The sequence below is a fragment of the Helicoverpa zea genome, chromosome 23 (genome assembly GCF_022581195.2).
Source record: "Helicoverpa zea isolate HzStark_Cry1AcR chromosome 23, ilHelZeax1.1, whole genome shotgun sequence".
NCBI classification, from domain to species: domain Eukaryota; kingdom Metazoa; phylum Arthropoda; class Insecta; order Lepidoptera; family Noctuidae; genus Helicoverpa; species Helicoverpa zea.
In genome coordinates, this window is record NC_061474.1 from 8,333,328 (window position 1) to 8,384,458 (window position 51,131).

A 51,131-nucleotide genomic window follows, 5' to 3' on the forward strand; every position below is an offset into this window, starting at 1 on the left:
ACACTCATGCTACTTTAATCAATACCATTTATCTCCTGGTTACCTTAATCGATACCTTCACTATGCAGGAGAAGCTAGTAAATGATATTTTTCTATTATCAACGTTGTTATTAAAATAAGGATTTCAAGAGTTTATTTTGCCTATAACAAACTCGATTATGTTTTATGCGATGTCACATGTCCTGGGGCCCGATTCTCCTAAGTTAATAATGTCAAAATCGAATCGCAATATGATCGCAATAGCAGTTTTAACCATATCGGGCATTCTGCTACTATATAATAAAAGACCAATCGTATTCGATTGACATTTGATTGGTGTGCGATTGGTCTGCTATTTTGGTGATTTTGGTCTATACGGTAGTTTGCTGTACAATCATTTTGCAATCGTAAATCATTTGCAGTCAAAATGCTTCATTATTGAATGACAGAACAGGATAACAACGTTGATTTCGAAGAAAAAAAAATAGCGGAATGCCACATACGCTTCAATCGTAATCGAGTCGGGATTGGATCTCAGTCGAATCGAGTCGAACGTGAATCGTATGTTGCTTAAGTAAAATTAGGAGAATCGGGCCCCTGAACGAAATACAATTCCGTGATTTTTTTTTTTGGATTATTATCAAAGTGTATGAGTACATTTGTGCATTTGTTTTGGTAGAATATAGTATAGTCACGGGTATAAAATTGTGTTTCAAATTCGTTTTTGGCCGTCTGGACCTCTAAAGAAAAAAATTACCGTAACCGTTTAGGACCACTTTGTTGTCCGTTTATCTGTCTATTTAAAGAATCGCTTCTTCGTTACATAATCCACCAATAAATACTTTTATTTCTAGCTCTACTTACGTATTATGTATTTGATTGGTGTGTAATCGTAATATTATCTTATTAGCCACATAATCCGTCTAGCGACTGGACTAAGCCGATTGGAAGTACCCAAGTTTATGTAGTCTTGCAGACCCTTTCTCGGATTGTGAATTAACTTTATTTTGCTAAATTATTCGTATCGATTCGTAATCACGTTAAAATTATATATGCGTATCACATACCTACTAGGTTTTGACAGTGTTTTTACCTAGATCTCATGGGATTCTTTCTACGCTCTCGAAAAATGGGATCAATAAGCCTATATGTATCATTTCATGACAAAAGGTACCTTATGGACTTTGGCGCTTAAGTCATTTGGAGAGACAAGTTCTACAATCTTACTTAGACTAAAAAAACATAATGTCGTAAGTGCCAACACCCATAAGGTACCTTTTACCGCAAACTGACACATATAGCTTTCTTAAAAGATTTTTTCTCTTCTTCCGATTTTTAGTAGGTATTAGGATAGAAGTGCATGACCCTTATTTTCAAAATTCTGTCACTGAAAAATTACTTTGGGCTATTTATAACAAACCTGATGACAACTAATCTCTAAAATTTTTAATGAGTTAGACCTTCGCCTAAATGAGAATTACTCGCCGTTTTTTTAATATGTATGGGGTATTGAAACTTAATGTAACTTGAGTCCTTATGAATTTCTTATGTAATTACATCCAAGAATCTGAATACTTTTTTATAAGGAAACGCATAACGTTTTTCGTAAATGATGTACGTTTTTCCAAAGCATTCTAAGAATACCTTACTCCTGTTGTCTAAAGCAACTGAATACTAGTGTATTAAATGTAGCGACAGCCTGTATCTAACCTCTACACCCAGGTTACCCGGGCAACCCTACGATACTCCTTGGTTAGAATGCTTTTCACACTTTCTGGGTAGTCTTCTGACCACCCGCAATGTCTGCCTATAATATGTACAAATCGTTATGATAAAGATTGTCACCGATCCTCAGACTTTAAGGTTATGATCGATCGACCCCTGTTATTTAAGGCACAAGCTATCGATAAACATGAAAACATCGTTAATCAATATCGTTTAATAAGGTCTTATATCTACAAATTATTGATGTAGGCGAAAACGTATCTTCTTCTATGATGGAAGAACATAGACAACGAAGCGACAAATTTAGACTTCACGCTGTGTTCGGACAGGCTACAGTATACTCAAAGCCGAAAACGATCGATCAGTAAAGGGGCGGTTTGTTTTCGATAAAGTTAATAACCGAGATATTTTAAAAGCAATACAATTGGCAGTCAATAGGTAGAAATTCACTTTACCTCATTTTCTATAGTTTTGTTACACGTTCCTTTTTCCTTTTTTTCAGTAACCAATACTCGCATACTTGAAAATCTCATAAAAGATACACAAACTTGCGCAATTTAACAGGACACTATAATTTATACGAGCAATGCGATTCACTGAATGATTTTCTTGATCAAATATTATCCAATTCGATGTACATTAGGAAACAATTTTGTGAAAAACTGAATTTATTTTTGTATAAATATTTTTTACTGTGTACGTGCTACCACTGACAGTTTTAATTGAATTACCCAGCTATTCACAAGAAATACGAAAGCCTAAGCTATATTCCGAAAGAAAATTAAAAATACACACCTTTTAAAAAAGAAATATCCAAAAGAATTCACTAAATTGCCACTAACACGAAAATATATTGGAACACATCACAAATCACAGTTTTACACCAAACCTCCTTTCACTAATTAAATTAAACGTATCGGTCGAAGCATGCGCCATGGCAACACAGGCGGGCGTTTAAAAATTAGAAAATTATTTTTTAATTACATTTCGGGCGGAGGACGAGCCCTTACACCACGTTGATGGTGACTAAACTATCTTTCAAGTGTGCTAAGTGCACTCCCGCCCCTACCGTAATTGGCTGTTTGTATCCAACCCCTCGTCTGAAAAAAAACATGACATATTGTGCGCGGGAAAGTGGCTGTCAACGTATCGGGTTAACATGGCCGGCCGTGCGGAAGCTTTTGTCTCTGTGGTGAGAAGCGTTTAGCGGTCCCGAGATGTTTAGATAAGTAACAAGCTAATTAATTATATTTGCATACGTTTATAGTAGTTGTAGTTCTTCATTGGTTGAGTTTTGCATGCTTATATCTACCTAATAGAGTCTAGTAACTAGACTTATGTATTGTTTTCAGTTGCGACTATCGATTGGCGCTTTTCAGCATTTAAGCACTTCAGTGTAGCTCTCGTTAAGTTTGGTTAGGTACTTAATAAAGATAGGATTTTACATTAAGCTCTATTTAAATCTTTGACAAAATAATTTAACGACTGCGTCGATAGCAGTCTTAAAACTACCCACGTACTCTTCAAGACTGTAAGTTTTTAGCCTTAATAGTCCAACGGTACCTAACTTAATTTGTTCCATATGCTCTTTTTGGTTCCCTAAAATAATGTTTTGACATTTTTTCATTCACCTTTACCAACACACAATCAAACACCAATAATATTTTCCCCCCAAAATGATTATTGACGTATTCATCCCATATTACGAACATGATACAGAATATCCATTCGGATTAGCGCGATCAGCCAACAGGGGCCACCCAGGTAGCTGTCACGTGGCGTGGAGTCAACCAGTCTCGCACGCCTGTTGTTTCAAATTGATTGAACAACGATTATTTGCAGGTAGATTGGGAGTATGGCGTGAGACCGCTTTGGGTTTGACTACTTTGGCGTTTACTGGTCTTTAAATAGATACCTACCGTACCAAAAAGTGCATTTACAATACTTACTTAGCTTAGCCATGTCCTGATCTTATGCATAAAGTTAGACACCTTTTCATAACATGGCTGGTTTGCGTCCCTAGGGAACTTCTTATTCGTATCCAGGACTTCACTCTCCATTGCCTGAAATCACCCGCTTCATCGTGAAAGACAATACATATCAATCATAAGATTCGTAGTATAATAGATAGGCATTCTATAATCTATGCAACCAGATGATCTAGTTAGTAAATTGTTCACCTTCAATTTATATTTTCTGCAGAAAACTTTGATTTGAAATATGCGATGTAATAATATTTATTACATAGGTAATAATTACCCACCTGCTTACAACTTCGCAAACACTTCACACACAAGCCTAAATTCCCTAAATTCAATGAAACCTCACACTAACGGATGGCGTCGCCAACAAAAAATGGCGAACATATTTTGGCGCGAAGTCCACGCGGGAAGTCACACCGTGAGAACTCCTTGGTCAGGTTGTGCATGCTGTGGCACACGGCCCATTGAACAGTGATGCCGAGCTGCCGGCCGATGAGGTGGTCCAGCCCACACAGGGAGATTGGTGTGATAGAACTATCTGGAAAGATTTGCAGTTTTGCTAAATGTTATATACCTCTAGGTCTAGGTAGGTAGGTGTTCTATCTGAAAAGTACGAGTCAGTTATTAAAAAATCTGAAAAGTAAGTACGTATGTATGAAAGTTCAAGGAGTCTCGTTATCTTTGTTTTTGATATCAGATATGCATTAAAATAACTTTTCGGGAGGTTTCTTCCTAAAAATGTATATACTCGTATCGTCATTAGTACCATTAGTCTAGCCTTGCCCCAACTGTGTTGGGGTCGGCTTCTAACCCAATCGGATGCATTATACCAGTGTTTTATATACCTAAAGACCAAAATTAAGAAGCTGGGCCTTTAATTTTATTTTTTTTGCACTGCTATCGCGGACTTTTACCCGTTAAAAGTTTGGGAAGCCTTTCACGTTATTTCATTGTATTTTTCTCAATACAGTAGCTATACTTTTTAGGACTTATTGTTTATTCCTCCACGTGCAACTCTGATTCTACCCTACCCTCAATTCTGGCTCCTTGTCGACCATGCGTACTTACTGCACAGATCTCTATGTTAATAGATTATGTTTATCCTGTTTAATCAACCATTTAATTGTATGCAAATTGTTTCAGCTTTTGAGTCGACAGTACTGATGAAATTCATTTGAACTAAATGAAATGAGATGATGTTCGATTCTCCCTAATGTAATCTATATTAATATTATAAAGCTGAAGAGTTTGTTTGTTTGTTTGAACGCGGTAATCTCAGAAACTACTGGTCCGATTTTAAAATTTCTTTCAGTGTTAGATAGCCCATTTATCGAGGAAGGCTATAGGCTACTTTTTATCACGGTACGGGAAGTAGTTCCCACGGGATGCGGGTGAAACTGCTGGCAGAAGCTAGTGTTAGAATACTTGATTTGTAACCTTAACATTATTGACTCTCACAAAAACTTTTGTAAAAATTTGACTCCCTTGGTCCACTTTAATTACCTCTCCTTCAAAAATTAAAATATGTATAGTAATATAGTTATTTTAACACAAAACATGCGATCGAATCTTAACTACAAAATAAAAGAGGTATTACTATTAATTATCCTTTATAACTACTATTGTAATAAGTTTAACACCTCGATAATAAATTCAAATCCATCGATCGGGCCGCCTCACCTGTCGGAAAGTCGATCGTTCGGAAACGGAAGTGTCGTATATCGTGTCCGTTCGTCCGGTAACCGGACACCGAGGATGAACTCCCTTTGACATAACGTCACACCGCTGGTCTGTGAATATTTTGTACAGGATATAGTAGATATAGACAATTAATTTATTGGATTGGAAAATGCATTCTTTCATGCCCAGTTCCTATAAACATAAACCAGTATCAAACGAATAGCTTTTTTGTACGAACCACGAGGATATTTAACCACCACAAGTCAAAAAGAAGTACTGCGTAATGCCTGCTGTTCATGGGCGTAGCCAGCTTTGGGCTCATGGTGGGGCAGCAGTCAACCTATCCCCGGGGGCCCTCCGACTTTTTGTATCTTGAGCCGTTAATCTCAAACTTGTTAATCTCTTAATATGAGATGTTTCTATTTTCAGGTACAGAAAATAAACAATCACACACAGGACACATTTTATAGTTCTATTTATGAATACTCGGTGTTTATAAATTAAAGTTTTAACTAAGTATGTGTATGAGTATTATTACTTCAAGAGAAGACGGCAAAAAATATTTAGCAAAAAACGAAAAGTTACAGATTTTATTTTGTGACTGCTTTCTCTTTACTAATTTCAGAATTTTTGGTACAGTACTACTCAAAGCTAAACGCATGTCGGCAGTTGTTTAGATAAGCAAATGCAAAGAAAGAAAAACTTGCCTGAGCAGTTTCCAAATAAGCGAGCGAAGCGAGCACGAAATTTTTATCGGACTTAAACCTAATATTACGTAAAATTTTGCCCAAACGTAGGTACTTAACTTTTAGTTTGTTGACAAATGTAAAAACAAGGGCATATAGTTTCTGAATACGCGAGCGAAGCGCGCGCGAAATTTTTATCGGACTAAAACCAAATATTACGTAAAATGTAGCCCAAACGTACTTAACTTTTTGTTTGTTGACAAATGTAAAAATAAGGGCATATAGTTTCTGAATACGCGAGCGAAGCGAGCGCGAAATTTTTATCGGACTAAAACCAAATATTACGTAAAATTTAGCCCAAACGTACTTAACTTTTTGTTTGTTGACAAATGTAAAAATAAGGGCATATAGTTTCTGAATACGCGAGCGAAGCGAGCGCGAAATTTTTGTCGGACTAAAACAAAATATTACGTAAAATTTAGCCCAAACGTACTTAACTTTTTGTTTCTTGACAAATACAAGAATAATATAGTTTCTGAATACGCGAGCGAAGCGAGCGCGAAATTTTAATTATTTTTTAAGACTCAAAACCAAAAACCACGTAAAATGTCGCCGAAATATACATTTTCATGAATGGGGGGACTAGGTACGACACACTCGATATACGTCCGTACGAAAACCCCCGCTCGCATAGATAAGTCGATAAAAATAAAGTTAGATAACGTATAGCAACGTCGCGCAGCTAAGCTTCGCGGACCACTTGGAATGCCTCCAGGGACCACCAGTGGTCTGCGGACCACCGGTTAAGAACCACTGTGCTAAACGATCGTTTTATTGTTCAGGTCGTACATGGCTGGGCAAGCATAATAGCGAGCACGGTTTTTACACTAGGATAAAATTGCATTTCCGAAATTTTGTTCACATCTACCAGTTCCATCTCTTTCAATGCATTATTTTTTGGATTAGATGGACGGCTCGGCTCGCTACGCCACATAGTAACTATTATTTTAGGGAATACGGCTCGCTTTCTACTTGCGAACTGCGCACGTTCGGGAACTCGAGCGCGCATTTTGTTTTGATCGCGCTCTTTTCAAAGTTGACATTTTTTTTGTGCAATAACTTACGGATAGTACATATGATTGTTGATGTTGTTAGTTAGAGTTAGTAAAAAAAACATTGTTTAATCAGACACCTTATAGGTCAGAGCCAGGGCCCAGGGTGGGGCAAGTGCCCCAGCTTGCCCCAGTGTGGCTACGCCCATGCTGCTGTTGGAAAATACATACAATACATAATCTCCAGTTCGCTCCTTCATTAAAATTAAAGTAAATGAAATAAATAAATGAATGAATGAATGAAGTAAATGAAATGGAGTAAACTCCTGAACAGTGACGACAACGTGACAAACCAGTATCTTTTATTACAAAATAAGAATTATGGAACATCGCTATGCTCCATTGTTACACATTATGAAATAGCAGTCATTGTTCAGCATCGGCCAATCCTTCAATTAAAAATAGTTCGACCTGCTAACGCTGAATGATATCTAAAATACTTAGTGAGTAGAAGGAAGTTCAAAGAATTTCCAGGTATCCGAATACCTAACCGCTATTTAATTTCTTAGCAGTCTGGTAAAAAGACTCGCTTCTTCAACTCTAATTTAATATGTTCCCAGATATTCCCATGACATTAATCACTCAAAAAATTCTCACAATTTACCTATTTAATTTAACACTATCTGCCAAAAAATCGCGATAAAAATCTTCCACCACGCGTATCCCATCTCCCTTTTCATACTTGATTGTTGCCCCTTGAAACGGCAAATGAAATGATCATTGATATCATGCATCAACTACTTGAGCTAACATAACAATTGACTGTAGTTTGCCACCTGTATTTGCCCTCAGGCTCAGTGGCAAGTGTGGCGGTATTGTAACCGTTTTATCTGACAGGTAACATGGTGTTTGCTTAGCGGGTAATTTTAGGGGTGCTTTGAATCATGTAGGGAGATTTGTTTGTAATGTGTTTTATTTGTTAGGTCTTCTTTTGGTTAGCGGTTTTGTTAGACTTAACAAAATAACGGAAAAAATCTATAATAACCCTTCGGCTTCATCTTGTTACTTTACACGGGCTAATTCCATTTGGCGCATGTCTGGATATCATCTCTAGTTGTATTCTCCACTTTGCTCCGCATCTGTAAAAACAAAACAAAAGCAATTACTCAAAATACCGATCAATTAACCGAGCTAAACTCAGCACGCCACATAAAATTCCATTTGCAAAAACAACAATCCCACAGACCACAATAACATGAGCAATCATCATCTGTAAAACGATACGTCTCAATCGGAAACGCAAATAAAAGATAAAACTTGTAACTCAATATGTTTTTGCGGATTCACTACCGATCCTTCGTCCATTCTTACGATTGATTTACATTTAATCGGTTGAGGGGTGCAACGCGTGCCGTGCGCGTGCCTGACAGATAAGCGGCCATTTTGCCTTTTTTCGCGCGCTTCCGAGAATGGCGGTAAAACCGCTTAGAAATGTAATTACTGTAATTTTCTGCTCTATAATCTTTTGACGAGTGCGTTTATGGATTAGATGTGTGAAAATTATATGCTATTTTAGTTTTTAAGAACTTAATATCCATTTTTTCAAAATGCATAGTCGTTGATGAGAATATGATTGATGAGCGCGAACTGGCGCGAAGGATCAACATATTCATTAGAAAAAAAGTATTTAAACCAGTTCACACGATTCTTTACTTCTACGAATATGTAGGTAGATAATGACTACCTACTATTTTTCATCCCTTGTATCCTAAGACTTCATGGCATACCTACAATTTATACAATACGCCTATCCCTTTAAACTGAATTATTTCAATAAACCTATGGGGAAAATAGGTACCGACCTATTTCCATCAAACCAATTATTACAGATGTGAAGAAGCTTTTTCCTTCTATCCAAATCGTATTTAATCAAAAGTCTACCCACATGAATGTTTTCTGAAATAAATCGTTTTCAACTCGCGTAGATATCATATAATCAAATATTTTCCTCGACTGGCAATCGTATAGAAAGCTTCGAAAGCTTCCAACAATACCACAGTACATGAACGGTATACGATCTTTTTAATTTGCCTCGCAACTGACGAAGCCATAGAGGAAACCTTGTAAGTAATATCGATTCAGCTCCACCGCTTTTCCAAACTTCACCGGTTAGCTTTCTTTTCTTTCCAAGCTTTTTATTTATTTACTTTCAAAAAGTTTTGCACGTTTTCATTAAAATAATTTCTAATTCTAAAGCAGTGTGAGGTACGCTTCGCTACACCACCCACAACATGGGATTGAAGACCGCTCGCGCCGAACGCGTTATATTTACGTTCGTGCTATCTCGCTCGCGCGCGCATCTGTCTCGTTTCTTTTAGGTACTCACAGAGTCTTATCAGAGCGTTCTTATTGGACAATCGCGCGACGCTCTCGCTTGAGCGTTAACACTACTTCGGCCCCTGTTATTTTAGACTTAAGCAAGCTCGTTCTGTATTTACAAAATATACGATACGATACGATATACTATACTCTTCTACTTTACACCATCATTGCTGTTTTATTTATCAACTTTACCTGCATTGCTGCTACATTTTGGTGACCCCGAGAGAAAAATGATGGAACACAAGCAAGAAGTTAGCGAGCCTACAGAACTCGCTGTCGTCTCCGTGCAGTCGCGTCTCCTTCCCTTCTGGCGTGAATATCCTCGCATGTGGTTCATTCAATTCGAAGCCGTCGTCGAGCCGCAGAAGACCAGTGACGAAAACAAATATCGTTACGTCCTGGGCCAACTACAACCGACCGACCTTCAACATGTCACAGACATCGTGATCAAGCCGCCAGAAACTAAGAAGTACGAGGCCATCAAACAACGCCTTCTCTCCGTGTACGAGCAGTCCGAGGTGAAAAACTTTAAGAACCTCATCAGCGGATTGGAACTTGGCAACCAAAAACCGTCTCAGTTGCTACGACGTATGCGCGAACTCGGCGGCAACATGATCACCGAAGATGGCATCAAGATTGAGTGGATGAACCACCTTCCGCCGCAAATGCGAGTTGTGCTGTCTGTGAACACAGATTCATCACTCGATATGCTCGCGGCAATGGCAGACAAGATGATGGAATATTCCGAGTCGGCAAATATCGCAGCTGTCTCTTCATCTCAACCAGATTCTGCGGCAGTAAACCAGCAAATCATGTCCGCGCAGATACAAGTTCTCTCAAAACAACTCGAGAATCTGACACTCGAGATCTCCGAACTTCGTAGCCGTGGAAGACCAAACCATCGCCGTTATCAGCGTTCCCGCTCAAGATCAAAGTCCACTGCAAGGCATCAACACGATCCCAATCGAGTATGTTACTACCACTACCGATTTGGAGATCAGGCAAGACGCTGCGTGTCACCGTGCGCTAGGCGAAATCAAAAGAAGTCGGAAAACTAGAAGAGGCACCGACCGTGGCGGACGTCGGTGTAACTACGACAAGTAACCGCCTATGTGTCTTCGATCGCAACACGAATCACCGTTTCCTCGTTGACACCGGTGCAGATATCTCCGTCCTAGCCGCCACCCCAATACATAAGAAGAAATGTTCGCCAACATCATACAAACTATACGCCGCGAACAGTTCACCAATCAATACCTACGGCGAGAAAGATCTACAAATCGACCTAGGCCTCAGAAGACGATTTCGCTGGTCATTTGTAGTCGCAGATGTCAAAACATCGATACTCGGAGCTGACTTCCTTCGCCACTTCAAACTCCTCGTCGACTTGCATCAAAAGAAGCTAATCGACAAGGTGACACAACTATCGATAAACGCCGTAGAAATCTCGTCGATGCAACAAGCCGTTTACGTACTTAGCAACAAGCAAACATATCAAGACATACTCAAGCAATATCCAGATCTACTGCGACCTATGTCCTTGAAAACGCCCGCTAAACACAACGTCGTGCATCACATCGAGACTACGGGACAACCTGTCTTCGCCCGTGCTCGCCCCCTGCCGCCCGACAAATACAAAGCGGCTAAGGACGAATTCGAACGCATGATGGAAATGGGCATATGTCAACCTTCCAAGAGCCCGTGGGCCAGCCCACTCCATGTGGTAAAGAAGAAAGATGGCAGTCTACGAGTGTGCGGCGACTACAGACGTCTAAATTCAGTCACGCTACCAGATAAATACCCGATTCCGCGCATACAAGACTTCACCTATCAACTACACAATAAGAAGATCTTTTCAAAACTCGACATGAAAATGGCCTACTACAAAATACCAATAAACAAAGAAGACGCTCAGAAAACGGCAATCATCACACCCTTCGGGTTGTTTGAATTCACCTGCATGCCGTTTGGCCTACGTAACGCTAGTCAAACTTTCCAACGATTCATGCACGAGGTTCTGCGCGGCATCGAGGGATGTTTTTCATACATCGACGATATCTTGTTGTACTCAGATAACGAACAAGAACACAAGGAATTACTGCATCGAGTTCTTGACCGCTTGAACAAATACGGCGTATCACTCAACGTAAACAAATGTGAATTTGCACAGGCGAAAATCAATTTTCTCGGCTATGAAGTAACAGCGGACGGCATAAAACCAACCGAAGAACGGATAAAAGTCATATCCAGTTATCCTCAACCGAAAACTATCATCGAGCTTCGTCGTTTCCTGGGCATGCTGAACTTCTACAGAGATTGTTTACCAAATCAAGCCGACATGCAAAGTGAACTCAACAAATATCTGCACAATGGGAAAAAGAATGACAAAACGCCTATCACGTGGACGCCGGCCGCCGAACAAGCATTTCAAAAATGCCGCCAAAGCATACTGGAATGTGCAACACTATCGCACCCTATCGCCGGCACCCCACTCTGCATCATGACGGACGCTTCTGACCACGGCATTGGAGCGGTGCTACAACAACGTGACAACGCAGCCTGGAAACCGCTAGCATTCTTTTCCAAAACATTGAGTGCTACGCAATCACGATACAGCACGTATGATCGCGAACTACTAGCGATCTACGCGGCTGTGAAACATTTTCGAAGACTCATCGAAGGCTGTGACGTCACCGTCTACACTGATCACAAACCGCTGTCCTATGCGCTCTCAAGGCCGCAAAGTAGCAGCGACACTCAGCGACGTGAGCGACAACTCCACTTTATCAGTCAATTCGTCAAGAACATCGTGTACGTAAAGGGAGAAGAAAACTCAGTCGCTGACGCCTTATCTCGTATTGACGAAATACAATGCCCGTCAAACATCGACTACGACAAGTTATCACGTGATCAAGATCAAGACGATGAGCTGAAACAATTGAAGCTGCAGCCGAATTTAAAATTCATCTCAGTTACTTTGCCTGGCACGCAACGACCAATCACGTGCGAGATGTCAACGTCCACGCTTCGCCCATACTTACCACCGGCACATCGTTTTGCTGCATTCAAAGCGCAACATGATCTCTGCCACTCTGGTATCAAGGCGACTAGGAAGCAAGTGACATCGAAGTTCTTCTGGTCATCCATGAACAAAGACGTAACAACGTGGACAAGAAACTGCGTCGGCTGTCAGCGAGCAAAAGTACATCGTCACGTCGTCACGCCGCTAGGAAGTTTCCCGCCATCTCAACGCTTCGAACACATACATATCGATATAGTCGGCCCATTTCGACTATCTTACGATTATCGATATTGTGTTACGATCATGGACAGATTTACAAAGTGGCCAGAAGCTGTACCAGTGCGCGAAATAACAGCTGAGATCGTCGCAAAAGCGCTGTATGAAAACTGGATTGCGAGATTCGGCTGCCCACTACGTATATCAACCGATCAAGGCAGGCAGTTTGAATCGTCGTTGTTCAGCGCGCTAATGAAGAAACTCGGCATTACACGCATACGTACAACTGCATACCATCCGCAGTCAAACGGTCAAATAGAGCGCTGGCATCGTACGCTAAAAGCTGCGTTAATGGCTAGAGGCGCAACTACCAACTGGAGTGACGAACTTCCCACCGTACTACTTGGCCTCCGAACAGCGCTGCGTGAAGACAACAACCTAAGTCCCGCGCTAATGACCTACGGTTCTACGCTACGTGTGCCATCGGATTTCTTCGCGCCGACTACTACAATTAACATGTCGGACGAAGATTACGTACGCTGCCTCACACAAACGATGACGTCACTCTCACCTTCGTGCACTACCGCGAGAACATCAGCCAGTCCCTTCATACATAAGGACCTCGGTACGTGCACACACGTCTTTGTGAGGAACGATACCGTTCGAGCGCCGCTGACACCACCCTACGATGGACCGTATCCTGTGCTACAGAGACACGAAAAATTCTTCAAGATACAGCTACCGAATCGAGAGACAATTGTATCGCTGGATAGACTGAAACCGGCATACATCTGCAACGAAAATGATTCGCCAAACACTACGTGTCCTACGAGTACACCGAGCATCGTGGATCCTGTACCTTCACAGCAACCCTACGTCACCAGGACCGGCAGAGTATGCAAGCCAAACGTACGCTTCGCTAAGGGGGGGGTACTGTGAGGTACGCTTCGCTACACCACCCACAACATGGGATTGAAGACCGCTCGCGCCGAACGCGTTATATTTACGTTCGTGCTATCTCGCTCGCGCGCGCATCTGTCTCGTTTCTTTTAGGTACTCACAGAGTCTTATCAGAGCGTTCTTATTGGACAATCGCGCGACGCTCTCGCTTGAGCGTTAACACTACTTCGGCCCCTGTTATTTTAGACTTAAGCAAGCTCGTTCTGTATTTACAAAATATACGATACGATACGATATACTATACTCTTCTACTTTACACCATCATTGCTGTTTTATTTATCAACTTTACCTGCATTGCTGCTACAGCAGTTTGTTTATGGTAAGAGAAATGAAGTTTTATAAATTGAGTCGCCAGTATTACGTCATCGGAATCAGGAATTTTGTAGCGGTGGTTGCCTGAATTCATTATTCTAGCTTCTACCATCTACCCCAGATTTTTCTAATATGCATTCTTGTGCGTCTAACGTTGTTACGCACATAGTGCGTAGGTACACTGAGAGTTTGCTGTAGGTCTAGGTTTATTCCTCTTCTAGACAGAGTGATCGTGGTCATTGTGGTGGTCAATATTTAACTTTTTTGTAAATCTTGGCATATATAGTTCGCTACAGGACGTCTCGCTATCTCTTACTGTTAGAAGACATTCTGGAGTATTAATTTACATTATGCAAATAATACGAAATAAGGATTTATTTAGCTCGTGGAACCACAGTACCTAAACGTTTACTTATTGACACAATTTTTACTTTCTGAATCACTGCTCCCCTATTTTTAGAAGATAATCAAACAAAACAATCATAAAATTCTAGACTTATCAGCTTCAGATATTGGAACTGATAGACTAATCTTATAAGTAAATATCAGCCTATTTCCTATTTTTAAAAATCTAGGGCACTGACTGGTATGGAAAAAATACCGGCCAAATGCGAATATCTATTTTTGTTATTTAGTCAGTAGTTCCTACCGTTCCTACCTAACAGAATAGCTATAAAGTATGACGGTGGTGTTGAGGATAGCGAAATTGGCGTGTAACGTGCCATCCGAAACACAGTCATTGGTGCCCAAGATGTACTTAGACAGTACAAATAAACTTAGAAAAGTTGCATTAGTACTTGCCTGACCTGGACTCGACCCCATACTTGAGAGGTTGGCTCTTTAACCACTAGGCCACCACGACTTTTTTCCATATATAATTGTATAAAAAAACTCATGGACGTATATAAGGGGGTTAGGTCCAGGGGGGTCCGGACACCCCCATATTCATCACGTCCAGCAGAAAAAAATATACGTAGTACCAGTAGTACGTAGTAGTATAAATATGTACTCCTCTTATGTTCTCTCTTATGAACTCCTTTATGTACTCCTGTTATGAAGTCTCTTATGTACCTCCTATTATCCTCTATTATTTTTATGAACCTTAGGAACTACTCTTTTGTACTCTCTTATTATACTCCTCTTACGTACTCTCTTATGTACTCATCTTATGTACTCTCTTATATTCTCCCTTTTATACTCTCTTATGTTCTCCCTTTTATTCTCTCATATGTACTCTCTCATATACTCTCTTATGTACTCTCTTATGCACTGTCTTATGTACTCTCTTATGTAGCAAATGATAACAGTAAACCTAAATACCTACATATAATATGTGTGATCGAGCAACCCCCGGAACAAAGAGTCCAGTTCCTTATTGAGGACTCGATCTGATGGTCCGACCTTGTTATGGTCATAGCTAAAAAAAGCATAAAACCACCATTAGTAACTATTTCGTAATCTGTGCCATTAGGCCCTAAAACTACGGTTTTTTCTGTTTATGTTACGACATCAATCAGGACTAAAAGAACCTCATGTACTAAGTGGACGTGCGCGACTACCTATGCGTCTGTCTGTCGGTCGAAAAGAAACAGGCCTCGATATAGAGTAGTGTTGCACGCCTCTCTTAGTGGCATCTGACGCGCCAAAATATGCGGGGATGTGCAAGAATGCTGTGATAATACCCGTGCCCTCAATGAAAGATAGTAGAAGGAAACACGAGGTGGTTTTTTTACCGGTAAGAGTCCCACAAATAAATAGACCAGGTGAAGGACAGTCCACTAGTAGGTATAAGTACTCTCCTGTCAAAAAAAATGTGAATTTAAGTATCAGTCATAAATCACAAGTTCAACGACCCAATAAACCAAAATATCAGAAGTTTATAACAGGATATCTAAACGCCCGCATTATCAGTAAAGCTATACGCACCTCAATGGGTTCAATAAATGCGGCGCTATCATTTTAACGTGTTTAGTTTTTTTTCTTCATATTATGCGTAATTAAGGTCGCGCATTGTAAATCCGTAATTTATTTTTTGTTTTGCGATCAGTTTCAAGTTTTTATATCAGTTAGTAGAAAGGTCGCACTACGTGTGCTGGCAACCTCACTAGTCTGGCAACATCTAAATTTGTAATGTCAAATTTTTATTGTCGCAAAAATTTCAGTCATTATTTTCGCATTATTATTGGTGACATCAAATAAGTTTATAAAGGTACAAAATAAATCAATCAAAAACATCCCGTGAAAGTTTACAGTGTAAGCCCGTTGTTTTGGCTGTGAGTGCTAAATTATCAGTGTTAACGTGTGCAAAGGTCTGCATAAATGAATAATGTCGTTGAGGTCGAAGGCCCTGGCACTAGTGGAGGTGCTGCTGCGGGTGCCGCCACTGTTTGTGGTGGATGAGTTCCTCAAGATCAGCCTGGGGCTGCCGGTGTCCTCGGGCGAGGAGGGCTCCGTGCTCAGCAACATCACAGTGGACGGAGTGGCGGTCGACATCTCCGATCCAGATGTCAATTACTACGACGCGAATTTCTACAACGCGTTCTTCTTCACGATCGTCAAATTCCTCGTGTGCTGTTTAGGTAAGTGACGTTTTATTTGCGAGCACTGGCGTTGCAACATTCAGCCTTTAAAATAGTTTCGAAACTTGAGGTTCCCTTTCGAAATTGTTGTGTTTATTCTGTCGTGGCAATGTGTACAGAATGTGGTGTATTTTGTTAATTTTGTACTGTTAAACTTGTTACAAGGTTGGACTTGGATCTTGAAGGTTCCTAAATCCTTTGTCATACAAAAAAATACCACACCACAAGCCCTTTATGCAGTGTTCTCTGATCTCCCCTGATAACCTGAATTAAACTCTACCTCAAAATAGAATCAGAAATCAAGAAAATAATGAAGTTCCCACCGTTGAACAGACTTTTTATATTTACCTTCATACTTGCTACAGTTACTGATAATATCACTGATAAAACTTAAGGTTAAAAACAACATGTATTTCAAATATTATCAAAATAAAAAGAAATTGGTTTGAATTGTTTACTTACAAAAATAAGCTTGAAGTAAGTTATTGTAATTATCACAAAATATATGCAGTGAATGTGAACGCAGTTATGAAAAACGTTCACTACATAACCCATCTATGAGATATTAATCAAAACACTTAAGAATTAATTGCTGCTGCACTTAAATGCGGTAACCCACCAAAATTCTTATATAACGCTATTATTTCCAATAATTACCTGGAATACGTAATCTCCGCTTTCAATTTTTCAGTATGAAAACGTGTTGAAAAATGTCTATTATTCAATTCATAGGTATGTACGTTAAACATAGTTTAGCTGATTAGCATACAATGCGGACCAAACACTCAATACCAAGTGTTGAAGCATAGAAATACATAAATATACATCGTAATTAAGTAATTGCAAGATATTTTGTTTTAGTGTTAAATTAGGCCTTGTGAAGTTGGGGAAATATCCTATTCTAAAATTACTTACAGCCAGTTTCTTCATCAAAAGTTAAAGCCAAAGTAAAAGTCAAAGTAATGTCTGAAGTAAAAGTAATGGTCAAATTCAATTTTTCTATTAGTTTTGCTGTCACTTTAGCCTTGAAAAAACGTATTTGACCTTTACTTTTACTTTAGACATTACTTTAACTTTAACTTTTGATGAAGAAACTGGCGGTTAGAGTTAAACCTTTTGAGCACAGCAATTTAAAAATGAAACTACCATTGATTGAAACTTCTGCCAGGAATCGCCCATGGAACTATATATCAAACGATATACATGGAACTATGTATACAAATTTATATATTAAACAATGTTTAAGGTTTTTCTAACCTATAGACAGACATGTGTTGCTGGGGAGTTTGTTGCGCCACTTCTTCCCAGCAAAAACACATAGGAAGTGGTGGCTGTCTTTTGTAAATTCCTTACATTCATAAAATGCTGTCTTGCAGCCAAGTTTGAATAAATGATATTTGATTTAATACCCACCTGGTTAAAAGAATACTCCATGTATCCCAAAGTTTAGTGTTTGGTTTTATTAATAGGACCAATCGCTCCTGAGCTTAGGTGTTCAGGCAATGTCTTCACTCTCCAGCTTTAAGACATCCATATAAATGATATAATTTCATGAAACTTCAAACCAATATAAACATTCACATTGTATAACATTCATATTGTATAAAACATTGTTTTAGCCTCAGCCTAAGGTGCAAAAAAAAAACAAAAGAAACCAATTTAATCTGCATTTCATACAATACTAACCTCATTCCCATAGAGATACACAGGCTATAAACATAATTTATATTTTTATCTCACACTTGCTAGACCTTTCTTTTCTATGTATGAGTTGCCGTCTAATCATCAGACTTTCCATAATCTATGACATAGACCTGATGACAATGAGAACATTTGAGATCCTTCTTTTGGGAAGTATATCAATAATAATATACATAATATTTCAGGTGTTACATCAGCCTCAGATATCAGCAATACTTTATGACTGATAAAACAGGAATGCCCTATTTAAATAAACAAGAAACAATTTGTTATGAGAGAATGCTGAGCTGGTAACTTTGATGTTAATTATATTGAGGGTTATGGCATAAAACTGCTATCTATATAAGCAAGATGAATTATATCTTTTTAAAGGAACCAGGCATAAATAAATACTTAAAACCTTTATATTTTGTACCTCGCCTGTCTTTATCTATACTAATATTATAAAGCTGAAAAGTTTGTTTGTTTGTTTGTTTGTTTGAACGCGCTAATCTCAGGAACTACTGGTCCGATTTGAACAATTCTTTCGGTGTTAGATAGCCCATTTATCGAGGAAGGCAATAGGCTTTTTATCTGGGTTTGTGCAGAGGTTCCCACGGGATGCGGGTGAAACCGCTGGCAGAAGCTAGTAATCAATATGAACCAAATTAAACTTTGTTTTAAAATACCTAAGTCACAGAAATAAAAAGTCCACTAATCACGTATAAAAACCTGTTCAATATTCTTAGTAATCTCAAAACTTGTGGCACCATAAACATAATAAATAACATACAAACTTTAATTTTGAATGATGATTCATCATGCAGGCCGAAAAAGAGTCAGATTTTTGTATACACTGCATGTTACTTTCAAATACAAAATGTAATTTTCATGCATTACTCAAATGCCAAGGGTAACTTAAATTAATATCTTAAAATACTTTCAAATTTTTACACAAAATAATAATAAAAATTATTACTTTTCATGCAATAGCAAGACTAGACTTATTTATTGAAGGATATAAATACATATATCTAGCTGTTTCTCGTGATTTCACCTGTGTCCCAAAGGAACTTGTTCCCGTACAAAACATAGCCTCGTTACTCAAGGATAATGTAGCTTTCCAACGGCCAATAAAAATGTTCAAGTCCTTTCAGTAGGTTCGGTTGGAGCCCTTAGTATACAAACATATAAAAATGTTTCCTCTTTATTAGTATAGATTTAGATCCAAGAAAAGTGAGGTGCATTTCATGACTCAACGATCAACCCAAACAGTTCAATATACTGTTTAATTTTACAATGTTAATTCAAAGAAACCGCGCCGATTACCGCTCGTATCCTGAAATATCGCGATACTTACAATTTGACCGGCGTTCCCGTTAATTTGAACTTCCCTCCACTGTTCCGGCGACTGTCTGTTGGCTGTTAAATAATAGGTTTATGAACTTACTAGACGTAACAGCTATTGTTAAGGTCTAGAAGTTACGAGATGTCAGCAGAACATGTAGTTTTGGAGAGGTAAAATTCTGAAAGCGGATAATAATGACTTCGTATTGGTCAACACTAAAGCTTAGATTCACCACGTCATAGAAGGGGATGGTTTAGAAAAGGATGGATGGATCGTGTGAAAGAGAATATGGCAGGAAAGTTTATTTGTGAGATGACATCAGACAGATCACAGAAGTACGGAAGTGAAAGATATGCTGCACAGACTATAAATAAAAATTGGGATAAGGGAAAGAGGAATGAGATTATGCCAACATTTTGACTAACTTGTGGTTCAGTGATCGTAAACAACGAGTTCTGTCAAAGTTTGTTGGGATTCCCCATGATAATTTTCATAGTATTTGAGTGGACTTTGGAACAAAAATATTTTAGCACAATTTACACAACGTATATAAGAGACGTATAGTAAATTAATTTTATATGCGAATGGGATTTTATCAATAAGACATTTTTGAATGTGTATAGGACATTGGTCTAGATTAGTCTCAGAGCCATGGTACATAAACACTAACGGCTAAATCATGGTGTATTAGAGCCACACCCTAGCGCGCCTTCTTCTGTAGAAGGCGCGCTAGGGTGTGGTTATGTGATGTTATTGCTATAACCAGCTACACTCGCTTTCCTGCTACGCATCCCACGTGATGGGGACGTCTGCTTCCTTGATTTTTCTTCTCTACTTGGCCCTATCTTCGACGTCGCTCTTGGACACCTGGCACTCCTTCATATCCTTCATCTATATCATGCCATGGTCTGATACTAAAGTGTTTGATGAACAATGAAGTATTTTGTCAAATACCGTCCCCGGTTGCACTAAAATTATTTTGTATAATTTATTAATACATTTTTAGCTCAATTTGTATTGTATAACATTCTCAGGACTAGATAGAAAACTGTATGAAATATGTAATTAATTTTATTTTCTTTTAAAAAGAGTGTCCATGGAGTTTCTTGCCGGTTCTTCTCCATGAGACCAACTCTTTGGAACCGTGCATCTAACTTTGACGTTTCGAAAGAGCTTTTATAGGCCTATTTGAAATAAAAAATTTTGAGTTTGAGAGTTTGAGTTTGGTTTTCGAAGACACGACTGCAGTTTCTTGTGAAAGATTAAGCGGTATAATAGCATGCAAGTAAGAGGAAAACATAAGGTACAATTAGGTTCAATAACCCGGTCCTCACGTTTTTTCTTTCATATGTAAGTAAGTGCAAAGAACTTGTTGACATCGTCGCCGAAATGTGGAGTGCATTTAATGGTTTTATTAGATTTAATGGCAGTTCTTTAAGTAACTGATTGTATTAATATTCTGCGAATGTATAAATAATTAATCCATTATCAGCATGTTTCTAATTCGTCTTTAAAGTCATATTAACTCTTATTCGAGGTGAGGTAAATAACCAGTTAAGTCAATATTTGCAAAACCAAGATTTTAGCTTGTAGCGGTAATCTATAGTTTTAACAAAGTACCCGGATACTATAGAAACACAATTACAATGATTGGACCCTTGCTCTATCACATTTCATTTGGGCACATTTGTTTGGTTTAACGTGCTAATATCAGTAACAACTAAGCACTGCTATACCTCTTAATAAGCAAGGATAGCCCCGTGATTCTTTGAATTGGGCTTATGTTAGGCCTGGATGAGTCAAGGAGTTCCCTCTAATTGTAATTGTGCCACACTCGTCCTACTTCTTTTTTGTTTTGACTGTTTCCGCGAAATTACGAGAAACGTAATCAGCAGCAGTAAAATCTCTTTTCGGAGAACCTGTTTAGAAATATGAACTCTTTAATTTTTGGCACAAAAATATTTCGAAAATAAAATTAATTCAAGCGCGTGCGTCAATCACTTGATGCGTTCATGTTTATTTATTCTCAACCCTATTTCAAACTATATAATGCGAATGTTTGTCTATCATCATTTCTGTGTTTTGTCTTACCATGCACTTTATAGGTTAATTTGATTTTGATATGAACGATGACATTGCAAGGCCATTATCTACACGTAAACTATTACACGTCGACAAAGATTATCATAAAAAGTAACAAGTCATCGTGAACAATAAATAAAGTAAGAAACCAGATTGTGCAAGTTTTGAGGCTAAAAATAAGGGGAGTTTATAGGGTCATTTTAATCAACACTAATATATAAATGAAATATTTTGACTAAGGCAGCGAGTGATATTTCAATGGTTGCGATTCCCTTATGTTCATCACGTTTAAAACATCTCCAAAACCCAAAAATCGCCAAAGAAATATAAACCGGCTGAACTCATCTGTCTAGCCTTTTCCCAGCTATGTTTGTTGGGATCAGCTTCAGTCTAACCGGATGCAGCTAAGTACTGGTGGTTTTAAAACGTTTAGACCTGAATATTACAAAATTATCAATATCAGACTCAATAGTAATTTTTGACCCACTTCAAAAGACCTGCTAAATCAACAAATGACGGTAGCTCTTTTCAACATTTTTTCTTTAAAAATCTTGACTTCGAATTTATTCACTTTGAACTATGTACCTACTGTAAATCTTAATAGATTTTAACGTTTTATATCGATCGAGGTTATCTATGTACCTACTTAAAAGTTTGGCCGTGGTGGTTAGTAGACTAAGCCGAGGTCTGTAAGGTCATTGTCTTCATAGACTATTTTTTATCTAGCTAAGCAGACATTCTGAGATACGTATATTGCCTAAACTAGACCGTCTATAAAGATCTTTGATTTAGTTCAAAATAGTAGTCGGAGAAAGTGATATATTAAAAAGAACACTGGATGTAAGTTAGAAATCCACTGTTAAACTTTAAGCGACATAAAACATAGAAGTCTATCTTAAATCTAAACGGCTATCAATGAGCCACAGCAAGGTCACAATTTCCTTCCAAATTACTTTAATTTTGACATTTCGAAACTCATGTTTTTTTATTATGCAGTATGTTAAGGAAAACGTCTAATAATAACCTTAATTTTATCTTTAAATCGGTAAAATAATTTTGAAATTTCATGCTCATGTGCAGTCTCAAAATCCAATATATCTACCGAATAAGTAATGAATTTGTAACACCGAACATCACGATTATAGGATCGATTTATTAATCCGGATTTGTTAGGCCAAAGAGCAGTAGTTAAAACTAACCTAAACTTTGACGTAAGGGAAGAAACTTGATTTATTTTTGGAACCATTGTTTAAAGCTAAGCGTCCACTTGTCGGTATCGTACGCAACGGACGTATCGCACGCAACGGATTGTAGTATTATTTATATAGAAACTCAAACAAGTGCGTCCACCTGTCCGCATCGTACGCATCGCACATCTTGTTTGAGTTTCTATATAAATAATACTACGATCCGTTGCGTGCGTTGCGTCCGTAGCATACGATACCGACAAGTGGACGCTTAGCTTATAACAATCTCCTAAATCTTAACAATGGACCGATTAATGAATAATATAATCAAATGTATTAACGTCAAGTACCTAAAAACTTACAAAGACGAGCCCTTAAATACTCTTCCGTCGTCATAAATATTTATGCATAAAATCTGCCCCATTTGCAATCATACCAAAACTGCAACGCACCCTCTCCTATGACGTGTAAACCTGCATACCCATAGTCAAACTAAAACCACTATAAACTCAAACCGGCTTCGTTTCCACATCCCATACAACGAAGGGTCTAGGTATTTTGGCTCCAGCCACGCAGACATGCGGTATATACGTGTACTTTGTAGATAGGTTGAAAGCTATCGATCGTCTGGAAGCGTGGCTAGACAAAGATGTGACGTCACTAAGTACCCGTGTATTGATTGACTCTCGTCTGAATTACTGGCAAATTCCCGTCGATAAATAATTGTACGTTGATGATATTATGTTCTGGTGGATTAGTAGTTAAAGAAAATTGTCTCTTAAATACGAGTGGGATTTGATTACAGGCAACGAAGGTATGGACGTTGAGTTCGTTTGATCTACACGCCTGATAAAGCTGCGGATAATCTAATCAACTTATTCGAAATTAGGTATATCGCAATCATAACTGTGTCAAAGAAAATGGCCGTTGCTTCAATCTAAAGACCCAATAGTATATGAATATTACGAAATTGCAACAAAGTCACGAAAACCGACAGTAAATAATGGCGCCCAGTCTGGGACTCGGTTCTTAGGGTGTGTCTGGACTAAGTTGTATTTTTTGTCTGTTGCGCATCTTACGCGAATATACCAATTCGATTATACATTTTGCCCATTTTTTTGTATTTTAAAACCCAATTAACATTATCATTGACAAAAGGTTAATGCAGTTATGTAACACGTGAGAAACAAAAAATAACATCGTTAACATTTTTTATATCTATCTTCACCAATAGTTTCTATTTATATCTTATCAACTAAATACCGTAGGTTTTTGTACTTGTAACTTGATTTATTTATAAACTCAGCATGTTGAACGACCTTAACTACTATGTATTATCAAATTATGTTAATGACTGCCTGTCACGTTTTCGAGGTTAAACCACTGAACCGATTTTGATAGTTTTTAGTAAAGAATTAAATGTGACCTCAAAAAAGATTTACTTACAACTGTTTTAAAAGATTTGCGTCCATCTTTGACATTATTAATATTAATGTCTGTCATGAGAGTCGAGTTTTTAATTACATAGCTCGTCATACGTCCTATATTTAAATGGTACTCAATAAAGTTTTGTTCTGGCAAACGACGTAGGTCATGGATGTAACCGAATATGAGCCGAATATTCTACGCAGGCTCAAACATTACATATTATGTGTCCAATTCATATTTCAAATCATCCATATATAAAACAACTGTCAATTTGTACTCGGTTTGCAATTTTGAAGACTTATTTTAGTCCCTTTCGTCGTTTTTGCAGTACCCCAATCATAGGAACGATGTAAAATCCCTACTAATATTATAAATGCGTAAGTACTCTGTCTGTCTGTCTGTCTGTTATGCTTTTACTTCTAAGCCACAGAACTGATTTTAATAAAATTTGGTACAGAGATAGAGTTGACCATGAGAAAGAATATAGGATAGTTTTTATCCCGGACTTTTGAAGAGTTCTCTTGGAAACGCGATATAACCTAACTCTACGCGGGCGGAAGCTAGTATGTTATAAACTGTTGCTACATTTTACTTGTCAGTCGTTCCTATAATCATTGCCTATACATTGTCTATATAATACACTATGTATGGAACGATATATTCTGTCTGTACGGCGTACTTTTTAGTGAACCACAGTATTGTTTTAAAACAATAGAATTACTAACGCCTACGCAGCCATTAAAAAAACATCACAAGTATACAAGTACTTTGTTCGGGTATGTTAAGCCCTTTTGACATTTACCGGTATACAAAGATAATATGTAATTGCATCGTGACTTTTAAATATCAAGAGTTTTGGCTAGTCGTTATTTGAGTATGAACTTATACAAATAATGTTTGTATTTCACATTGCACTTGGCCTAATGGGAAAGATCAATGACCGCGATGCGCAAGAGTATTGAAACGATTTAAGATTAGTAAGAGCACATCACGTACATTGTTCGGTTAATAATAGTCTGAGAAATATTTTTTTTTTGGATTACTTTGCCTGAACAGACAGCAAGTTCGTTCAAATATAACAAGAACTCATTCCTAAACTATTCATAACAAAACAAATAAATAGTCAAAAGTCAATAGTACATTTAATTTCATTTTTTGCTAACCATTTATTTCCAAATATACCATCCACTTATTTTCGTAATCAATAAACAATTAAAGCTATCTTATATTTAGAATTTAATATCATAATATTCTCTTCGATTCATGATAATTAGTGCAAAAACGTAAAACGTTACAATGAATAATTATAATAGATAATAATCAACTTTGTACCAAAATGTACAAAAAACGTTGTTTTGCCTCAACTTGTTGCTAAGTGCTCAATAAAGTGGTTTTTCTGTAAATATTAGTTTGTTATGAAGAGCTCAAAGTAACGGGGCATCTTACAACATGTGAATTACGGTACATACTTTTTGCGTCTAACTGTTTAACTGATTTAAACTTTGTTAAAACATCATGAAATATATCAAATCTATACTAATATTATAAAGCTGAAGAGTTTGTTTGTTTGTTTGAAAGCGCTAATCTCAGGAACTACTGGTCCGATTTGAACAATTCTTTCGGTGTTAGATAGCCCATTTATCAAGGAAGGCTGTAGGTTTAGGCTTTATCCGGGTTCGTGCAGAGGTTCCCACGGGATGCGGATGAAACCGCTGGCAGAAGCTAGTTAAAAATATAACCAGCTGATTTCCACTGTTTTACCTGCGTCCTTGACTTTCAGAAGGAACTACTTCTTGCGCCCGAATTAATAGCCTGTCCGAATTTAAACCGTCTCCAAGGTTCCATCTATCTGGCTGCGAGTTTCTCAAAAGTGGAACCCAGAAAGGCTCCAGAACAAACAGGCGGATTTTAGCCATTAACAGTCTGTAACTTCTGCTTTACCACGTTGCAGAAATGATATTCTCTCGAATGTGAAGACGATATTAAGTTTCATTGAAATCGCATTTACCAGTGAAGATTCATAAACTAAAGAGAGAATGATGGCTAGATAAAAGTTTATTGTCTGTGGTAATGGGTGATGTTTTCGCTTCCGGTTCCAAAGTGTGCCAAACGAGTTTTTTTTTACCCGAGCCCAAGATAGAAGGCTCTGACTGACACCAAAATCAGACCAATGACTTTAAAGCGTTACATCTTGACTCAATAAAAAATATTTTGGCATTTCTATGTGATTTATATTCCTAAAATCTATTTCTGACGTCATCTATAATTTGAACCGAACTGGCTTTCGATTCTGCTATATGGTTCCAATGTCCAACTACCTCAAAAGTTTAACAGTATAATGTCATAGTTATTATTCTGTTCCTTCATTGGACTTTGTACCATATAGCCTATCATTAGATTTCACACATCAATACTGTTAAACCATGACTATCTGTGCACTGAATTCTGAATCATACTTTTCAGTCTAGAATAGGCATGATGACAGTAATCAAAAATCATTAAAATAATATATTTATTAAATTAAACTTGAAGCTTGGAATATAAAACGCGCATTGTTTTCTTTATTAATAATGTGATTAATATGTATTTTTATAAAATAAAATTACGAAATAAGGCAATCCGCCATGATATCTTGAACACCAATCAGAGCTCGTGACGTCATCTCTGAAAACAACTCGCGCGAAAGCGCGAGAACGTCACATTTCGTTATTGTGAACTTCCACTGCGATCTTTGTTTTTAATTAATTAATTGTTTATAACACGAGTTATGGAGCCCGGATTTATCAAGGCAAACAGCGCTAATTTGCCTAGAATTGATATCATAATGCTGGGAAAGTTTTTGGCATCAAATAAAGATTTTTGTTCAGCTGAATTTAGAAATGTTAAAACTTCCATGTAAGTATACTAGTTTAATTAAAAAACAATGAGAGATGAAACCTAACCTCGAAATAATTATTTACATTATAAACTATGCTAGAATCTAGAGAACTATGTAATAACTTACATCAAAGTGATCTTCACAAAAATAAAGTTGTACCCTGGGCAATATTGCTTTTGAATCTCGCTTTGCAAGTTTAAGCCACTTGTTTCGTATTTTTTTATTGTGAGGAACGTACACAAATAACTTATCAGGAGTTGTTTTGGATGTGTTCTTACACTGGGGGACCCCACAACACCTATGCCCTTTCGAATTCATATTTAATAACACAAAAAACTTAATTATTGCACGAGCGTTGTTTACTTGCGTCTTGTAATTTCAGTCGTGACGTCACAAGTGACGACATGACACTGACAAGCGTTTTCGCGCCGGATTCAAAGTGGACAGAGAAAAATGCAATTATTTGATAAAAAAACTTCGCATTTTCTTCAAATTAATAATTTTTCATATAAAATAGACGTATACCTACATCATACAAAGGAATTTAAAAATTTGTCATCATGCCTATTCTACTTGTACTTTCTAGACATCTATATGAGTCATCAATATAAACAATTAAAACCGGATTTACCTTCTTCTGTTTACATATGAAACACAAAAGAGATAAAAGAGGTCTACGATAACTGTTTCTTGTCAGATAACATTAATTATGACTGCTCAGTCATGTCATAAAGAAAGTCATACTTCGCTTGACTGAATTAATATTTTTCCTCATACTTCCTTCTTCCTCAACCAATTAAGAAACAAATTTAGGCAATTTCAATGTAAAATAAATCTTATTATAGAATCTAAAATCAGGAAATTAGTTCTTTGCTTGCCAAAACTTCTCGAAAATTCGATAACAAGGATTTCTACCCATGAACTAGTTACGCACTCAAAGCAAATCAATTGAATTATAAAAACTTATAATCTAATCATTCGGAACTAGTTTTAAACGTTAGAAAAAAAATACGGTTCCGCACTAACCTTGACCGACGTTTACAATGAATTTTGAACATCAAGTTATGAAACTCTAAAGTATGTCACTGCCAGACTACATTGAGATGTAATTTAAAACATTCTACTACTTTTAATGCCATTCTAATACATAACATTATTTAACTTAATTCAATGCATCTTGGATAGATAACAGATTTCCATATGCATTGTACGCAGCCTGCCTGCCCCGATGTGCATGATTTTTCTTAAGGAAAGTCTCTGTATCTTTAGATACAGTCTAAACCTTGGGAAAACCTTGGCAAAAACCCATTTAATGTATAAAGCAATTAATTAAATACCTTGATTAGATATCTTATGAGTTTGTAAAGTATCTGAATCATTGTTATTATTCAACTTTAAAGCAATAACAATAAAGTGCATTAATTAGCTATCCATAACATAACAACGACCAATATGAATCCAGTTAACATATCCCAGAAAACATTAATATTCAAGTTCTGATTCGTTTATTTTGTTCTGTTCCAGGATGCATGTCAGCACTCTGCATATTCGTTCTGTACACGAAACATCTAATCATCGTGTACCTCTACCTGACGTCCGTCGGCCTAGTCTTCGTGTCCTACTGGACCAATGTGTCGGCCATCAAGCAGGTGCAGGCCTTAACGCTAGTCGAAAACTCACCTCACCATTCCACCAGCATCTTAGAAGACATTTTAAACTTAAACATTAAAAATCTCATTGACGTCGATGGACCAGGCATTCTGGTCATACAAAATTACGCCATACAGTTCCTGTTGGCTGTCATATTCAAGTACGTGCACCTCGGGCCGCGGTACTCGACCATACAGAAGCTTCTGCCGATCAGCTTTATGGCGCCCTCGTTCCTGGCGATGCTCCCAGTTCCTCCAAACCTTTTGCACCACTCGCCAGTGTTCTCAGCACTGTTACCACTGTTGTTGGTGAAGTACGTGCTGTGGTCGTCGGCATATAATGTGATACAAGTGGTGTACGCCGGCTACCAGCACGGACGGCTGTTCGTCAGTAACTACGGACTGTCAGCACTCGTAGAGACGGAGTGGATGCGTTTGAATGTTCCGTGCGTTTTGCGAGTGTTCTGGGTTCTGCGCGTCGCTGAACACGCGTTGATGCTCCTTGTGGACAACTATGATGAAGAAGCCGAAGAAGGCCTGAAAGTGTCCACTTTACTAGCAGTACAATCTCTCGCTTCCATGACAAAGTCGCTGCTAGTAACTGGCTGCGAAACTATCACTGCCGTGCTCGGCATGACTTCTGTGATCTCATTCTTTTGCCACTACATCGGTAACTTCTTCCAATGGATTTTGTTAACGGACGAGGAAGAAGACAAAAGTATAGGAACGGTGTCAGCAATACTATTCTATATATTAGCTTTACAGACAGGCCTAACATCATTGAATCCTGAGAAGAGGTTTATACGCCTTTGCAGGAACTTCTGTTTGCTGTTCACTGCTCTGTTGCACTTTTTGCACAACATTGTGAATCCTATGCTGATGTCTCTGAGCGCATCGCACAATCCAAGTACACACCGGCACATCAGAGCTCTGGGAGTATGCGCGTTCCTCATAATGTTCCCGATCTCTTTGCTCGTATATTTGTGGTCCCAACATACTATTTCCACGTGGCTATTGGCTGTGAGCGCGTTCAGCATAGAGGTGATAGTAAAAGTCATTGTCAGTCTCATGATCTACTCCCTATTCCTAATCGATGCCTACCGAAGTACATTTTGGGAGCAACTTGACGACTATGTGTATTACATTCGAGCATTCGGGAACACTATAGAGTTCTGTTTCGGGATATTTTTGTTCTTCAACGGCGCGTGGATCTTATTGTTCGAGTCCGGGGGAGCTATTCGTGCGGTCATGATGTGCATTCACGCCTACTTCAACATATGGTGCGAGGCGCGAGCCGGCTGGTCCGTGTTCATGAAGCGACGAACCGCTGTCAACAAGATCAATTCGTTACGCGAGGCTTCCCCCGACCAGTTGAACAGACTCGACGACGTATGTGCGATATGCTACCAAGAAATGCACTCGGCAAAGATTACCCGCTGCAACCACTACTTCCACGGTGTTTGCTTACGGAAGTGGCTGTACGTACAAGACAGGTGTCCACTGTGTCACGACATACTGTACAAGATTGAGGCAGACGGCAACAAAGACAATGAGGGTAATGAGGACAACACCAACAATCAGAACCTGTTGCTCGAGGAGGATCCAGAGCTGCTACTGGGCGAGGGCGTCAGATGACTCGCTCGAGACTAGGCCACGAGAACGCGTACCACTTAGGTTACAACTCACTATCAGTTTGCGAACCGACTTATTTGAGTGGTATATTTTTTCGATTTGTATAGTAAGTTATTGTTTTTTTTTTTATATATTATAAATCAGATCGATATACCTGTGATTTAAGGTTTAAATTTTGTCTTGTGATGCATGGTTTTTTCTCAATATGCTGCGTGAGTTACTTAGTATAAGCTTAGTGGATACTCGATGCTTAATTTTGTCGACGTCTCCTGTCATGTACACGTTCCAGACTTTAAAATTGCAAGTACTCGATAAAAATTCTAATATTGGAAATATTTATTGATGGTATTAGAGGAAAAAAAAATACGAAGCTATTTGTAAATAGTTAAGGTATTTAGAAATAGCTTATATGATATTTGGAGGTAACTTAAATGAAAAAATATAAAAATAGTAATTTTCTCCCATAATAAACTGTAAATAAACTATTATTTTAGTAGTAAGTGTGTTTTTTCTATTTGTACAACGTACATACATATTTAATGAATTGATGATATTATGGATATCATTCGGTGTGAATGAGCTACACAGTTTAGTATGTAATTTGTTTGTCTATGGAATTAAGGAAGACTCCGATTCTGCATTAAATGTCGATGATTGTGTGAAATCTGTTTTGTTTCACGTCATCCTTCTGGCAGTGCTGCCAGGCTCCTAAGACAATTCTAGATCCTATATGCGTCCTCTTCCTACCCAATTCATTTTCCCACTTTTGCTCTCTGAATCCCACCATACACCACTCTTGATTATAATGTAAACTTGAGAAGAAATCATAGGAAAGTAATGTTCAAGGATTTCATTTTGATAATCTTCGTGAAGGTGAATTTCGGTGACAAAATCCATGCCCCTTAAAACAATATTAAATTAAAGATCAAATTCCAAAAACCCAAACCGCGACAACATAAAACATGTTTTCTATAACAAAACCGGTCGTGCCAAACCTATACCAAAAATGCATTAAAAAGCAATTTTTGGTCAAAAATATTTCTAAAGGCACATACGGCCAGTTTCTTCATCAAAAGTTAAAGTTAAAGTAATGTCTAAAGTAAAAGTTACGGTCAAATTCGTTTTTTCAAGGCTAAAGTGACAGCAAAACTAATAGAAAAATCCTGTCCAGAGTCAAAATTCAACAGAAAGACTTATCCTTGAAGAGTTGTTAGAAAAAAATAAGTTAATACAATTATGTCTATCAATGATTACAAATTAATACAAAAACGTCATCAGTTGAGTGTTAACGATAAAAAATCAAAACAGTAGTGGCAACGATTGACCTCGCACGCATGTCGTTAACCTTGCCGATTGAACTTTATCATTTACCAACAGTCTAGTTGTGTGGTTAGTACGAATAGAAAAGAAATTATAACAGGAAAAAAGGAAGAAAAATATATATTAATGTCGAGTCAGACTTACACGCGGAAATACAGATTACAGTGTTTCTTAACAAATTGCAGTAGGTATAGATTAGAAAAACCACATCAAAATTGGTAAAGCCAAACGTAAGATAATCGCGCAAAGACATATACTAGTCAAACTGAGAAACTCCTTGTAAAGGCGCGGCTCCACCGCAGTGCACGCTGTGCACGGACACGCGGCGCATTTTAGCTGCGTGTATTCATTTGTTTGACAACGTGGGTCTACGTTTCCACTGAAGTACACGAATATGACCCACGACTATGTATAGCGTGGCACGGCGCACGGGTAGACCCACGCTGACAGCGTTGAGCTACGTAACCGCTTACAACAACTGCTCTGCGATAACCGAGCTGTACATAGTCGTGGGTCTTATTCGTGTACTCCAGTGGAAACGTAGACCCACGTTGACAGTGTTGAGCTATGTAACCGCCTATTCGAGCAAGCCACGCGTGTATCAATGACGTCAATTCATGCGTAGCCTCTCCGTGGGTTGCAGTGGACACAACCACATACATTTTCTTACAAAGCGAAGCTTAATACACGTGCGTAGCCTCTCCGTGCACCGCGGTGGAGCCGCGCCTTTATGAAGTCACAAGAAACTTGGAGAGAAAATCCACTAAAGTGTGTATTTTATAATATGTACGTCCACATCCAAGAAAAATGAGGAAAATACATTCATCTTTATCGATTTAATAAACGATTATATTCCTCAACATCTTGAGACGTAGGAAGGTGTCACAAAAATATACATGCGTTTTGGCAAAACAATTATCGCACGTCGCTAATACAAATAATTTTTATGATGACTAATGTTGTTCATTGAAGTTCGGGTAAAGTCCCTAAACGCCATGGTATTCGTATTACGGCCTTTCCCGATATTCCATATGCCAGTTCATTTGCCTGTTAGAGTTATAATTTTGACATCAGCCCCATATAAGTTGTGTCATCAACCCCTATCTGTTACTTTTACAGCCCTTTTTATCGTTCCACTGCTGGGCACAGGCCTCCTCTCACACGGAGAAGGATCGAGCATTAATCACCACGCTTGCTCAATGCGGGTTGGTGATTTCAGACTATATAGTCCAGGTTTCCTCAAGATGTTTTTATCTGAGTAAAACAGCAGATTGATAGAATATTGGAACCAGTCGTTAATAGATAATCTTGTATGCGTTGGTAAAACAAAAGCTAATTTACGGCCACTATGTCAGTAAAAAACCTCTGAAATTTTAGTACGTGTATACATTTCCATCCTATTGACTGCACCTATAAATATTTTTGCTCGGTTTTCCCCCAGCGTAACGTCTGCTTTTCTAAAGAACGAATAGACTAACCGTCTTCCCTTTATTTGTTAAATAGGTATCTTACTAAGAACTCCAGCACATATCCTTAAAATAGTCTGGTTATCGGATTAGTGTGAATCAGACTGACTGCACTGGCGGGATTCTCCGAAACAGCCGTGATAAAAATATCCTGATACGTATTAAAAACAAATTGACAACAGTGGCGTGTTTCCAATTATTGTTTTGTATTCTCGCATTCCTAATCAATTCAATCTCTGCCAAGCCTTTTCCCAACTGCTTTGGGGTTGGCTTCCAGTCTAACCGGGTGCAGATGCGTACTAGTGCATGGATCGATTGCCTATCTGCCCTCCGCAACCCAATTACTCGGACAACCACATACCCAATCTTTAAGCTCAAGCCTAGAGTATGTAACTTATGAATAACAATACAAAAGATACATTACCTGTATCTGTTTACAAAACAATAATCATAATTCGGAATGATTACCATGTATTTCGTAACCATAGTCTTATTTTTATCAGCTGACCTACAACCGGTCTAGTCTTTTTATTCATTTTATTTTAAACTAGCTTCTGCCCGCGACTTCGTACGCGGATCCTGTCCCTTATGCCAGCCACTACGGGGTCAGCAAAATCAAAGATCTGAATCGTCTGATATTGAATTTTAAGGGCCCGTTGACTTGAAAACAACGGAATACGCATAGCCATTAGAAATGTTCCATATATTTAATTTTTGTACTTTAACGGCAAAAGCACAGCAGACTAAACAAAACGCTGAGAACTGAACCGCAATAGACGTGACCATAGGGATAAAAGTAGTGATTCTAATTAGTCCGCATTTAAGTTGTGTGTGGCAAAAATATTACACGTATTATTACGTAAAAAAACATTAAATGTTACTGAGATGACAAAGTCGTGATGACTAAGTCGTGGTGGTTTAGTGGGTAGAGAACCAATCTCTCAAGTATGAGCGTGCGTCTTTAATTCCAGGTCTGGCAAGTACCTGCCAATGCAACTTTTCTAAGTTCGTATGTACTTTCTACGTATATTTTGGATACCAATGACCGTTATTTGGAGGGGATGTTAAACTGTAGGTTCCGGCTGTCATTGAACATTCTTGGCAGTCGTTATGGGTAGTCAGAACCCAGTAAGTCTGACCAGTTTTACCGAGGGGTGTTGGGGGTTGAGCGGTTAACCGGGTTGTGGATGTCAAATAGGCAGTCGCTCCTTTTAAAACACTGGTACTCAGTTGCATCGTGACTGGAAGTCGACCCTAACATAATTGGGACAAAGGCTCTTGAGATAATAACGATAATAATAATGAGATATAAGCATCGCAGGATATCTGAGGCTGATGACGGGGAGTAGCGACCCCGCGGGGCATATACACTGAGTTCTCCAGGGAGAGTATACTGTCCCCCATCTCCGGCCGGTTGGAGTGAACCATGACGGGGATAGGTCTCACGCCTCTGGCTTGGCTTGACCATCCAGAGTGCAGTCGCTTGAGCAGGGTTAGTAGCCCTGCTCGGAGGATAGGTGCCTCGTGGTAAGTGACCCACAGGGAGCGCGTAATCTGCGTTTAAAATCCGCCGAGGTATCCTCACACTTCAGCCGCTCATGCCCCTGTTGCCCTTTTGTTGATATTCAGTGACAGATTCCCGGGGGCCCAGTAAGTGAGCTGGCGATTCTCCACCTGCCATTTTTACATGTATCTAATACATTGTCATCGGCAGGAGCCATAGTTCCCGTAGTTTCCCCATTCCTAGTCCATTAGCATCCCATCACAATAGCCCAAGTAGTATTCATCCACAGTTTGCAATGGTATAGCACAGATTGTCTTTTTTTTAACGACGTTCACCGGGGATTGTCCTTGGGTTCATTTCTATATAAAGGGATAATTGTCGGTTTTGTGTCACCATTTCATTAAAGTTGTCTCAAAAGGGCTTCAGCGTGTTGGCTTTGGCCTCACGTTTACCTCCCAAAAATTCGGAACTCTGTAGTCCCGAGGTCTGGAAGAGACATACAAAATAATAATGAGATATAACGCAACAAAGCCGGAGAGTGGGGGCTCGTGACGCCACGTCTAGGTATGTAAAATTTGTACTAAGCAGTGACTTAACACAAAATTCAAACGTGTTATATCTTCGTTATTATTTGTTTGTGAGAAGGAGAAAAGAAAAAATACGTGTCCATTATTTTAGGGTTATCTAAAAGACGGACTAATTACTTTTTTTGATTCACCATACCTATTTCATAACATTCATTTCTATACATTTCAAGTATAGTATTGCTCTTGAAGTTCCACATCAGGTGTTCCAGATCTTCGATGCTTATACGTCAAAATAGAGAGTGCTTATCAGATTGAACCACTTTTGCTAAAACGTCATATCTTTATAAGCTATAGTCTAGCTGGGCTCCTGGGTTTCCACATCAGGTGTTTTACATCTTCAATTTTTATAAGTCAACAGAGAGTGCTTATCAGATTGAACAACTTTTGCTAAAACGTCATACCTCTATATGCTATAGTCTAGCTGGGCCCCTGGAGTTCCACATCAGGTGTTTTAGATCTTCAATTTGTATAAGTCAATAGAAAGTGCTTATCAAATTGAACAACTTTTGCTAAAACGGCATACCTGTATATGGTACAGAGAAGCTGGGCTCTTGGGGTTCCACATCAGGTGTTCCAGATCTTCAAATTTATTATCTCAGCTGAAAATGCTCATCACATGAAACAATTTTTGCCATGACACCATTTTTGTATCTCTTATAGTTTTGTTGGTCTGTTGGTGTTCTGCATCAGGTCTTCAAGTTTCGAAGATAAATTATAGCCTATATGTTGACCAGGCTTAATACTGACACAACAAAGAAAAAATCATTGAAATCCGTTCAGTAGTTCGGAAGATTAGCGTGTACAAACAAACAGACATAAAGACATACAGACAGAATTTTTTTTTTGGATTTGTGCTCCATTACTGTTTCTAAACCCCACCCAATTATTATTTTTTTAATATATTCAATGTACAGACACAGTTTTTTTACAGATTTATTATATGTATAGATGTATTTCTAGCAAGGGCATATCAGTCTTGTTTTGAAGGTCGTAAGAAAATTATTATCAAGTCATTCTTATGTTCAAATATTCTTTGTTTGTCTGTCCCGTTTTCCTCTGCAAAAAGGCTGTAGTTTCATTGAACTCGCGTAAATTTATGCTTGTTAATAAGATAATTATTTATTTTATTTGTAGGTACCTACATTTTTTATTGATCAATACGGTATACCTACGTAAAATCACCGAGTTCGGACATGTTACGTGCAGAATGGGACCTAAGATCAGCCTGCAGATGACCTGCAATACCAATACTAGTCTTTACATCCAGTAGTTGAAATAATTATTTGTAATCACAAATCAGAAAATATTAGACTAAAACCACAAATTTCATGTAATTAAACATTTATTTTTGAAACAATAACATTATAAATAGATAGCGTACACACTCGAAGGCTTCAGTTGAATATAAGATCTTTGTAGTTTGACAGTAGGTAGTAGTTCGATACGCGGCAGTTGGTAGAAGTACGTACGACGGTGGTCCGGTCGGCGCGCTCGAAGTTAGCTTTCACAATCTCGTAGTAACGACCATCACTGGGGAGAAGAAAATTGAGGTTTGTGATAAATATAGTATAATACCTACTTTAATATAAAGGTCATTGGTTTACAAGAAAATATGCTATAAGACACTAACACAGTTTAACAGCACTATAACAGTTAAAGTTTGACTAGTAAAAGGTGGCATCAGAAAAAAGTTTTTACCTACATCTTTTTGTTTATAAGTAAAAAACTAATTATGTATTTATTTTTCAGGAAGAAAACCTATTTAACTAGGTCTAAAGTATATACACAAGTATTCATCTTTTCAACATTATACATTAAAAGAAAACTTGATTATATTGATGAGTAACATTACCAACAGTAATCAAATTTAACATAATATCTTACCTAAGTACAAGACACTTCAGTTTCAGACACTTAACGCGCAGAATATCGATGGCTTTCTGACTCTTGTCACTGAAACGTAAGTTTTCAGGATCCCAGCGCAGTTCCAGGCGTTCCAGATTCGGACAGCTGTTTGCTATGCCGTCCATCAACTGGAAGAAAAAGATGCTAATGTTATTTGAAGTCGCATTTATGAAAACTGTATCTCTAGATCGGGAAATTAATCTTAACATCGTTGATAAATTGACTGCTGATAACGAATTAAGGGTTTTAAAACTTTCGAATTGTAACACTTGTAAAGATTTTGACTCCTTGTGAAATTATCATAGCAATCCTACGCATCACGTCCGCAAAATGTTACTTAAATAACTTAACTTTGTAACTTAACTTTGGTGGGTAACTATACCTTTGAGCCGTTTGGGGTTGAAACCCTCGGGCCGTGGGGTCCAAGTGCTCATCTCCTATATAAGGATATCGCTAAGCGACTTGCTGACACCTCAGGTGACCCAAGGGCTGGTTTTTATTTTGGCCAAAAAGTAAGCATTGCCATCCAACGTGGCAATGCTGCCAGCCTCTTGGGAACACTCCCGGTGGGCAGCGATGAGGAGGAGTTTTTTGATGCAATTTTTTAAATATTTTTATTTATAGTAAGTGTTTATATTAGGTAATAAGTTAGTTGTATGTTGTATATATATTTATTATTAAGTTATTGTAAAAAGTTATTTGTAAATAAAAACTATCTAATTTGAATAAAAAAAAAAAAAAAAAAAAAAAAAAAACTTTGTAAATAGACTTACTTGATCAACGTGAATGTTGACGCCCAGACGTTCCTGCGTGCCCATTATAAGTATTCTGTAATTAGAAATATAAGTACTTGAGACATCTTAGTTGATTCTCACTTATGTAGGTACCTACACTGACATCAGCAAAGCGTTTGACTAATATTACAACATAGCTGACTAGCTTAGCACTTAAGTGCTAATAAGTTTACGAAACAGTGTTAATTATTTTAGAGAGATTACTAAAATAGCATAAAATCAAGTACGGGTTTCCTCAGGAGACAGTGTTGGGTACCGTTAAAAAAATATTCCATAATCATTAATGATTTCATTGAACATCTTTGGCAGTCGTTACGGGCCAGTAAGTCTGACTACCAGTCTTACTTAGGGGTATTGGATTGCCCAGTTAACTGGGTTGAGGAGGTCAGAAAGGCAGTTGCTTCTTGTAAGACACAGGTACTTAGTTGCATCTGGTTAGGCTGGAAGCCGATCCCAACATATTTGGTAAAAGGCTCGGAACATAGCTAAAATGACATACAATTGAGTATGGGTTTCCTCAATGGAGAATATTGGGTACTTGCCGTTAAAAATTGTTGCTTTAAAATGAGTTACGATAAATAGGGTCAGACTCTTAGGGGCCACAATTTGGAACACATTTTAATGGAATATTGTGATGATTCAGATAGGGCATTCGCTCCTTGCAAAGCATTGGTACTCAGCTACATCCGGTTAGACTGGAAGTAGACCACAACATAATGTGGAGAAAGGTTCGGAGGATAATCTTACTTGGCATTAACAAGCAGCTGCAGCACACTCTGCCAGAGCTGGTCGGTGATGTGCGGCATGCCGGACAGCACGAGCCCGTGCAGCTGCGCGCCGTGCCGCGACAGGAAGCGGTGCAGCGCCTCGTCCGTCAGGTTGTCGGATGAGTCCACGTCCAGGCCCACTAGGTTCCTGGAATGTAGAATGACGTACGGGTGTTTCATTGACATGAAATATAGTTGTGAAACATGTGTAGGAGTGCTAGGGGTCTGAGAGTGACGACGAAGACAGAACGAAGTAGAGAAGAAAAATAAAAAAGGCTGGCTCCACCACCGCCATGTGGAATACATAAAAGGAAAGAGAGCGAGTGAATTTAAGCGAAAATTGGCATGTACGTACAGAGTCTAAAATTCTGTAACCTATAATAAGAATATCTTACGTCACTTCACACTACTTACTCCTTGCATATCACCAAGCACTCACCTAGCAGTGCCAGCTTCCATCCAAGCCTTAAGCACGGAGTCATTGAATCCGTTGATCTGTCCCGCGCTCAAGAACCTGAGGTTCTGGATCCTCGTCAGCATGTCAATAAGGCACTCAGTAGACAGGTCAGTGGCTGTGACATCAAGCTCCTGGATGGATGACTTCTCCCATTCCACTTGCATCACGTGTTCGGATTGGAGACCTTGAAATAGAACAGGAGTTTTTGTTTCATTTATGGTTTTTTAAATTATGCAGTTAGATAGCCTAAAGTCAATTTTACAAATTAACGTCTGCTAGCCTCTACCTACGATCTTCCTACTTTTTGGACGATACCTCTCCGTTTTCGATCATAATTAATATGTAGTCATGGTCGATACTTAAAGGAGAAAGAATATAAAGGCTCAATTACCGAAATGACAACAAGACACCTACTGGTTCATTTCACTGACGATTTTTTCCAATGCAGCACCAATTTATTTCGCCCAATATACTACAATTCTTATACAGAATGTACGACGGATATATATATCTTATACAGAACTTACTGCATCCATTCATGAGCAGACAGGTGAGCCTGCGCGAGCGCTGGAACAGCGTCTTCATGGTGGAGCCGGTCACCTTGTTGCAGAAGTTCACTGCTAGGCACTCCAGCTGGGAACAGAGCGAGTAGAAGATGTTATGAATGTAGGGTATTAATCAGTGTTCTGGAAACATCTAATCTTATTCTGTTAGGAGTATACCTAATGCTGGTTGTGTAAATATTTTATAGGTAGATACTTGATTGGTATTTTGTAAGGCATTGTTACTTATAGGAGAGAATTGGAGATTTATGTAAGTACTATCTTGATCCAATAAATTGGCCCGCTTTTTTAGAAAACATCCATTTTAAGCTGTAGTTCGTTGTTCTCAAGATAAAAAACGACTGCAATTTTATTGAAACTGTTGTCAAGAAAACAATTTTTTTCAAGGCACTTCCTAAAAGTAGACTAATATTACAAATATTTACGATCACAAAAAGCTTTAGTATCTACTATAATATGGTAATATTCCTTACCTGAATACAATTAGAGCTGAAGGCATCAATATGGGAATCATCCACGAAGTTAATGCCGTACAGGTTGATGACGCGAAGGTTCGGAGTGGCAGACTTCAGTTTGTGCACGTTGATGACCTCGTATATTTCCTCTTCTTCTTCTTCTACCTTCTCGTATGTGCCTGTAAGAGATGGCGAGAATTAACTCCTTTTACCAAAATCGGTTATCACTATATTAATGTTCGCGTTAATTAAAAGTGGGTGAGGAGCATTGGGAGATCAACATCATATGGTTGAACTACTGGACCTAGATAGGCCTCTCTAGGCATGATCATCAGCTTCCGAGCCTCTAACCTAGTTCTGATTAAGCATAGGTATTATAAAGCGTTTGTTGCTTGAACGCGCCAATGTCAGAAACTACAGGCATAATATTTACGAAGTAACTATTAAGATAGGTACTCTGTGCCAGCCCCGGATCTAGGGGGGGGCAAGCCGGGGCCTGTGCCCCGGGCGGCAAATTCAGGGGGCGGCAAAATCAGGCGGCTGCCAAATTCACACTTCACAGACCAATGGATAACGTGTTGTAGGTTCAGAGTAGTAGATAGATGGATAACTCATCATTTATTTAACTTTGACCACGGAATAAATAATAGCACAAGTACAGCAATTTCGTGGCCATATCAACTTGACCGATACCCTGCACCACTGCACAAACATTTATTATTCACGAGGCGAAGTTTTAGGAAACTATTAAAAATATTTGCGATCATCTATGAGCCAAGAACGCTTATCGCATATATTTATTTTTATTTTAAATCCTACATCACAGATTACTGTAATGGTTAGGTACTTACAGCGCCATCTTAACCTATGGTGCAGGGTGTGCGCATGACCCGGGCGCCTTGCTCGGTCTCAGGGGCGCCACGGAACGCCCCACCACCAGGAAATTTCGATGAAATTACATTTCGATACTGACAAGCAAAGTTTCTAAAAAAGTCGCCTTCGCTTTGTTTGATTGATCATTTTGATTATTTTTTACTTTTAACATCCTCCAACTAAGTGAAAAAATTCTTGCTCGCTACGCTCGCAGCTAAATGACAACGCGGCTGCTTTTCTGATTGTTTATTATTTTTATTGACTCGGTCGTCGGTCATTGATTCAGTCTCTAATCACGTTTTCTTTTTATTTGTACATAATTCCCAGTTTAATTTGTGAGTCTTCAAACAAATAATTTAAAAAAATTCGCGCTCGCTACGCTCGCGGCTACTTGTTGCTATACGATGTCCTTTATCAGGTACTTTTGTGTCGCGGGCTCAAAAAATTTCGCGCTCGCTTCGCTCGCTCAATATTATACATGCATTGCCTCAATGACTTCATAAGTCAAGGCCACACTGCCTTAACTTTTATAAGTCAAATGCAGTAGCAGCGTAAGCGGGGGGCGGAGGGGGCGGTCCGCCCCGGGTACCACATCTCGGGGGGTGCCATCTTGGTCGACACATATCTGCATGACCAGGATGGCGCGGGCAGAAGGGACAAGTCACATTCTTATCTGCGAAGCTTAGGTTCACTACCATTTACTGTTTCATTTTATTTATATTCAAATTTTAAACAAAACTACGACAGAGCATGCGCGAGACATCGAGGCGGTCACCCCTCTCAGTCCGACTGTCACCCCTCTCTTATATGTTTGCTTTATCTGATTACTTAAATTAATTCCTCAAAGTTAGAAAAAAAAATCCGCTCGCTTCGCTCGCGATTCTTTCTTAATTTCTATTTTGTTCTGCCCTTGCTTTTTGAGTACTCAATCTAACAAAAATTTAAAGCACCGAAGTAGCAAAAACAACTGACGCTCCCTTCAGTCACGGTTTCTTTTTATTTGTGCTTAATTCAGAGTTAAATTACAGTTCTCAAAAGTAACAATTAAAAAAATTCACTTTACAGTGGTTATTTTTAAGTTGTTTAGGCGCTATTTGTAAGCGGAGGTTGAGGACTTTCACTATACAGTGCTTTTTATCAAACTTGTTTGGGTACTTTTGTGTTAACAAACTCAAAAATTTCGCACTCGCTATGTTCGCGGATTCATTTACCGTTTTTTTTTTTTTAAATTGAGATCTTTTGTGTCCTACATCTCGATCATTTCTGGGGCTCACTGTAGGTTTTTTTTACTACGTGATTATGTTCTGTCGTTTTTTTGGGGAGGTGGGGGATGCTCGATAAGTAGTCCGTCCCGGGTGCCACCCGATGCTACGCCGCCACTGGTCAAATGTAGTAAAAAATTAATATTTATGGAGTCCTCAAAAACCAAAAAGTTTGCTTGCTGTTTGTTACAGCGCTTTTTTAAACTAATTAACTTTTTGTGTCCCAAATTAAAAAATTTGCGCGCTCGCTTCGCTCGCGCTGCTTTTTACAATTGCATCGTTCTGTCTCGACTTTCATAACTTAAAGAGCCTACAATGAATTGGACACATTTTTTAAAGTCCTTTACCTACCAAATAGTGCACTTCATTCGAACGTTCTTACTTATATTCCTTGTAACTACTCTAAGTACTTCAATACATAGGTGGCGCTTGGGTGATGATTGCAGCCAGGCGCTACATGAGCTAGAGACGGCCCTGCCTGCCTACATATTGATAGCTAAAATTATATGGATGATAAAGGTGAAAATAAACATAAGTAGGTAGGCGGGGCGGCATTTTGCAGATTTTGCCCCGCCTAAAAAAAATTGAAGATCCGGGGCTGCTCTGTGCTACAGGTCTGATATGAAAAATGATTTCAGTGTTATGCTCATTTATCGAGGAAGACTACATGCTACTTTTTATCAAGATGCGTGGAGAAGTTCTTCAAAACCCATGCGAAATCGCACAAAACAGCAATAATAAACTTTATTCCCTTACCAATAAGATGCAAAATCTCAAGGCCATTAATGAAGTTGTAGATCTTCCTCATGAATCCTTCCATGAAGATGACTTCAGACAGACAGATGCAGAGGTACCGCAGCTTCGTGGGAAACGCCTGCATCTCCGAGAAGTCGTGCAGTTGCATGGCTGCGAAGAGTAAGGTGAAGTTTATAAGGTAAGTAAATGTTTTGTATCGTAAGTCAAGTAAAGAAAGGCGTTTATGAATTGAACCAATTGGTACTTATAAATCGTGGTCTAAGCATCTAGACTAGAGGTACACAATTAGCTTAATTTGGAGACGATGGCTTAAACATAGTTATAAATCCAATACTTTTTAAGACCACGTTTGAAAGGTGGAATATGTTCATGTTTGTAAGGACTAGAGTTGCTACGAATAGTGATTTGGCCGAATACCGAATACCGAATATTCGGCAGCACTGTCGGCCGAAGCGCCGAATATTCGGCGCAAAATAGGTACATGTTGTTGAGCACGTGCCGCGCCGTGCGTAGGTAAACAATAAAGAGACTAGTCGCAACCTGTCTTCCTTATTCTGATGCATAGGTGTAGGTTATGATGAGGAGGATGTGGAGAAGAATGCTGTGGCAAATGAGTTGGATTTTTATTTGAAAACAACTCGCCTAGATTTGAAGGCTGATCCTTACAAGTGGTGGTCAGCAAAGGAAAAACAGTACCCAAACCTATCGAAATTCGAAGTTTACCTTTGTTCTCCAGGAAGTAGCGTGTATAGTGAGAGAAGCTTCAGAAGCTGGTATCATTTACGACGAAAAACGTAATCGTTTGTTACCAACAAATGCTGAAAAGCTTCACAATTTCTAAGAAAACAATCACAATTTACCACTAATAAATTTTACTTACTAAAGTATTTGCGTTTGCGTACTGTTTTTCATTTTATTTTGGTAATAAATATACATCGTCTTTCATGTAATCATGAGTAATATGTTGTCTTTTTTTAATGTTTAGATATTCAGTATTCGGCCGAATAGTACGTATTATTCAAAAAAAAGGGCCGAATAGGCCGATTACCGAATAGTTGCCGAATATTCGTGGCATCTCTAGTAAGTACCATGTTTTTTTTAAAAAACTCCTTTTTATGTATTAAAATTCTTTGCAAACAGCACCATCATACCTACAATAATTTTACGACGTAGCGTAGCTACGTATGTAAAAGATTCATCGTCTTGTTGCAGTTACTGACATAATTAAATTCTTGGATGAATTGAAAACGCATTTCTCACCTATTTTTTTGCTAAGTTAAATTCAATAAACTTCTAACTTAGCCATAAATTAACTTACCGGTACTAAAATCTAGCAGCATATGCGTCAAGTTGGGGCATTTAGCAGCCAGTTCATGTAGCACTGTGTGCGTGATCAACTCTATAGGCAGCTCAATGTACCTCAGTGATGGACCAAATCTTATCGAAATTAGGGCCAAAAGTGACTCCAATGATCCTGAAAAGTTATAAATGAATGAGTGTTTTAGCAATTTCATATACATTGTTTAAGTCTTACAAGCCTTTTTTGCTATGAACGATAAATTAAAACATGTATATTGCATTTTTAAAAGTAGCGCGATTACAAAGTTATTTTTGTTCCGCTGATAGTAACGCCATCTATTGCCAACTTTTTGAATTATAATTGACATTTCCTTGCTGAGAGTTGCAACATAACAAAAACATACCCCATTTGGTAGAAATAGAAATATGTTTTAGGTAATAAGTTTTAAGCAGCTTGTGATATTAATTTTAAGCTTTATATTAATATTTTATGTACGTACCAACATGTAATCCTGATATTTCTGGTCGTAAACTGACATGGGTCCACAGTTTTGTGTCGTAGGCGACCATGCGCCACCTTTTGCATACCGTTGCCATTCGACATATTTCTCGATGTGTTAAATAAGAAAATATATTCAATAATACTTTATCTGGGAGCTTCTCTATAGTCTGAAAGAAATAAGATGGAGCAACGTTACTTATCTTCCTTCCTATTCATTTGTCATTCTCGTGGCAAGCGCTCTGACTGCATATTGGCACTATTAGAAATTAATGATTGGATTTAGACAGGTGCAGTTGCAGCGTGGGCACAGTTTCTTAACGATGCACTTATTTCTTAAAATAAATTAACAATAACATAATTTGCTATTATTAATTACCCTGCGCTTTACAATACAGTAAGGAACTCTCACAAATATGTATGAAATAATTAGTCAACTGTAAGATTAACGGCAAGTTAGGCTCAATAAATATGAGCGAAATCTAAACAATAACAAGAACACATTTACATAACATTACCGTGTTGGCGAATGGGCTCCTCACTTGCCCTCCCTCGGTCAAGTATACTTGACTGGCTTCCAGAGCCAACTGTCCCCAAACGTCCGTGGGGATATCCATAACGAATTTTATATATTACACACTAACAAAATCACGAAAAATACATGAATAAATACAATTTTCTGACGAATACTTTCCAGATTTACTTGATACGCACGAAGCGACGCGAGCGCGTAAATGGAACGCTCAGGTTAATTTTGGAACCATCCGGGATTGGGCGAAAGTAAGCGCGTATGAACGAAATATTTCAAATATTTCGTTGATTATTTACTCTTTAAAATATTAAATGACATGACTGGAGAAATGTGGACATCTGTTAAGGTCGATGTAATTCCTAAAATTAATGGTGACAGCTTTTGATATTTTTATCGTGTTCATAATATTTTGGTACGCGGGAAATTTGAAGTCTGTGTAGTGACATCAGTATTTAGATATTTGATGGCGCTATAAAACTATTCTGCTGTACTTAAATGTAAGTACCCAATAAACAGCAATAAGACAGGATATTATACCAGAAAGTTGTCTATAAATAGTTACAATGCATAGAATCACATTAGGTAGTCTTCTGCTGGAAATCTGTTAGTCTGTTTGTTGTACCGCCAAAGCCAAATGCGAGTGCGTCAACGTTACAGCTGCAACGGTGATTGCGCTTGGTGTTACGTTGACTGGACAGATGCCGTGCATATGCGGCGAGGCACATATTTAAATGGAAGAAATTCCAAAAGGAGAAACATTTTGTTTTATCAAATAGATTCAGCACTCGCGTGACAAGATAAAAGTAAACATTAACGAAGTAATTCAAAATCTTAAGAAAAGTTTCCCATTAATAAAAGCGCCGATGTCTATTCACAAGTTGTGAACGGTTGTGACAACCGTAGCCTTAAGCGGCCCTAGGCAATAAGTTTAAAACTATTCAAATTCAAAATTAATACTCCCAAAGTACATTCAATCTAAACTTGATAATAACCTTCAAGTAAATCAACACTCGTCTAATATCTCAATATTTTCTTTTATCTTGTTGTCAATCACTCGGCGTGCTCTGCATCCTCGGGCCGCGTCGTGTCGAGGTAATAAATATCTATACATAATTACGTATATACGTCGTATGTCGTTGTCTGTCCGTCTGCAGATATATCTTGGCAAGGAAAGTGGTATTTCCTGGACTGTGAGTCAGGCCGTCGATCTGTTACTTATAATTCCTGAATTTCTATTGTTTTTGCCACGTGCAATGGTTCGGTTCCAACTAATTGATCAGTCAGAAGTATATAAGAAAGAAGTATAGAAGAAGAGGTATAAAAGTAGAGAGGTATTATAAAACTTTACCATACCGAAGAGAAAGTCGTTAATATTTTTTATAGGTATCTTGCTTCCATCCTTCAACGTTGCTAACGTGATTCTTTCACATTAGGTCGTCAATCGAATCATCTATGTAGGTATACTTAACTAATTTTGCAAATTATTCTCTAGTTTGACTTCTGACATGCAGCATGCAGCTGCTCATCAACTTTCTAAATATAATCTCATCACCATCCAGAGAATTAGCTACACCTAAGCATATAGCATCGACCCTTCACAACGGAAGCAACAATGCAATAAAACGTCACAATCACGTAAGATCTGCAGTGACAGATGACAATCTATAGATACCTAAGACAGCACAACTCGATCTAAATACAATTTCGCAGTACAAGTCCGTCAATGTACGTCAGAATCATGACGCTCAAATCCAAAGGTGTAATGGAAGTGGCGCCGACCTAATCTGTCCATTTAGAAACGAACAGATGTTCACACAAATTTAGAATTAGTCCCCACAACTACTAATAGATGATCATGACGTAATGGTTGAAACTGATGAAGAATGATGACAGTTACATTTTGGGGATAGGTATTTCCATCAAGATAAGCCTTAAAGTCAAACTCTAAACAGGGCTTAATAAATTGAAGTAGCTGAATGCGGAACTCAAATGATTCGAACCTACTTCAATTCTTCTATACTTAAATATTTGGAAATTTACCGCAGATAATGATACGTGCAGAACATCAGCAATAGTAGTAGTGACTTAAATGTTCTCTTATCGAGAGATATGGACAGATGGTGAGAGCTTGACTTGTAACAGTCTTCAGTATATGAATGAAACAACTTCTAATCATAGATTTGGTTTTACCTTTCTCCTCGGCGGCCGTTTAACCGTAAAAGAACCCAAAGTTTGTGTCTCCTTGTCCGTTCGAGTCTCCCTTTCCACTGATTGAGACTCAGCCATTGAAGAAGTCTCGGTTTCCATTATCGAATAAATAATTTATTGTTTTCACACTTCCCTTACTGCACACGACTGATTGTCTTCTTATAATCACAACAAGTAATTGTTTGGCACTAATCAATCGTCTGTCATTGTCACTGAGAGTATTTTTGGCAATTCTGGGTGTAAACTGGCCTAGCATAGGCTGTGTATGTATAGTTTGGTAGGGCATTCCCCTATATGTACTAAAAGTAGGTATATGCGTGATAGGTATCGATCGATGATTTGTTTATAATGATTCTGGTTAGAAGTATGCAAGCCTCAAGCTTGTAGAAATCCGATTTTTAATTTGAATTAAACTGATATGGCCTCGTGTACAGATTTTGGGGTACAGTCAGAGCTATCTGTTTGAAATGCATGTTCTAAGGCTATATAGTTAAATTTTTGATCTTATTCGAAACTGAATGTAGCAAGCGATTTGACTTCATCAATCGTATGCCATTTTGTTTTTTTAATTAAGATCCAAACTGACCACTCACCGACCGTTTTATTGATAGCAAGATTACGCCTAAGTGTGGATTCCAATTTCTTTTGCGATGTAAATAATTGCTAAGAACAAACATTGCTGAAAAATACAGTGCCCCATTTATAACATTTGCAAAAGTAGTATATCAAAGGCAAAGCAATCAATATACGTTACAAAAGATTTATTGAGACGATTTGGAGAAGGTAGAAGATAGATAATGGAGCCATGTGTTCACTACTTTTAAATCCCTCACCTGTTCAATTGGTATTATTAGATTATAAAAAAGTAACCAGTAGGTACCTAAGTTAATAAGTAGTGAAGTTAAACTCCGAACTCGTATCCTGAAGATACTCTGATTCGTTGCTATTGTTAAGCGGACTTTAATCCTAATCAACTAGTGAAATTATTTCCAATTAAGTAAGGCTACGAACGTGCTGCAGGATTGTTCAAAAGAGTTACCGCGTCCTTGTTACATAAAAGGCTTGGGAAGGAACATGGTGGCTTTTAGTCAGCACGAGTCTGACACTAACGCTGCACCCACAGCGGGAGGGATCATATTTGATAATTTCCCATTAAAGTTATGAACGTGTATTTAGAGCCTAGATTACGCTTTTACCTACTCATTAAATTCTCTAGAAAGATAGGGACCGTTAGGATTAGAATATATGTCAATGGTTAGGATCAACATCAATTTGAATTATGTAACTTAATGGGGCTCTATCGTTTGCTAAACTAAGGACATTATAATTTTAATTACCTACATAAAAACACGGCACTCTGCGGTTTAGAGTTATTAATACACTGACGAGTGACGCTGGTCAGTAACATCGCAAATGAGCACATTTTTACAAGCTGCAGAACGGTTATAAAAGGATAGGTATTTAACGTCAATGTGATCATTAATTTTGTTAAAATAAGTTGACGATAAAAGGATACTTATTCATATAGTTATAGAGAAATACTTATTTCGTTGATGACTCACAAGACTGGAAGCCGACCCCAACATAGTTGGGAAAAGGCTTGGTAGATGATTATGTTGAAGACTCACATTGTATTAGTGGTATACTAGCTTCTGCCCGCGGTATCACCCACATCCCGAATGATGACAAATACTATCCTATGTCCTTTCGCCGGGTCTAAGTTCCCTCCCCTCTAACTTTCAGCTTAAACGGTTCAGCCATTCTTGAATTACAAAATATGTGTTCTATATTTACAGATATAGATAACTAGCTTTTGCCAGCGGTTTCACCCGCATCCCGTGGGAACCTCTGCACGAATCCTGATAAAAAGTAGCCTATAGCCTTCCTCGATAAATGGGCTATCTAACACCGAAAGAATTGTTCAAATCGGACCAGTAGTTCCTGAGATTAGCGCGTTCAAACAAACAAACAAACTCTTCAGCTTTATAATATTAGTATAGATGTGAAAAGATGTGCTGGTTACCGCAGCAAAGAGATTAACGGAGAGTCGTTTTGACCGGAGGGCTTCGTTTTATCCCCGAGAGAGAAGTGCACATTTTTGAAAAGCATAGATCTATGCATGTACACGTATAAATTAGATTCACCTAGTAAATACTCTTTGTTCCTAAAACTAGGTAAACAGCCGAAACATTAAAGGCAATATCACCAGTCAATTAGTTGACGCGCTGCATGCTTTCGTCAAAGCTTAATGCGGGCATATGACTTTCCACTTTTCGTTTATTTTAAGGACAAAGAAATTTGCTCGTTTTGCCAATATTATTGTATATGGAAATATGTATTTTTCTTTTTTCCTAGGCATAGGTTTACAATGGTATCTTAGCAAGTATTTTAAAAAGTAGGTATACCTACATATAAATAGTTCGATGAAAAAATGAAAGGAGTTATCTTCTACATATTTGGATAAAATTAAGATCCCAAAGCCAATTATGGTACGAAGTCACTATGATATCTAGATAAAAAGTTAAGATTCCTATTTAAATAACTATGGCGTTAGGAGTAAGATGAATCAATGGACAAAATAAAAAATGCCAGTCATTGCTCACGACCCAGTCAATTTAATTACAACCTAATGAATCATTGACTCTTTTAAAAGTTTATTACGTTGATCTCCTTAATTGCACAGCGAAATACATAGGGAATTAGTTAAGTATACCATTTTTGTCATTTCACTAAAGAGGTTCGGTCCATTCAGCCAGCCTATTTGGAGAAATATTTAGCTGGAATTTACAATTAGCTATAAAATAGTTAGTTACCTACCATCATTTGTTTCCGGCGAAAACTAGACCCCATGTCATCTCTAGTAATCGCCATAGCTGCGCTGTCCACGTTCAAAATGCCCCAGGAATCCATGGTTCCTCCTTAATCCAAACTTTTCACAAACAAAAAGGTCCTTCACTGCGTTATCCTTGAAAACACACACAAATCCAGTTGGCGCGAAAACTCCATACAACCAATTTTGAACTAGTTACTAGTAACTCGGTTCCTTGTCATGTCGTCTGTCTATCCGTCTTAACTGCCCGGTACAAATGCGAACCGCTCTGTAAAGTTATATTGTAGCAGATGTACCTATATGCTGTCAGATATTTAAATTGGCAGGCCAAAATAAGTACGACATTTTGCTTCAACTGGGCGCAGTAGCTCGGCGCGGCTGCCAAGAAGACTCGTATTGCAATCGTGTCACAAACTGCGAGAGTTCGGTACCGGCTAACATCATCTAACTACCTACCGATTCAATATAATCGTAAACGCTAGAATTAGGTGTCTATATTTTGAAGGAAATCATGAAATATAGGAATGTTAATAGTTAAATGTCAATTTGTTGGCTGCGTTAACATTTCTGAATCAAACAGTATTAGTTTTGGTCG

The 51,131-nt window shown here is 38.2% G+C and overlaps 3 protein-coding genes and 1 long non-coding RNA gene across 5 annotated transcripts; 2 read left to right on the plus strand and 2 right to left on the minus strand.

Moving 5' to 3' along the window:
* Positions 1-4,013: 4,013 nt before the first annotated feature.
* LOC124641812 lies at positions 4,014-19,793 on the minus strand. The gene is made up of 4 exons (XR_006985704.1): positions 19,616-19,793; positions 8,150-8,243; positions 5,367-5,476; positions 4,014-4,224 (listed from the first exon to the last, which is right to left on the minus strand). It is a non-coding gene; the product is annotated as an uncharacterized LOC124641812 (long non-coding RNA).
* LOC124641811 lies at positions 9,626-10,638 on the plus strand. Its single transcript, XM_047180033.1, has one exon. The coding sequence runs from the start codon at positions 9,717-9,719 to the stop codon at positions 10,542-10,544; it is 828 nt and encodes a 275-aa protein (XP_047035989.1). The 5' UTR covers positions 9,626-9,716; the 3' UTR covers positions 10,545-10,638.
* Positions 16,126-31,123, plus strand: LOC124641810 (protein TRC8 homolog). Its single transcript, XM_047180032.1, has 2 exons — positions 16,126-16,575; positions 28,703-31,123. The coding sequence occupies exons 1-2, from the start codon at positions 16,323-16,325 to the stop codon at positions 30,460-30,462; spliced, it is 2,013 nt and encodes a 670-aa protein (XP_047035988.1). The 5' UTR covers positions 16,126-16,322; the 3' UTR covers positions 30,463-31,123.
* Positions 31,124-36,660: 5,537 nt separating this feature from the next.
* Positions 36,661-50,818, minus strand: LOC124642037 (F-box/LRR-repeat protein 2). Of its 2 annotated transcripts, none has more exons than XM_047180334.1 (11): positions 50,524-50,818; positions 44,968-45,136; positions 44,487-44,642; positions 43,169-43,318; positions 40,296-40,456; positions 39,787-39,892; positions 39,242-39,443; positions 38,783-38,950; positions 38,015-38,069; positions 37,221-37,369; positions 36,661-36,866 (listed from the first exon to the last, which is right to left on the minus strand). In XM_047180334.1, the coding sequence occupies exons 1-11, from the start codon at positions 50,614-50,616 to the stop codon at positions 36,731-36,733; spliced, it is 1,545 nt and encodes a 514-aa protein (XP_047036290.1). In that variant the 5' UTR covers positions 50,617-50,818; the 3' UTR covers positions 36,661-36,730. The 2 variants fall into 2 exon arrangements, with proteins under 2 accessions (XP_047036290.1, XP_047036289.1); XM_047180333.1 differs by lacking the exon at positions 50,524-50,818 and adding an exon at positions 45,485-45,716.
* Between the last annotated feature and the right edge of the window lie 313 nt (positions 50,819-51,131).

What these genes read in the sequence shown, in the direction of transcription:
- LOC124641811 (XM_047180033.1), top strand. Translation starts at nt 9,717, where the DNA reads ATGATGGAACACAAGCAAGAAGTTAGCGAGCCTACAGAACTCGCTGTC.
- LOC124641810 (XM_047180032.1), top strand. Translation starts at nt 16,323, where the DNA reads ATGTCGTTGAGGTCGAAGGCCCTGGCACTAGTGGAGGTGCTGCTGCGG. An exon ending in ATTCCTCGTGTGCTGTTTAG is followed by an intron (nt 16,576 to 28,702) that starts GTAAGTGACGTT and finishes GTTCTGTTCCAG; the next exon opens with GATGCATGTCAGCACTCTGC.
- LOC124642037 (XM_047180333.1), bottom strand. Translation starts at nt 45,583, where the DNA reads ATGGATATCCCCACGGACGTTTGGGGACAGTTGGCTCTGGAAGCCAGT. An exon ending in GCTGCTAGATTTTAGTACCG is followed by an intron (nt 43,319 to 44,486) that starts GTAAGTTAATTT and finishes TACTCTTCGCAG; the next exon opens with CCATGCAACTGCACGACTTC. An exon ending in CTGAAGTGTCTTGTACTTAG is followed by an intron (nt 36,867 to 37,220) that starts GTAAGATATTAT and finishes TCTTCTCCCCAG; the next exon opens with TGATGGTCGTTACTACGAGA.